This window comes from Helianthus annuus, chromosome 12, assembly GCF_002127325.2.
Source record: "Helianthus annuus cultivar XRQ/B chromosome 12, HanXRQr2.0-SUNRISE, whole genome shotgun sequence".
Taxonomy (NCBI): Eukaryota; Viridiplantae; Streptophyta; class Magnoliopsida; order Asterales; family Asteraceae; genus Helianthus; species Helianthus annuus.
Genome location: NC_035444.2, coordinates 1,136,685 through 1,204,571, shown reverse-complemented (window position 1 = coordinate 1,204,571; position 67,887 = coordinate 1,136,685). Strand labels below are relative to the sequence as shown.

At 41.9% G+C, this 67,887-nt stretch overlaps 4 protein-coding genes and 1 long non-coding RNA gene across 5 annotated transcripts; 2 read left to right on the top strand and 3 right to left on the bottom strand.

Annotated features, from left to right (window-relative positions):
* Positions 1-16,062: 16,062 nt before the first annotated feature.
* On the bottom strand, positions 16,063-19,726 carry LOC110893728 (eukaryotic initiation factor 4A-15). The gene is made up of 5 exons (XM_022140841.2): positions 19,554-19,726; positions 18,254-18,323; positions 18,020-18,126; positions 17,491-17,921; positions 16,063-16,900 (listed from the first exon to the last, which is right to left on the bottom strand). The coding sequence occupies exons 2-5, from the start codon at positions 18,319-18,321 to the stop codon at positions 16,265-16,267; spliced, it is 1,242 nt and encodes a 413-aa protein (XP_021996533.1). The 5' UTR covers positions 18,322-18,323; positions 19,554-19,726; the 3' UTR covers positions 16,063-16,264.
* A 2,111-nt stretch (positions 19,727-21,837) lies between these two features.
* On the bottom strand, positions 21,838-25,873 carry LOC110893729 (telomere repeat-binding factor 5). The gene is made up of 5 exons (XM_035981024.1): positions 25,797-25,873; positions 24,025-24,109; positions 23,836-23,919; positions 22,071-22,347; positions 21,838-21,869 (listed from the first exon to the last, which is right to left on the bottom strand). Exons 1-5 carry the CDS (start codon positions 25,871-25,873, stop codon positions 21,838-21,840), a joined length of 555 nt encoding a protein of 184 aa, XP_035836917.1.
* LOC118484910 lies at positions 24,353-29,907 on the top strand. The gene is made up of 7 exons (XM_035981023.1): positions 24,353-26,743; positions 26,825-26,980; positions 27,113-27,244; positions 27,323-27,571; positions 27,642-28,741; positions 28,824-29,114; positions 29,190-29,907. Exons 1-7 carry the CDS (start codon positions 26,044-26,046, stop codon positions 29,601-29,603), a joined length of 3,042 nt encoding a protein of 1,013 aa, XP_035836916.1. The 5' UTR covers positions 24,353-26,043; the 3' UTR covers positions 29,604-29,907.
* Positions 29,908-37,122: 7,215 nt separating this feature from the next.
* On the bottom strand, positions 37,123-38,203 carry LOC118484909 (telomere repeat-binding factor 4-like). Its single transcript, XM_035981022.1, has 3 exons — positions 38,054-38,203; positions 37,957-37,998; positions 37,123-37,371 (listed from the first exon to the last, which is right to left on the bottom strand). The coding sequence occupies exons 1-3, from the start codon at positions 38,201-38,203 to the stop codon at positions 37,123-37,125; spliced, it is 441 nt and encodes a 146-aa protein (XP_035836915.1).
* A 16,446-nt stretch (positions 38,204-54,649) lies between these two features.
* Positions 54,650-56,741, top strand: LOC110893706. Its single transcript, XR_002565938.2, has 2 exons — positions 54,650-55,267; positions 56,445-56,741. It is a non-coding gene; the product is annotated as an uncharacterized LOC110893706 (long non-coding RNA).
* The last annotated feature ends 11,146 nt before the right edge of the window (positions 56,742-67,887 follow it).

Below are 67,887 nucleotides of genomic sequence, written 5' to 3'. Positions count from 1 at the left end.
ACAAAAGTTCACATACTATACACCGTATAGTATACACATTTATGTAACAAGTTTGGTTGGTGTTGGAGAACAAAATTACGTTATACTAATCTAACTTTAGCACAAAGTGAGTATGTTTGTATATAAAAAACAATTTTTATTGACGAGTCATGAAAGTTACGTTAGTATTATTTCATATATACTTTGACACATAGCATGGATGATTATATATCACGTTCACTTTTGAGTTTGACCTAGTTATTTTTTTAAACCATGTTCAATTGTTCATGAACTTAGGTAATATATATAAAATAAAACCTTAAACAAAACTTGATAATTTAGACATTATTTTGAGAAGTTTGTGTATTTACTCTTGTAAACTATCAAGCTTTCTAAGGTTCTAACAACAAATTTGGGATATGTGATGCGTAGTAACATGTACTTGGTTATGTTGCTCTAAATTTTATGGTTATAAACAGGGGTGAAGGTAGTGTACAAGCAGGGGTAGTACGAGCTACCCCTCAACTCCATCGTTGTACTATAAAATTTTAATTTTTTGCAGTTTTATATAAAGGATATCAATGATCCCGAAAAAAATTTTGAGATACCCCTAATTTTTAGGGTTAGATCTGCCACTGGTTATAAGGTAAAAGTTCACATTGTACGCTTTTATTATTGTAGGCATAGGAAGTTTATGTATACATTTGTTAAGATGACAAGGTATTTATTGATATTAGGTTTTATGTTTTTCAATCTATTTATTTTAGGTCAACATTTCTGTAGGAGTTTATATAGAAAAATGGATGGAAGCACATTCTTAAAGCTTATAGAAGCGTACAAATAAATCTATAAGTTATAAAATGATACCTATGCCTACCAAGCTAGTATGATACTTATGCTTACCAAACCGTGTGGTAAATTCACTACAAACAAAATATTAATGTAACAATGTTGGTTATTTTGTTTTTTAATGCGACGAACTGAAAGAATGCCGTCCGAAGATTATTTGGTTTTATGGTTTTCTTAGAATGACGATACAAGATTGGTTAAGTTTTTTATATATGAAGTTACTTAGTTTACCCTTTTTGTTATTTGAGTAACAAAATACAAAGTTTTATAAAATTCCCAGTATACCGTTGTAACATATCATATATTAATTTGATATTTATATTTATTTATGAATATTTTTAATAAATTAAGGAGAGATTGCCATGTGGCATTAATTGAAGTTTTTTTTTTATTATAAGTTAGATTCGATAGAAGTATAGAACGGATTATATATAGTTTATTTTTTTTTTTATCATGACTAACTGAACGATATCGTTCGAATTACATCGTCACATCAGTAGCGGTACCATATTCGTTTTTATAGTTTTGTGGCGGTATATAATTAATTGAGAATAGAGTTGTATTCGTGATATAGTAATTTTTTTTGTACCATACGTTATAGCGAGTGCCAATGATTGAACTGATTTCGCCCGTACATCGGTACCGGTACCATTGTTTTTTTCTATCACATATTTTATTGCTATATCAGTATAAGTATCGTACCAATATTATAATAACTGAGTCGATACCAACCAAATGTCTACTACAAAACACCAAGAATTCCACTGGTTAATTTAACATCTTAAATTACTGTAAATAAACTCTTTAACATTTCCGTTCCAAAAAAAAAACTCTTTTAACATTTAAATAAAATAATCCTATTAATAGGAATGTAGATTTGAAATAACTAGAATTACGACCCGCCGCAATGCGGCGGGGATTCTTTAGTTATAACTAAGTCGATTTAGGACTCGCACATTATGTTGAACCTGTCAAACGCGAAAAAATAGACGATGTAAAAACGTTCACCCACACACGCACGTTGCGTCGTGTTAACTCGCGGAGTTTAGAACGAAGCGTAAAAACGCTAAACCAAAGACGCACGTTGCGATGTGCTAAGTCACAAAATTTAGAACGAAGCATAAAGCGAAAAATTTGCGGAAAATGAAAATTATAAAGGACCAAAGTTGAAAGTAAAAAAATTGTGAGAGTAGATTGTAAAAGATAAAAAGTTTTGGTTAAAGTAAAAAAAAAACAAATAGTTTTGGGTTAAAAGTAATTTATGAAATACTTTTGGGTGAAAAGTAAAAAAAAATTTTTTTTTTTGAAAAACCCTCAAAGCCAAGGTTACAACAACCATATGCATAACCATTTTTTATTTGAAAAACCCCCAGGGGTGTAAAATTGTGTCAAATAGCATCAATGCCACATTACCGCAACGATCACCAACACTGAAGTTACGACGGAAATTAGACCGAAACGCTAAACATGGAAGTTAATAACTAAGTCGATCTAGGACCCGCACGTTATGTCGAACTTGTCAAACGGGGAAATAATAGACGATGTGAAAACGTTGAACCACACACACACGTTGCATTGTGTTAACTCACAAAGTTTAGAACGAAACGTAAAAACTGTCACAGCCCCCGATCCCTATCTCCCGGGAACGGGCGGCCGTGAGCCAGTTTCGGTGGTATCACATTTATTTATTCAATTTGGCAGCGGAAATTTTCATCAGGATCGTAGTTAGGAAATATTTTAATCAGAGTAAACCACCATGTTTATAACATTAAACATATGGGTAAAAACCCAAGTTTTCAATACACATGTTTCCTAGGAATACATCCTATTTATTTGAATAAAAACATCCATTTTATTCTTAGGTAACTTTATTGCCACTTTTCCAAGCCTTCAGTGCTGTCCAGCTGGCTTCTATTTGGCTTTCACATTTTGTTACCTGAAACGCGTTTTAAAAACATTTTGTCAGTGGGAAATACTGGTGAGTGAATCCCAGTTTAATCAAGTTTGAGTAAGAACCAATTTGCAGTATTGAGGGCACATCCGCAATTACATTTGTATCCAAGACATCACAATTAACATCAGTGGTACGGTCATACTCAACATATGGGATGTTACCACGCCAGTAACCAATTTTGTATACAAAACCCCAACATACCCACTATAATTGTATTCTTTACAAATACTCAATAACTGCTTTGTATATATTTAATTAAGTGAGGTTTTGTAAAAACATTCAACAAAAGGTTTACTCACAAAAATGAGCATATAAAAAGAAGGATCAACTCACATTGCTGTTTTAGGTTTTTCGTAAGGGTTTCCTGGAGATAATCTATAAATTACACAAATGCACGTGTGTTAGTATAATAACCCATTTTAACATTAGTAATACTCTCCCCGAGACGGCATTCCAACGACTACGTCGGGAAGTACCACGACAGCCGTTACGGAACCCTAGATCAATCGGGCAGCGTATCTAATACGTCTCCAGGGGTTATAATACTTACATCGTAGCAGAACCTCGCTATTTTAGGGGGTATTGGACTCGGGTATAATGCCCGTTATTTAAAAGCTAGAGAGAAAGAAAAGAAATTGAGCGAACAGACTGAAGGCCCGATGCCCTCTATTTATAGTTGTGAAATCGCGTCCCCACGCGGCCCGCGTGAAGATTGGGCCTGGTTCTACGCGGCCCGCGTCAACAGGCGGTCAACGCATAGCTTGGTCCGGTCAGCGTATAGCTTCGACACGAGTTGGACACGTGTCATCACCGGGTCATGCCACAAGTCCGGACACTCGCGGCCCGCATGGACTTAATCCACCATGTACGCGGCCCGCTTGGGCTTAGGGTTTTGGCAAATCCTGGTTACTACTCGCGCGGCCCGCATAGACTTGAGGTGAGGCCCTACGCGGCCCGCCTCAACTTAATAATTATTGTTTTTATTTATTTTATATAGTATAATCTTATTTTGGGGCTCGGTTTTCACATACGGGGTGCATATAAAGACACATTGAGATATTTAAATATATTAGGGTGTCGGAAATATTATGAGGATGCCTGTTTTACCGAGGGTTGTTATATCCTCCCCACCTTGTTTTAGAGCTCGTCCTCGAGATCTACTGGAACAAGTGTGGATATTTCTTTTGCATTTCGGATTCAAGCTCCCACGTGTACTCAGGTCCTCTTTTGGAGTCCCACTTTACTTTGACCAGAACCAATCTCTTATGCTTGAGATTTTTAACTTTCCTATCTTTAATTTGTAGAGGCTTCTCCACAAACTTGAGTTGCTCATTAACCTCTATATCCTTAAGAGGTACTACGAGTGATTCATCAGTTAGACACTTTTTAAGATTGGATACATGAAACACATCATGTATTCCTGCCATTTCCTCTGGCAGTCGTAGCTGATAAGCTACAGGTCCTATTCTTCTAATAATTTCAAAAGGTCCAATATACCTGGGGCTTAGCTTTCCTCTTTTGATGAATCTTACCACTCCTTTCCAGGGAGAGACTTTCAATAACACTTTATCTCCCACTTGAAATTCTAATGGTTTGCGTCTGTTATCAGCATAACTCTTTTGGCGATCACGTGCTGTTTTAAGTCGTTCCTTGACTTGAATGATTTTATCAGTTGTTTCTTGTACTATTTCAGGTCCAGATAATTGTTTTTCCCCAATTTCTGCCCAACAGACTGGGGTTCTGCACTTTCGTCCATAAAGTGCTTCGAATGGTGCAGCATTGATACTTGTGTGATAACTGTTATTATAAGAAAATTCTATTAAAGGTAAGTGTTCGTCCCAATTACCTCCAAAATCAATTACACAAGCTCTAAGCATGTCCTCCATTGTCTGAATTGTCCTTTCGCTTTGTCCGTCCGTTTGAGGATGATAAGCTGTGCTTAGATTTAACCTGGTTCCCATTGCTCTTTGGAAACTTGACCAAAAATGAGAAGTAAAACGGCTATCTCTATCAGAAACAATTGATAAAGGAATGCCATGTAATGAAACAATTTTATTTACATATAATTTGGCTAATTGTTCCATACTAAAGGTTTCCTTCATTGGTAAGAAATGAGCTGTCTTGGTTAATCTATCTACAATCACCCAGATTGTATCATTACCTTTCCTTGTTTTAGGCAATTTGGTAACAAAATCCATTGTTATCCATTCCCATTTCCAAACTGGTATTTCTAATTGTTGTAACAATCCTGAGGGTTTCTGATGTTCAGCTTTAACTTGTGAGCAAGTTAAACATTTAGAAACATAAGCTGCTACGTCCTTTTTCATTCCTATCCACCAGAAATTTTTCCTTAAATCCTGGTACATTTTATCACTTCCTGGATGCATCGTATATTTAGACTTATGGGCTTCTTCTAATATACGGTGACGTAAATTTCCTAATTTAGGTATCCACATTCTCTTTTTATGGAACCTCCAAATTCCATCCGTTCCTTGTGCTAATTCCTTAATCATTCCCTTTAACTTTTCAGTATCTTCCTTGATTACTGATTCTTGTGCTTTTCTAATTTGATTGTTTAAATCTACTTGTAGATTTAATTTAAGAGAACGTACCCTTTTTGGTTTTTCGTGATATTTTCGACTTAAAGCATCAGCCACCACATTTGCTTTTCCTGCATGATACTGGATATCACAATCATAATCACTAAGCAATTCCATCCAGCGTCTCTGTCTCATATTCAACTCTTTTTGCCCGAAAACATATCTTAAACTCTTATGATCTGTGAATATGGTAAACTTACTACCATAAAGATAATGTCTCCAAATCTTAAGGGCAAAAATTATAGCTCCTAATTCCAAATCATGGGTTGAATAATTTCCTTCATGACTCTTAAGCTGTCTGGATGCATAAGCTATAACCTTTTGACGTTGCATCAATACGCATCCATAACCTAATTTAGAAGCGTCACAAAAGACTACAAAGTCTTCAGTTCCTTCTGGTAATGCTAGTATGGGTGCATGGGTTAATCTTTGCTTAAGGATTCTAAAGGCTTCTTCTTGTTTTGGTCCCCATTCAAACTTAACAGATTTACAGGTTAGTTTAGTTAAAGGAATGGCTATTCTAGAAAAATCTCGAATAAATCTTCTATAATAACCGGCCAATCCTAAGAAACTTCTAACTTCAGTTGGTGACTCTGAGGTTTTCCATTTGGTAATTGCCTCGATTTTCGTTGGATCTACATGAATTCCTTCATGATTCACCAAATGTCCGAGAAATTGCACTTGTTTTAACCAAAATTCACACTTTGAAAATTTAGCATAAAGCTTCTCTTTTCTCAATAAACTTAAAAGTAAGTGCAAGTGCTTTGCATGCTCATCTTTACTTTTAGAGTAAATTAGAATATCATCTATGAAGACAATTATGAATTTATCCAAATATGGCTTACATATTCGGTTCATCATGTCCATAAATGCGGCTGGGGCATTGGTTAAACCAAATGGCATGACAGTAAATTCATAATGACCATACCTTGTTCTGAATGCGGTTTTAGGAATATCCTCTTCCTGTACCTTTAATTGATGATATCCTGATCTTAAATCGATTTTAGAGAAAAATCGAGCTCCTTGAAGTTGATCAAACAAATCATCGATCCTCGGTAATGGGTACCGATTCTTAATCGTGACTTTGTTCAATTCGCGGTAGTCAATGCACATACGCATTGATCCGTCCTTCTTTTTAACAAACAAAATCGGCGCTCCCCATGGCGATGAGCTTGGCTGTATGAATCCCTTTTCCAACAACTCGTCTAGTTGTTTCTTCAGTTCTTGCATTTCAGCGGGTGCTAAACGGTAAGGTGCTTTAGCAATCGGTGCTGTTCCGGGTAACAGATGAATTCTGAATTCAACTTCCCTGTCTGGCGGTAGTCCTGGCAATTCTTCTGGAAAAACATCTGAAAATTGGGATACCACTGGGATATCTTTTACTTCTTTTCCTTTAGTGTTAGTGATTATAGAAATCAAATACACTATAGATCCTTTTCTTATACAACTTGCAGTTTTCATCACAGAGATGAATTTAGTGGATCTAAAAGGTTTATCTCCTTTAATTGAGATCTTTTCACCTCTTGGTGATTTTAATTGAATTGTCTTTTGATCACATAAAATACTGGCTTTATTGGCTATTAACCAATCCATTCCTAACACCACATCAAATCCTACCAGATTCATTGGGTAAAGATTTGCCATAAATTTTTGATTAAAAATTTCTATTCTTGCTCCCTGCAAGATTTCAGAAATTTTAACAGTTTCTCCATTTGCGGTTTCCACTAGACATTCTTGTGGTAGTTTAGTTAATGATTGATTTAGGAGTTTGCAAAAGGAAGTATTAATAAAACTTTGGTTTGCACCAGAGTCAAATAATACTTTAGCAAAAATATCATTAACTAGAAACGTACCAGCAATGACGTCTGGAATCATCCTGGCTTCCTCTGTAGTTAGCACGAATGCTCTGGCATTTTTAGGATTTTTGTTGGTTGCAGCTGGAGCCAATTTCGGACAGTTTGTCCTAATGTGACCTTTTTCCCCACAATTGAAACACATTCCATTACTGGATTTCTTCTTGCAATTCTCTTCCTTGTGTCCTGGGGCCTTGCAAAAATTACAGTAAGTAGAGCATCTTCCAGAATGCTTCTTTCTGCAGGCTTTGCAGTAGGGTGCAGAGGTAGAACCTACATTCCTACGATTGGAATTCCCAGAACGGAATTCTTGAGTAAGTCTTTGGGTTAGGTTTCTCCTCTGGTCTTCTTCTCTAGTACGGATTAACTCATCTGTCAAGGTATTAGCTAGTTCTACAGCTTCCTCTATGGTTTGGGGTCTAGCTGCCTTGACTACATGTCTAATTTCTCCAATTAATCCCCAGATGTAACGGGAGATTAACACTGGTTCAGGTGATGCAAGGGTAGGTACTATCCTAGCATATTCAAAGAATGTGGTAGTGTAACCCTTACTATCTACCCCGGTCATTCTTAGATTCAGAAACTTATTTGCTATCTGTTCTTTTTCATTGGGAGGGCAAAATTTCCTTTCTACCATGTTCTTGAATTCTCCCCATTCCATATTATAAATCCTATCACTTCCTCTGGATTGGAGGATAGTGTTCCACCATTCTAAGGCTGCATTTTTAAACAGATTTGAAGCAAACAGTATTTTATCTTCTTTAGCACACTTGCTTATTTTCAAAACTGCCTCAGTTTTCTCTATCCAGCGTAAAGCTGCAATGGGTCCTTCATTGCCCGAGAATTCTATTGGTTTGCAGGACCAGAATTCCTTGTAAGAACAACCATGTGGCATGGTTCTTCTTCTTTTGGGAACGGGCGCTTGAAATATGGGTCCATTGTTCACGCTGTTTTCTGGTTCAGTTGGTCGCTTACTGCTATGCTTACTTTTATTATTCGCTTCCTGAACTGTTTGAATAATAAATGGCATCGCATCTATAATTCCTTGTGCCACAATATGCTGAACGGCACTATTATCCATTTGGTTTCCGTTGTCATTATTGTCCGGATTCTCATTAACCACGTTAATGTTACTCTGGTTATCGTTATTCAGATTTTCTTGATTTCCCTCGTCGGCCATCTGAATTTTAGACATTTACCAAATATTAATATCACAATTAATATTTGAATATATCCAATCACATAACACGCACGTTTACCCAAAAACGTCGAGCATTGCGACTTTTACTCTATTTATCTAGTATGCATCAATACACACCAGTACAGAAATAAAAATTACAGTACCGACTGAAATGTAAAGCTACAATACTAATAGTATGCATCCGTAGTTTTTTTTTTTTTTTTTTTCTAACACATACACACATATATTATTTTATTATTATTATTATTACTGTTTCTACCATCACCTTCACTGATATGGATTCATCCAAAAATCCATATTACGCTCATCGTATTTCCATACGAGGCGTTCTCCCACCTGTCGCATACGATCACTGCTTTCTAAAATTTCTTCCCCAAAAGTCCTAAGTTCCTGGACATTTTCTGCACTCATTGGGGGTGCAGGTTCTAGGACTGGGTTTGGAAACTGAGGTACGGGTTCCTGATACGGAGGCATAGGGGCTTGGTACGGGTATGGATTTTCTAAAATTTCCCTAACATATGCATCACTAATGTTGTAGGGATCTTGAGGATCTAACCCTGGGTAAGCTCCTAAGTTGGGTATTGGCACATTTTCCTGAATTGGGTTTTGTTGCACGTAGTCCCTAACATCGTCCCACCAGGGGTCGTAATTGTTTGGGTCTAAAGGATCAGGTGCAGGTACCCTAGGTATTTCCTCCGGGTTGAAATCAGGCATTTCTATCTGGTTTTCTATTTCCATGGGTTGATCAGGATTTTGTGGTTGTGGTGCTAGCATTTGTTCCAGATTTGGGTCAGCAGCAGTGGTTGCTAAAATATGGATATTAGCGATACCCCTATTGAGCATATCCTGATTATAAGCATCAGTTTCTCTTTTTGCTGCGGCTAACACTCGCTGTTCCTGCAACTTTTTCATTCTTTTCCTACGCTCGTGCGCTCCCCTACTTAACCATCCCCTCTTTTTCTGAGGAAATGGCTCTTCAGACTGAGCCTTAAACACAAAGATCCCTTCTTCTGTGTCAGCAGAATACCCTGAGAGGGCAGGCTGAGAAGAGGAGGTGCCTTCGCTCCTAGGCGAACCAGACAGTTGACGATAGGCGTCAGAAGGTCCTTGGTCACTCATACTGTAAACTAACAAATAGTCAGATAACACATAGCAAGAAATACAATTATACACGTATTTCCATAATTTATTTCCTAACACTTTGAATTTTGATGTCAGCAGAACACTTCTGTGGCTGAATCAGTGGCATAGCTCTGATACCACCTTCTGTCACAGCCCCCGATCCCTATCTCCCGGGAATGGGCGGCCGTGAGCCAGTTTCGGTGGTATCACATTTATTTATTCAATTTGGCAGCGGAAATTTTCATCAGGATCGTAGTTAGGAAATATTTTAATCAGAGTAAACCACCATGTTTATAACATTAAACATATGGGTAAAAACCCAAGTTTTCAATACACATGTTTCCTAGGAATACATCCTATTTATTTGAATAAAAACATCCATTTTATTCTTAGGTAACTTTATTGCCACTTTTCCAAGCCTTCAGTGCTGTCCAGCTGGCTTCTATTTGGCTTTCACATTTTGTTACCTGAAACGCGTTTTAAAAACATTTTGTCAGTGGGAAATACTGGTGAGTGAATCCCAGTTTAATCAAGTTTGAGTAAGAACCAATTTGCAGTATTGAGGGCACATCCGCAATTACATTTGTATCCAAGACATCACAATTAACATCAGTGGTACGGTCATACTCAACATATGGGATGTTACCACGCCAGTAACCAATTTTGTATACAAAACCCCAACATACCCACTATAATTGTATTCTTTACAAATACTCAATAACTGCTTTGTATATATTTAATTAAGTGAGGTTTTGTAAAAACATTCAACAAAAGGTTTACTCACAAAAATGAGCATATAAAAAGAAGGATCAACTCACATTGCTGTTTTAGGTTTTTCGTAAGGGTTTCCTGGAGATAATCTATAAATTACACAAATGCACGTGTGTTAGTATAATAACCCATTTTAACATTAGTAATACCCTCCCCGAGACGGCATTCCAACGACTACGTCGGGAAGTACCACGACAGCCGTTACGGAACCCTAGATCAATCGGGCAGCGTATCTAATACGTCTCCAGGGGTTATAATACTTACATCGTAGCAGAACCTCGCTATTTTAGGGGGTATTGGACTCGGGTATAATGCCCGTTATTTAAAAGGTAGAGAGAAAGAAAAGAAATTGAGCGAACAGACTGAAGGCCCGATGCCCTCTATTTATAGTTGTGAAATCGCGTCCCCACGCGGCCCGTGTGAAGATTGGGCCTGGTTCTACGCGGCCCGCGTCAACAGGCGGTCAACGCATAGCTTGGTCCGGTCAGCGTATAGCTTCGACACGAGTTGGACACGTGTCATCACCGGGTCATGCCACAAGTCCGGACACTCGCGGCCCGCATGGACTTAATCCACCATGTACGCGGCCCGCTTGGGCTTAGGGTTTTGGCAAATCCTGGTTACTACTCGCGCGGCCCGCATAGACTTGAGGTGAGGCCCTACGCGGCCCGCCTCAACTTAATAATTATTGTTTTTATTTATTTTATATAGTATAATCTTATTTTGGGGCTCGGTTTTCACATACGGGGTGCATATAAAGACACATTGAGATATTTAAATATATTAGGGTGTCGGAAATATTATGAGGATGCCTGTTTTACCGAGGGTTGTTATAAAAACGTTGCGATGTTTTAACCAGCAAAATTTAGAACGAAGCATAAAGCGAAAAATTAGCAAAAAATGAAAACTATACAGGACTAAAGTTGAAAGTAAAAAAAAGTTTTGAGAGTAGATCGTAAAAAATAAAAAGTTTTGGGTTAAAAGTATAAAAAACAAATAGTTATGGGTTAAAAGTAATTTTGCAAATACCTTTGGGTAAAAAGTAGAAAATTACAAGATATATATGCACAAATAGGTTAATAATTTATAGTGTTTTAATTTTTTTTTGAAAAACTCCCAAAGCATTGAGTACAAGATATATATGCACAAATAGGTTAATAATTTATAGTGTTTTAATTTAATTTAATTTTAATTTTAATAATGTCATGCAACGACTTCCTTTTTTTATTTTGTAAGTTAAGGTGTTGAGGATTTCTTCACAATTAAGTTTTATTATTATTATATAATAATAATTTAAATTGCCGACCTAGGAATATATTCCTTTTTATCTTAAGTTGAGACGTAGTTTTCGTACTTTTAAAACTAAAATTTCGCCATATAAGTTAAAAAGTATACTTAAAAATATATACTGTATTCTAAGTTACGTAGTTTTCGTACTTTTAAAACTAAAATTTCGCCATATAAGTTAAAAAGTATACTTAAAATATATATACCTAGGCCTGTAAATGAACCGAACGAACACGAACATAGGCATGTTCGTGTTCGTTCATTTAACGTTAACCGAACACGAACACGAACACGAACATATAATCGAACACATTTTTTTGTTCGTGTTCGTTCATTAAGAAATGGGGCATGTTCGTGTTCGTTTATGTTCGTTCGTTTAAAGCCTAAACGAACAGTTCACGATCATAAAAAGAAATTACTAAACATATTTGAATAAACATAAATTAACATGATTGAAGAACCAAGTCTAATATATTACATTTCATCCGAAAACACATCTAAATAAGGGTTCCTAGATATACTAATTAGTTATATTTATATAAATAGTTAGAAAACCTAATATTTATATAAATATAACTATTTATGTATTTAATAAAATTTAAATGAACATAAACGAACATAAATAAACGAACATAAACGAACATAAATAAACGAACGTTCATGAACATAAATGAACGAACACAAGGTGTGTTCATGTTCGTTCATTTAATTAAACGAACAATTTTTTTGTTCGTGTTCGTTCGTTTATTAAATAAACGAACATAAACGAACTTCCCGCCGAACAAGTTCATGAACAGTTCATGAACGTTCGGTTCGTTTACAGGCCTATATATACCGTGCCAATCATCTCTAGATCAAGTGGTGAAGGGCTTGCATTTTTCTTGAGAGATGCAGGTTCGACTTCCACTTGGTGCAGAGTAAGGCACTGGTGGGCAATGATAGGAGACCCAGGGAAACCTGGGTTGGATCCTTGAGCCAAACCGGTTTTACCGGTAATTTCACTGTCGTGCCTACGGGCGGGTGGGTTACCGGGTTTTCCCCGGAATTGGTGGTGGACTCGGGTTACTCTCGGAGTACTCCGTTTGTCCAGTGTGTGTCCTGAGAGTGCTCGGGATTGAGTTTGTTGGCCATTCAAATATATATATATATACTGTATTCTAAGTTATTATAAACGTTAATTTATTTATAATCATTTTTAATTACGAATTATATCTTTAAAAATAAAATCATTAGATGAATAATATAGAAATGATATGGGATATTGAATAAGGTAAATAATAGTTGAGATGATAACATGGACATACTTGGATGATTCAGATGGCTACAAAAATAAAAATAAAAATAAAAAGACACACTTGGATGATTCAAAATTTCAAATGGATAAAAAAATAAAAAGACATACTTGGATGTTTCGAATGGCTAAAGAAATAAATATAAAAAGTCATCATTCTTGACTTTTTATCTAGTTTCACCATATTTATTAAACACAAATACATTTTAATATTTCATGTAATTTTATTTATTTATTTTGAGTATAGTATGTGTACATGTGTGTCTATGTATGTGACTTAAAAACACTGATATATTGTGCATATAACGTGTGTAACTAATTATGTGTCCTCGTAGTTATTTATGTATCTTGTGTAATATCTCTCTATATAAGAAGTTATATATGCTATGTAGTTATTTAACATTAGGTGTGATTATGTTGTGAATGTGTATAACCCTTGCCCGTACGCCAAATATCGCACCTTGTTAGCGCATTTGCACGCTAAATTGACTCTCTATCAGACATGCCCTCGCGCGCGCGCATTCGTATATTATATTTTAGCACACGTAAATAACAAAAGAACTTGATATACAAACACCACCCTCCCCCCCCCCCACTAGTGTATACCAATATACTTGTAGTATCATACCGAGGGGCCGTATGATGTCAATCCGAGTATGCACACCAAAGCCTATCACATCATACAAGGTTGTATGATTGGGTGAAAACGGTTACCCAGATTGTTTGATTGGGCAGAAATGGTTATACGGACTGTATAACTTTGTCAATGATCACATCAATCAATTATATGTCAGTCAAACACATACTGGTGGTATGCTCTAGCGACCATCATCTCATACAACCCGTATAATTATTTTCACTCTTAATCATATGACCATCGTCCCTTTGTCATACGGTCCATATGAAGATTTGAAGTTAACTGTAGCGATGTGAATGCCTACATCATTAGCCAATCACGTTCATCCTGCGTCTACTGATCCCCTTGTTGTCCACGTCACCCCATGGTCAAACATGAATTGAATTCATACACATAAATATTTTTTTCTAGAATGTGTGTATATGATTAGGGTGGACGGTATGGTTGGGGTGAGTTAAGGTGTTTGAGTTTTCTCTATCAAAATGATATAAAGCTATGTCAACTCCCATCTTCACTTCCCATTTTCTACTCAAACACTAGGTATGGTTCAAATCCCCACTCAATTAAAAAATAAAAAAATTTGATTAGTTCTTCTCTCCTCTCCTCTCTCCTCCCTTTGTTCTTCACCTTCGGTGAGTATACACTGAAAAAACACCATCTCTCCTGCTCCCCACTCCCCCATTCAAACACCCGGTGTGATTTCCCCCGCGGTAACCCCACTCCCCCATCCACTCCCCGATACCATACCGTCCTCCCTTAAGGTGTTTTTTTAATGCTATTTTTTGGAATTGGTAAATAGCTTAATTTATATATTTTTAGACAATAAATTATGAAAAGAATAAAATAAACCCCACAACCACAATAACGTTTCACTTGTGCAGTTGAAATATCTTTATTTTTTGTTATTTTAAAAAACCTTAGTTAACCCAAATCATATTTTTTAATTTCTATAATCGATCTTTAATTAAAAGGAAAAAAAAAACACTTTCTCTAAATACCACATATGGCCAAGGAAGTTTTTTTATTTTTTTTGAACGACAAATTTAAGTAAATATATGAATATCATTTTTGATATGATAGTCAATAAAAACATAAGTTATAATAGGTTCAACTTTCGAGTTAATTCAATGCAGAATTTAAGGCATGACAGTGACACATTTGACAGTTTCATTTAATATTCTTATTTTAAAAATGGAAACCAAATATCTGGTGAGCGGTAAAATAAAGATGTTCAAACTTGTTTAATTTGATTACTCAAAATTAATTTGTTTAGCCTAAAGGGTATGGGGAGCATGAGTTGGGTCTTAATGCCACATGGGATCATTAATGGATTGTTATATCATCCCCTTCCTTCATCCACCATGGTTGGCATGGATTAAACCATGACAACCATGAGCCTACTTTCCTTTTTCAATGATTCATTTTCCTTTCCTACAAAAATAAATTAAAATAGGAAGATAGTGGTTTGGGTCATGACCACACTCTTAGGGTAGTGGTTTTGGATGATGGATTAGAAGATAGTGCTTTGGGTCATGACCACATGGCGCCGATGTGGAGGATCATGGTGACCAAGAGGGTCATAACTACACCCTATAGCCTTATAAAAGTTGTGTTGTAACTTTATAATTTGATTGCTCAAGATTAATTTGTTTATAAAAGTTGCGTTGTAACTTTATGTCAGTTATCATAGTATAATTATGTCAGTATTCATAGTAAAATTAGTAAACACTTTTATAGTCTCTTGTCAAATAAATTAGATTTTTTGATTTTCTTACGCTTAATAATTCTAAATTTTTCACCATTTCAGAATTGAACCCGAGACATCTCCATTAAGAGACATATGTATCTACTAAGTGGACTAGCCTCACATTAGCTAGATATTTTGCTCTAGTAGCACGGTTAAGTATGATTGTGAATTAATATTTTTGTTGACTATGCATCTTTTATTTGAATTTATCGGCATGATATAACATATGTCAGGTGTGGAAACATTGGAATGGAGCAAAGCTACACGAGCTCACTAAACATCTAAACGATAACTTATACATATAATGAGTACTTTTGATATGTCAAAGCTTGTAAGCTACGCTACTTTTGATCGGCTTATTATAAACTCAAACAGAACAAAAATACGCTTTGACAAAAGAGCCCGATTTCACACTTCATATTTACAAATAAAATAATTTTTACTCAATGTGTGTTAGCATACAGTTATGATAAAACAATCAAACATTATATCATAAACTATACATGTAAAATGATTAAACAAACGTCAAAACAAGCAGAGCTTGGTAAACTCAAACTTGTGTGAAAGAGGGTAGTCTCTTAAGGTTGATCCGTCACGTATATGGCCACGTCATTGCAAGCGGCAATAGAGGGACGATGGGAAGGACCAAAGGGGGCAGCGCGGACGACCCTGGGAAAAAAAAATAATTATACAGCTTCTTGCATCCCCACTTACAATACAAATAGAATTATACAAACTCATCAGAAAAAAAAAAAAAAAAAAAAAAAACAATTACAGAAATACTTGCACTTGAAAATTTAGGGTACAAACATAAGTTTCAAATATCTTATAACACCCAAAGGCCAGAGTCATGACAATAATAATAATAAATAACTTAAAACAGCCAAAACCAAAGGATTTAAAAAAAGTTCTAACTTTTGATCTCTTACTTATAACAAAACAAACAAACAAACCAAACATCTCAAAATCTTTTCTAAATCAGATCAGCAACATTAGATGGCAATTCCTCAACCACCACATTATAAAACTTCTGAATATCCGCAAGCATCCGTTCATCGTCTAAAGTCACAAAGTTGATCGCAACACCCTTCCTCCCAAACCGACCACTACGTCCAATACGATGAAGATAGTTTTCAGGCTGAGTTGGAAGATCATAATTGATCACAAGTGACACTTGCTGTACGTCAATCCCACGTGCCAAAAGATCAGTGGTGATCAGAACACGTGAGGAACCCGAACGGAATTCTCGCATGATGATGTCACGGGTGTTTTGGTCCATGTCACCGTGAGTGGCGGAGACTGTGTGGTCTCGGCTACGCATTTTGTCGGTCAACCAGTCAACCTTTCGCCGGGTGTTGACAAAAATGACACTTTGGGTAATTGCTAGAGTTTCGTAAAGATCGCATAGAGTTTCGAGCTTCCACTCTTCTTTTTCGACATTGACATAAAATTGTTTGATACCTTCTAGGGTTAATTCATCACGCTTCACGAGAATTCTTACAGGTTTGTTCATAAACTTTCTTGTGATTTCTAGAGCTTCTGGTGGCATAGTTGCAGAAAACACACCGACCTGGACCTTTGAAGGTAACAGCTGAAAGATATCATAGATCTGATAGAAGAAAAAAAAATGTTCAGGATCAAAATTATATTATATCTTAAGGGTATTATTTCAATGTGTGTTTTGATAGTGTTTACTTATGATTTATAAATATTAATAAACTACAAACAACACCCGAGCGCATTGCGGCGCGGGTACATCACAAAGGGTTAACCATATGAAACCACGTGTTTCGACGTATCTGATTTAACTCAAGGTAACCTTAATAAACATTGCAATTGGATCAAAACGTGAAGTAAATCCAATATATACCGTACAATCAAAATATAATATACGCGACGTCGCGACGCGACCAACTCAAATTTTACCGTCGAGTCAAAACGTATTATATGTGACCCGACCAACTAAAAGTTTATAAAGTTCTTAAAAAGTTAAGGGGGTTGAAAATGACACTTTCTGAACTTAAGGGGCTTACAAGGAGTAAAAATGAGATTTGAAAAAGTTAAAAAGGTAAAAGTAAAATGTCTAGGGGATAAATATGAGATTTTGACAAAGTTGAAGGTTAAAGTGAAATGTCCACTGACATTCACTTTTAAATTATGTATAATATAATAATATTTTTATATGAAAAAAATAATAACCTGATCCTTGAAACCTCTTGAAAGCATTTCATCAGCTTCATCCAACACAAACATTTTGATATAATCAGAACGTAACGACTGCCTCCTAAGCATGTCAAAAACACGTCCAGGAGTACCAACAACAACGTGGACCCCAGCTGAAAGAATCCGCTGATCCTCACGAACACTGGTCCCACCAACACAAGCATGAACCTTAACACCAAGGTAGTCACCTAGGGCGCGCATAACCTTCTCAATTTGCTGTGCAAGTTCACGCGTTGGAGCTAAAACCAAAGCCTGACACTCAACTACGTTATAATCAAGTTGTTGAAGAATGCCGGAGCAAAAGGTTGCGGTCTTTCCTGTTCCTGATTGAGCTTGCTGAATTACGTCGAGACCCTTGGTGAATGGAACAATTCCCCGTTGCTGAATTGCAGATGGTTTTTCAAAACCTAAAAAAAACAAATTCAAAAATATCACGAAAATTTATTAGATAACTAGCACAGTCGTTTAATTACCAACCCAACTACAAAATTAGATATGTACTAACCATATGCATAGATGCCTCTTAAAAGATTTTCTTGCAAACCCATAGCGTCAAAACTATCATAAACTTCATCATACGATGTGAAAAAATCCTGTCCATCAGTAGAAAGTCTGTAACAGAAATAAAAGTATGTGAGCAGCATGTAAAAGCCATGTTTTTTAACCACTTGACCGATTGCTTCTTAGAAAGTATTTACCGACGTCGACGAAAACTATCAAATAAACAAATTAAACTTACAGCTCGTTCATTTTGGAATCAAAGTGACGAGTGTCAAACTGGGAACCTTCTGGTGCAGCGCCTGCCATGACTGCAGAAATCAAAAGCAACAATTAGTCTAACACCCTTTAAGTTGTATAAAAACTTTCAAAGATCACAAATCTTTGGCGATCTAGCATACATCTCACTTTCTAAAACAAGCATCAAACTACTGAACTTGGTTTTAAAATGCGCGCACAATGCGTGATGCGCCCGATGCGCTAATGAGAGCGCATCGCAACAGCTGATGCGATGCGTTTACGTGATGCGAGAATATTGCGCGCATTTCGCATAATGCGCTCATCGCATAATGCGCTCTGATGCACGCAACATTGTTTCTTATGCTTTTTTACAGATTTTATGAACTGTGTTCGGTTTTTTCCGTAGTTAACATCTTAGTAAGCTTGATTTGAACCAAAAAACACAACTCTTACCTTCTAATTACGTCAGTTGTTTTACTTTAAGTATGTTTTTATGTATAAATAATTTTTAACTTTTTTTTATAAAGAACGCATCGCGCATCAGATTTTTGGACTAAACGCATCGGAGCGCATCATGCAATTTAAAACCAAGCTACTGAAACAGTTAAACATAGAGACTTGGATAAACAAGCACATACTCAAAATATTAACTAAAACACCACAGGTATACAAACACATGTCTTTATTTGCTTTAACATATAAATGTGTATGAATGCATTACACAATGATACAATCATCAATAACAAAATAAGGCCTTCACCATATTCAGTTAATCAGTTCAACCTCCCACAACCTTGAGAAAACCTTCAAAGCAACAGATTAGTCCCAAAAAACACTACAATAACAACTTCTTAAACTAACAAATAAAAGTTCCTCATAATACTTGATTAGTGATTTGGTTTTGTAAGCTACTAATCAAGTATTATTATCATATATCAACACACATAACATCTAATGTTCAGATTATGAATCTCACCTTCTAAACCTCACATATCTACACTGATCTAGATCATCTGTCTATCCAAATCTCTATCTACAGCTAGGTTACAATAAAAACACAAATCTCCATAATCATCGCAACCAAAACATACAAAAACACAAACAACTCATCCATACAGCCACATACAACCACATATAACCAAATCAAAACCGCCGATCTAGATATACACAAACTCAGATCTAAAAATCCATAAACAGAACACATAGAGATACATAAACGATTGAATAACAACAAAATCATAACAAGTAATCGTAAAACTTGAAGAGGATAGAATAATAGTGAAAATAGAGATCTAGAACACCTGAATTGAAAGGTTGATTGAAGGATTTAGTGAGAAGGACGAGAGAATTTTTTGGAGGCTTTTTTTAGGGTTTCTCAAACTCCTCGGTGTGTGGCCGTGGAGTTGAGGAGAGTGAAAGAAAAAGGAGAATGTGTATGTGTTTCAAAGGTGGATCTTGCAAGCCCTACTTTTTCTTTATGGACCATCGTACCCCTTGTTTTGCTTTTTCTTTGACGGTTTTACCCCTGGTTTGTATTATTTTGTTGGCGATTATCCAGCGTGGCTTTTATTTTTTTTAATTTTATTGTAATGGTTCAATGGATGGTTGTTTCAGTAACGTGGAGGATACGTAGTGGCTAGTGGCTACTGATTCTTTTGTTTTTGTTTGTGGATTTATTTTATTTTTCTTGCAAATAAAAGAGATTTATTTATTATTAAGCACCCTACGTTGTGGTGGAGTCGAACATTAATATCATACTACTGCCAGCGACCAGTCGACCACCAACATTGAAGTTGTGGCGTGTTAATACGAAGAAATTAAACCGAAAAATAAAACATATAAAAGAATAACTAAGTCGATGTAGGATTCGCGCGCTACGATGAACCTGTCAAACGTGAAAAAATAGACGACGTAAAAACGTTAATCACACACGCATGTTGCGCTGTGTTAACTTGCAAAATTTTGAAGGGAATGTAAAACGAAAATTTTGCGAAAAATGTATGGAAGACCAAAGCTGAAAGTAAAAAACTTGTGAAGTTAAATTGCAAGATATGAAAAGTTTTAGGGTTAAAAGTAAAAAAACCAAATAGTTGTGGGTTAAAAGTAAAGATGAAAAGTTTTATGGTTAAAAGTATAAAATCAAATAGTTTTGGGTTAAAAAGTAAAGAATCAAATAGTTTTATGTTAAAAGTAAAAAAAATCATTTAAAAAAACTCCCAAAGCATAATGTACAACACCTCTATACCTAAAAATGATGTAAATTATAGTATTGAGTAATTATCTCCAGATAATATATATAATTATGATGCATTAAAAAAGACGATAATAATAAAAATGAAGACGATGAAATAATCTTTCTATTAATAAAATAGCAATTACTGGTCTTTTTGAAAAAAAACCTAATTTATAAATAATCTTAAGAGTTAATTGCTCGGATGGTCCCTGTGGTTTCAACTTTTTTCACGTTTAGTCCTCACCTTTTGAAAATAGCAGGTATGCTCCCTATGGTTTGTCATTTTGTTACTCGGATAGTCCCTGAGTAGATTTCAGTTAGTTTGAAAATAGCAGGTATGCTCCCTATGGTTTGTCATTTTGTTACTCGGATAGTCCCCAGAGTAAATATTGGGGGACTATCCGAGTAACAAAATGACAAACCATAGGGAGCATACATGCTATTTTCAAAATGTGGGGACTAAACGTGAAAAAACGTGAAACCACAGGGACCATCCGAGCAATTAACTCTAATCTTAATATCTTAATCTATTCGAAAATTATACGAAGTAACTTTTCTTTTTCAACGTAAGTAATTATTATGCACAAATTCGATACGAATAAGCAAAACGATTGTCAGAAACTTGGATTGTGAAAATCTAGATCAGATTATATATGGTTTGAAGGTCTATAAAACTCGATTCTATAGTATCCGAATTGGATTTTTTACCACAACACATAGTCTAAGTTGTCCATAGAGGTGACTTTTTGCCATTGCTTACCGTCTCTCACCGCCACCATCATTTTCTTTTTTGCCTCCCACAACACTGGATGGTGGTTAATCGCAACGTCAAAAAGGCACCATAGTCTTCGGTGGTGCCAAACATGGCAGGAAAGTTTATGTTGCTTGTTACAAACAAAACATGTCATTCACGAACAAGTTATGTTACATTTCCAGTCGGATTCTCGTGAATTTAGCAAGCTTTATGTTCTGGTTATGTTAGCATCTCGCATGCACGTCAAATCTTAATTTGTGCAACTAGCATATATCAAAGAAATAGTTATACAAGTGAAAAGAATAATTAAGATTAAAGGATGTTTGTTGCACCGAAAGATTAATAACGTTTTAAACCTCAAGACAAATTTTTGTATCAATTTTTTCAAGTGTTTTTTACTCTATAGTTGAAACTTTATAATGAAAATTCTCAAAACCATGAAAAACGATAGCTACAAAAGGCATCCACATTCACCATTAACTTAAAAGCATTGTAAACCAACTTAAATTTTATACAAACTACCATTTTCATGATATGGAACAGCCTAACTAATGATCAAAACAAACACATTCACGAAAGCTCATCATCATTGATCGCTCTATGCCACCATCACCACTTCACCACGCGAACCTGCCAAATAAGTTCAGAAAACCAGTCAATAATAATAGGAATGTTCGTCGGGAACCAAAACCAGAATATTACGAATAATGAACCAAGAACTGAATACAACTAAATCAGTCCTAAAATCGTAAACCAGATAAACGAATTTAGTTCAATCCAGTACGGGTTACCCGGTACCAAATTTGGAGAACAAGGGACATGAAATATTACATCTTTCGTAGACCTCTTTGGCCAGCTGTAGAAAAGCTTCAGTATCTTCAGCCATTTTGGAGACCCTTTCAGCTTCTTTGACAGCTTCTGCCGCCACAAACGACTTGTTTTCTGCTTCTGCGACTTTATAGGCAGCCGCAACGGCTGCTTCTTCTAGTGTTTCACCAAGATGGCTGTTGAATGGGCTGGATAGCCTGGGCCAGTTCTCTTTGGGCTTTGGTATTGGGCCCTTGGTTCCACTCAGTACCTCCCTCCGAAGTCGATAGCAGTTCTGGACCTAATCACTCACATAACTGTTCCTTGTCAAAAACTGAATCCTAACATATAATATGTCAAATACTTGGACCATGTGTAGTGGTTAAGAAAAATAATGCCCCCACCATGGGGCATTATCCGACACGTGTCATCCCAGTCAGCATGGGGCGTTATTGCAAAAGTGGCGTAGTGGGAATAATGCCCAAATAATGCCCCTTCCAATCATTAAAAAAAAAAAAAAAAACTTATTTAAAAAGCTTTTCGGTCAGACCATGTCAGCCCACTTGGACCAAATACTCCTTCCCATTGGTCAGCCCACTTGGACCACTTGTATCTTTGAGCGTTTTATATAAAACGCCGGGCTCCTTTTTTTTTCAAAAAAAATACAAAATAACGCCCTATGTAATGGGTGGGGAGGCGTTTTTGGGCGTTATTTTTGAAATTTAAAAAAAAAAAACGCCCGACTACACATGGTCTTAAAAAACATTAGCTTGAATTTGGTCCCTATTAATACTTCCAAAGATTTTAACAAGAGTAAAATGTCATTTTCGTCCCTGAGGTTTGGCTAGTTTTGCGACTTTCGTCCAAAGGTTTCTTTTTCCGCATCTGGATTAGGGCTGGCAATTTTACACGAATACACGACACGAACCTACACGAAGTTAACAGGTATCGTGTATGGCCTTCACAGGTATCGTGTACCAAACAGGTAGACACGAGATTACCTGTTAATTTTCGTGTATAAACAGGTTAAATACTTGTTTACCTGTTAATACCCGCTAGTACACGATAAGAAATTAAATTAAATAAAACTCATCAGCCATGTGCGTGTGGGTTCCTTAATTCCTTTCTATTTTCATTCCTCATTCAATTCAAAAAAATAAAACCCCTAAACTCCATTTGTAACTCTCAGATAGCATGTTGTGTTCGTGTTAACAGGTATTAACAGGTAATTTTCTTGTATAATAGTCGAACAGTCGTGTTAACAGGTAAACTTCGTGTATATCGTGTCGTGTTCGTGTATAGGATTTCGTGTATCATGTCTTACCGTGTCGTGTCGTGTACGGGTATACACGATATGCCAGCCCTAATCTGGATCCAAAAGATTTGAAATTTTGCCATTTTCATCCAACTTGTTAACTCCATCCATTTTTCTCTGTTAAATGAGGGGCATTTCCGTCTTTTTAGACATTTTTTTTACTAAAATAAAAACACTATAAGATATAAAGAGCCACCTCTGTTGACTTTCTCCCCACCCAAACCCTTTTATCATCACAAAAAGCATCTAAAAGACGAAAATACCCATGACTTAACGTTAATAAATGGACGGAGTTACCAAGTCGGATGAAAATGGCAAGACTTCAAAACCTTTTGGATCCAGATGCTGAAAAACAAACCTTTGGATGAAAGTCGCAAAAGTAGCCAAACCTCAGGGACGAAGATGACATTTTACTCTTTTAACAATTAAACGAGTCATACACAATGGTTTTAGGCAAACATACAAAAAAATCACCTTTTCAAGTTTCTCTTGTGCAACAAGCCTTCGTAACCTTGCAGTTAATAACCTCCTAAAATTTGGGGGTACCTCATGCCTTTTCTGCATATCACATATATAATAATAGAATCACTTACGGATATTGTAAACCATTAATGCTATCAGCATGATTTTCAAGAATCATATATTGATTGAATTAATGATTACCTCAATGAAACAAACGATTGCACTAGTACTTGATCCATTTGGATCCTTGAGGGTTGATAGTGCATCATAGATCATTGCATTATACCTGAATAATGAAACACGAATGTTAAACACCATTCATTGTTATAAAGAGGCAAATAACAAGTTAAGCAAGCATTTTGTTTCCACTTTTCAATCTTGCTCCAAAAACTAACAAAAATACGCCCGCTTGCGGTATGCGCATATAATGTATATATGTGTGGGCGCTGGGGTGGGGGTGGGAGGGCTAAAAGTGAAGTGCACTAATTTTAATGTTATTTTACTAATTTCGTGAAAATAACATTAAAAGAGGGGGCTGGTTAATCATGCATCATGTGGTGGCGTTGATAGCCGAAAGACAGAGGGTACACGCACTAATCGGCAGTTGTCTCAATTGTTGAGTGTTATGTGCCTTATGTCCAAGGCTTGATGCAAAACTACTATCGAGCCGGGGGTCTCACTGTGAAGAAACAGAGATCTAATTAAGGTATTAATTAGATGGGTTTATGTTCCTTTCATGGAGGTTAATCTTCTTTTAGGTATTTGAGCTCCGACTGGTTACTCAACCTGCAAAACAGAACACCGTTACTCGTTAAGAGGGGAATGTGGGGGTTTCCCTCTTAACCGGGCTCCGGCGTGAGAATAAGCGATTGCTTTGAGAGTAATTAAGTAGTAAAGAGTGAGAGCCGAGAGAATAGAATGAATAACCTGAGGGATGGAGTTCTCTATTTATAGCCAGAGTGGTGTAAGAGGTTGTGGGCTGATGGGCCTTGGGCCAGAAACGGACAACGAATATGCTCTTTGCCTCGCTGGCCTCGACTGCTTAGTGGCTTCTAGATGCTCGTCGGTGCTGGCGCACCTTGATTGGAGCCACGTGTCATTGTTGTCGGCCTTGTTGTCCCTTCTGTCATCAGCAGACAAGTGGAGATCGTGGGACAGTTGTCCCCGTCTCTTGATTGGTGCCGTGTAGGCGTCCTTGTGTACTTATCGTCAGAAGATCGTGGCGCACGATTGAACAGAGCCTGCTGGACGTTCATTGGCTCTTTTTCCTGCCACTCGTACCCTGTGTACCTCTGTAGGTAACAGCGCGTCTTCTTATGAAGATGACTTTGCTTGGTGGCGACTAACCCGCGCGGGGCTAGTGTGTTCACTTATACCATTGTTTTCATGCTAAGTGTTGCTATCTGTCTTCATTATGTGCTCTTCCTCGCGCGGGGCTAAGTCATAATGTGACGTAAGTTGCGCGAGGCTGTTATTATCAAGTTGTTATGCTAAGGAGTATGGTCTCACGTGCAACCTGTTATGAGGTTTGCGCGACTTTTTGGGACCATACCCCTTCAAGTCCCCCCAGTCCAGTGCTGCACCATGCGCAACGCAAGTGGTTGGAGCTCTGGACTTGATAAAAATAAGAGAAGGGGAAGTTGTCCTTTTGGTCTTGACTTGTAAGGCGCATGTAGGAAACTGTGGTTTTCGATGCGCAGGTACTAGGCAGGTGTCGAGTGATATCTTGTTTGTCCTTTTAATCGCGCGAGGTGTTAGTAGTTTACGTATATCTGGCGCGATTCTTGTGACTTCTGCATGAAGTTACTTGCACGTTTTATGGCGGGAAACTTCGAAATTTGAACCTCTGACAGGTTGGTGAGATAAGTCGCTGAGAGCGACGCTTGAGTTGACCCCTGGCACGGATGTCATCATGCCGCCTGCGGCGGTTGCACTTCATGTCAGGAGAGTGGATGCCACGCGCGCGTGGTAACCGTCGTCCCTGCTTTTCCGCTTGACGTGGCAACCTCTCGTTGGTTGCCCCTGCGGCGAGTGCGGCACGGTTACCCATCGCATTAAATGCGATGGGTATATATATCCGAAGAGAAAGGTGAGAGATTCACTTTCTCTTCGTTTCTTCTCCCTTTTTCTCTTTGAGTCTTCATATTGTTCTTCATCTTCTTCAAACTTTCTTCAAATCTTCAAACTTTCTTCAAGTTTTTTCCAGCTTTTTCTTGAAATATGAGTGAAGAACATCAAGAAGCTCCTGTTAGTGAGGAGGGGCCAGTCCCAGTCCTGAGATGGGACTTAGGTTTATTCGAACAGATCGTTCGAAGTTTTAGGTTTCCACCGGAGTGGGATGCCCGGTACCCTGCTCAGGGTCAGACCGCGGCTGATGCCCCACCCGGTTACATTACTTTGTTCGAAGACTTCTTCCTTCAAGGAAACTTCCGGCTGCCGGCGACTAACTTCTTTGGTAGCATATTGTCCTACTACAAGTTTCATATCTCACAGTTAAGCCCACCTGGGATGGTGAGGGTGAGGCACTTTGAGTTCTTGTGTCAATCTCACGGCATTGAGCCGACGGTGAATAAGTTTCGTGTCTTCTATCAACTGCAAAGAACAATGGGGTTCTTTTCTTTTGCTAGCCGTGGTACGGCTAAGAAGATTTTGTTGAATCCTCCCAAGAGTTTCCACGACTGGAAACCCAAGTTCTTCTTCATCCGGGAGGAAGTCTTGCCAATAGCTATGCCGTTTAGGGAATGGACCGAGGTTATACCAAAGGAGGACCTTCCTATACCGAAGTCTGCTCAGTGGTATCAGCAGCTTACCGCAACCCCTAACCGGGTATTTGGGGAGAATGTTCTGGTTGCTGCCAAGATGAGTGACCAGTGGTCACCTAGTAGCAGGGAACTCCCGGTCTTGAAGATCGGGGATCAAGGTTAGATACTTTCCCCCTTTTTGTTTTGCTTCCGAGTACATTCACTTAACTGGTTTCTTATACTTTGTTTTTGTTGTGTAGAGACGCAACTCTATCAGGCTGCCTTCCCAGCCTTTGGTGGCTCCATGGGCGTTCGCCCTCTGCGCGATGATGAGGAAGGCTGGTATGACCAGATAAAAGGGAACTTCATGTTTCCTCCTGCTGACGTCTTCGCCTCGCCGCCGGATGCAACTGAAGGTGCGCAATATCCTAAACCTCGTCCGTTGCGCTCTGTGACTTCTGCTGGGAAAGAGACTTTCTATCTTTCCAGCGAGGAGTCAGTAGGGTCTTCGAATGGCGAGTTAAGTTCGTTGCCTAAAATCTTTGCAGGTGTGTTGCGCGATCTGGGGGTTGACCCAGAGGAGAAGAAGAAGAAACCTTCGAAGAAGAAAAAGAAGGCGGATGTTGAAGTGACCAGCAAGGGTCCTGGCGCCAGTCGCGCAACTACTGCTGCTGTCAAAGGTACGCTTCGCCTCCGGCAACGTGACTTAGACGATTACGTGATAATCAGTGACTCTTATGAAGGTTTATCATATGCAGCTATGGGAAAGACTGGCGCTGGTGGGTCAAAGGGCTCTGGGAGCGCGGGTTCTCGTAACCCGGATGCTGACGCAACTCCATCTCAACCTGAGGATGAAGAAGAAGAGGAAGAAGAGACTGCCCCGTTGATTGGAAGAAAGAGGGGTAGAAGCGAGGCGACAACTGGTATGGCCTCTGCGCCTGTTTCAGTTGTTATTCCCGTTGTTGGGAAGAAAAGCAAGTTGCGCTCGTTATACCAGTTTTCTCCTGGTATGCTCTTATCTCCCTTCTTTATAATTTAACCTCCTTTTGCTCAAGTGCGTTTGCTTTATTTTTGTAGAGATCAAGAAGAAGACCCCTGAAAAGGGGGTTAAGTTTGTTGAACCCAGCACGAAAAGACCTAAGGTTGCCACTGAACCTTCCGATTCTGCTGCGCGTGATGCTGCGAAAACTGCTGAAGCGCAGCGAAAGGCAGAAGAGGATCGGAGGAAAGAAGAGAGTAGGATTGCTGCGCAGAAGAACGCTGAAGAGCGAAAGCGCAAAGAAGAGGAAGAGAAAAAGAGGAAGGAGGAGGAGGAGAGAAAGCTGGAGGCGGAGAGGAAGAGGAAAGCGGAAGAGGAGAGAAAGCTGAGGGAGGAGGCGGATAGGCAGAGGAAGGCGGAAGAGGCGAGGAAAGAAAGAGCTGCCGATCAGTCTTCTGTTCAAGGGCAGTCTGGTGTCCCAAAACCTCCCCCTGCTGCGCCGATTGTTACCTCTAAGGGGTTAGGGCGCTATGTGTCTAGTGGTGCAAGCTCTGGAGGAGCTGGGGGCTATAACCCCAATGTGATAGGTGCGAAGGATACCGTCGGGGACATATATTATAAAACTTATACTGAAGAGGAACGTGGTGATGCTCCTCATCAAGCCCCTTGGAGCTTAAGGCAGAAGGATACATTTGTTGAATTTGGTCCTTCTCGCGATTGGTACTTGAACCAATTCACTCCTGGCGAAGTTAACCGTCAAAAGGCGAAGCCGCATGAAATGTTGTATCGCACTTACATTCTTGCCGAGGCTAACGCTCGATCTGCTAACCATCAGATAGTTCGTGAATGGCGAACAATGGTCAGAGAGCGCGCCGACTGGGAGGCTTACCGAGAACGTGTGCTAAAACGTGTTGGTGAATTTGAGAAGGCTAAGGCCACATTTGATGAGGAGAGAGCCAAGTTTGAGGCTGATAGGAAAGCTGAAGAGTGGGGTCGCGAGGGCCTGCAAAAGAAACTTCATAATGTGGAAGAGCAACTGGCCAAGGAGAAGGCCGAGTTCAAGCGTATATGCGCTCAAGACAACGAGCGTACTTATGCTCTTCGCCAGAAGATCGTTGGTCTTGAGGCTACAGTTGCGGACTTGACCTCAAAGGTGGAGGAAGCGCAGGGTGAAAAAACTGCCAAGCAGCAGATGGAGGTTAGTTCTACTGATTCCCGCTCTTCCTTTTTGTTTACGAGATTTCTCTAAGTCAATTCTCAAGGTGTTTGTCAATTTTTAGGTTGAGCTGACTGAAGCCAAGGTGCAATTGTCTAACAAGGACAAGGATCTCCATGCCAAGGACGTTGAGATAGCGGAACTCAAGCGTCGCTTGAATGAGCAAATCGACAGATGCGAGTCTTTGGAGATTGACCTTGAGGCTGAGAAGGTCAAGGCCACCGATGCCGAGGAGGCGCGTGCTGTCAGCACTGCGGCGCTTAACGTGGCTCAGACAAATTATTCTGAGGCCCAAGGCATTGTGGACACGCTTGTTTCTGAAGCAGAATGGATGCGCACTCGGGGAATAGTGCTGGTAAGTCCCTTTTGCCTTACCTTTTTCTTTTAACATGTTGAAGAGTTTATTCTTAATGCTCCTCTTTTGATGAAGGTTGCCAACTCCATCCTGAACGCCGGCGAGCTAGATCGCGCTGTTGCTGCTCTTACGGATGCGGCGCGTGCAGTTGGTCATCGAGGAGGTTACCTGGAGTGTGCTGATCACGTTGAGCGAATGCTGGGACAAGAATTCGATACAAGTCATTGCTCAGTGACGGAACAAGCTGATGCTGCGCTGGCCAGTGCTGAGAACTCATATGACAACCTCTCCTTGCCCATCATGGACTTGGTTGTTAGTGCCTTAAAAAAGGATGATTGGTGTCAGCGCCTCAAGGCGATCCTTGATCCACCGATTACTGTTGAATCATCTGATGAGGAAGCAGCTGGTGATGATGGCGGAGGTGATGACGATGGCGACGATGGTGAAGGGAACGAAGATGATGATGGTGAGAAGAAAGAAGACAAATAGAGTAGGTTGTTAGTTTGTTGATAGGCGTTTGTGCCTTTGTTTCTGACTTGATTGTAAGTGATGCGCTTTTGCGCAGTTTTAATGACAATGAAATGTCTTCGTTTTTTCTGTTGCAATTATTGCATTGCTGTAAAAACTTAGGTTAAATTAGCTCGAATAAATGGAAGCGTTATCTAAGTATAAGGTGGCCACCCGGTCTCGCGCTTTGTTTGCGGAGGACCTTGGAGGTGGTTTTGAACCATCTCAAAATGCTGGAGTGTTTTCGCGCTAATCAGAAGTTTAACATGCATTTGTAACGAAAAAACAATGTAATAGAACATGTCGTATGTTTTCATTCAAATCAGAAGTTGGCCCTTAGGCCTTCATACATATTTGCCAATGGCTCGTAGCCGGCGTGGCGAAACTGAAAAATGGCGCAAGGCCGAAAAGGTTACATATAGCATTTGCGCAATTGTTGCGCATTCCAAGTTCTTGGTAAGATGTGGCCATCTAAGGTGCGCAATTTGTAGGCCCCTTTGCCTAGGACCTCATGAATCAGATATGGGCCTTCCCATTTAGGTGCCAATTTCCCTGGGCGTTCCGCATTTGACGCTTCGTTGTCGCGAAAGACGTACTCCCCTGGATTGAAGGTACAAATGCGAACCCTTGTGTTGTAGTACCTTTCCAGCTGGGTTTTGTATTTGGCCTCTCTGATTCTTGCGATTTCGCGCCGTTCTTCTAACAAGTCTAAGTCTAGACGCCTTTCTGCTTCATTGTCAACCGTGTTGACCGTGGTCATTCGCGGCGAGGGCAAGCCAATCTCTGCCGGGATTACCGCCTCTGAGCCATAGACTAGGCTGAAAGGGGTCTCGCCGGTACTTGTCTTTGGCATGGTCCGATGAGCCCATAAAATGCTTGGGAGCTCATCGACCCATCCGCGCCGCCTTGTTCCTAATCTGGCCTTTATCCCTTCGACGATGCATTTGTTCACACTTTCCACTTGTCCGTTGCCTTGTGGGTGCGCAACGGAGGTGAAAGTGTGTTCAATGTTCATCTCCTTCATCCAGTTCTTAAGATCGTCTGACGCGAAGTTGGTGCCGTTGTCTGTCACGATCTTGAGCGGGAGGCCGAATCTGCATATGATGTGCTCCCATATGAACTTGCGCACAATCATGGCTGTGGTGGATGCAAGGGCTTTGGCTTCTACCCACTTCGTGAAGTAGTCGACAGCTACTATGATGAACTTTACGGCGCCGGGGGCATCCGGGAAGGGTCCTACCATGTCAATTCCCCATTGCTGAAAGGGCCATGCGGTGGACACGGGGATAAGATCATTTTTAGGCCGCAACGTTTTTGGAGCGTGCCTCTGGCAAGAGTCACACTTGCGGATCTCCTTCATTGCGTCAACATGCATACCCGGCCAGTAGTAACCGGCGCTCATGATCTTCGCGACGACCATCCTTGGTCCGGAGTGGATGCCGCAAATCCCTTCGTGGATTTCCCTTATCAAATAATTCGCGTCCTGGGGGTCCACACAGCGCAGTAGTGGTCCCAAGAAGGATTTTCGGTACAAGATACCGTTGTTCATTTCGTACTGTAGGGCTTTGTTTTGGAGCTTTCTTGCTTCCGCTTTGTTCTCAGGAAGCACCCCCTCTCGCAAGTATTGGATGATAGGGGTCATCCATGATGTCTGCCCTGTTTCGATTACGTTAACTTGGCGCAGTAAAACCGATGGGTTCTTGAGTACCTCTATCCTTACATCCTTGGCTAGATGTTGAAAGGAGGTCGAGGCGAGCTTGCTCAGGGCATCTGCGGGCTTGTTTTCTGAGCGATTGATATGTATGACTTCGTGGGTTTTGAATTGTTGGAGCAATTCTTTCGCTTGTTCCAGATATAAAGCCATGACTTCACCCTTCGCGTCGTATATGCCATTTACTTGACTGGCTATCAGGAGTGAATCCACATGTGCGCGCAAGTTTTTTGCTCCCATCTTGATGGCGAGGCGTAAGCCTGCCAGAAAAGCCTCATACTCAGCTTCATTGTTGGTGTTTTTGAAGTCGAGCTTAATGGCGTAAGTAAACTCGTGCTTTTCTGGGCTCACTAGACGTAAACCTGCTCCCGCGCCATCTTCATTTGATGCCCCGTCAGTGTAAAGCATCCAGATCTCCTCTGTTGTGTTTTCCTTGGGAGTCTCTATCATCTCGCACTCCTTGATTTTATCGGCCGGCACTTCTGTGATGAAGTCGGCGAGGACCTGCCCCTTAATGGCTGGGCGCGGCCTATACAAGATGTTATGGCCGCCCAGTTCAATGGCCCACTTTGCCAACCTGCCTGATGTCTCAGGCTTCTGAAGTATAGTGCCAATGTGGAAGTTGGTAAGCACAGTTATCACATGGCCTGTGAAGTATCGGCGCAATCTTCGGGAGGCGTGTAGTAGCGCAAGAACCAGCTTTTCCATTGTAGAATATCTTGTTTCTGGGTCTGTGAGTACCCTGCTGACGTAATAGATCGGGGTTTGCACGCCGTTCCTGTCTACCAACAATACTGACCCTACTGCCTTATCCGAGGAGGACAAGTACAGCACAAGGGGCTCTTTTTCAAACGGTGCCGTCAGCGTAGGGAGTTCGATCAGACACGCTTTCATTTGTTGAAAAGCTGTTTCGGCTTCCGGGGTCCATTTGAACTCTTGCTTCTTTACGCAATTGCGCAACGTGCTAATGAAGGGATACGACTTTGCGGCGTGATTGGAGAGAAAACGATTTAGCGCGGCCAGCCGGCCGGCTAGTCGTTGCATTTCCTTGATGTTTCTTGGTGACGGCATTCGTTCTATAGCTTGTACCTTCTCTGGATTCACCTTGAAACCGCCGTTTGTGACAATGAAGCCCAGAAACTTCCCTTCTTCCATGCCAAAGGAACACTTGGCTGGGTTTAGCTTCATATTTACGCTGCGCAATGAGTTGAACGTTTTTTCGATGTCTTTTATCATTTGGTCCTCCTCGGGACTTTTCACCACTAGATCATCGATATAAACCTCAATGTGTTTTCCGATGTCACCTGCGAAGGTTTTGTCCATCAAGCGTTGATAAGTCGCGCCTGCATTCTTTAAACCAAAAGGCATTTTGGTGTAGCAGAATATTCCAAGATCAGTCCTGAAGGCTGTCTTGTCTTCATCTTCTAGCTTCATCTGCACTTGATGGTATCCTTTATAGCAATCCAAGAAACACTTCCATCGGTAAGGCGCGAGGGAGTCAATCTTTTTATCGATTTCTGGCAAGGAATAGCAATCCTTTGGGCATGCTTTGTTGAGATCGGTGTAATCTACACACATGCGCCATCCGCCATTTGACTTTTCCACCATTACTGGGTTCGCGACCCAGCTTTGGTATCTTACCTCTCTCAGGATTCCCGCCTTGAGCAACTCGCATACTTGCTCATTCATCGCTTTTGTCTTATCCGCGCCTAGGCTGCGCCTTCGCTGGACTTTTGGTTCTACAGAAGGGTACGTGTTTAGGCAATGCTCAGTTATGTTGCGCGGGACGCCGGTCATGTCTGACGGGGTCCAGGCAAATATATCCATGTTGCGGAACAGCAGTTGCTTTAAACGTTTTCTGATGTCTGACGAAATGGCGTGGCCAATTGTCACTGTCTGTTCTGGGTACTTGCGGTTTAAGACCCATTTTTCTGGCTCGGTCGTAGAGACCTTCGCCGCTTTTGTTGGGCGCAGCTCTTCAGTTGACATCACTTCTTTCTTGGCGTATATGATTGCTACGCCTGTCTTGGTAGGGAAACCTATTGCAGAATGAGGTGTTGAAGTCACCATGTTTAGTTCGCCTTGTGTTTCCCTTCCGATGAGTACGTCGTGTCTTGACTTCACTGGCATTACCATGAAGTTTACGGTTGTTGTTCTTGAGTGTTTCCCGTCAGAGAGCGTGACGGGGAAACTGATTTGGCCGAGAGGGAAGACCATTTCGTTGCAAAAGCCGGACAAAGGATAATCGACTGGCTCGAGTCTCGCTTTGTCTTCTTCATCGAATTGATTGAAACATTGTTCGTAGATGATGTCGGCTGTGCTTCCTGGGTCGATGAAGATGTACTCTGTTTCATAGTGACCAATTATACCAGTAATGACGACGGGTCGTGTAGCGCGAGGACCGCCGCGCACTACTGGGAATATGACTTGCTGTTCTTGCCAAGAAGGCTCGTAGGGCCGTTTGCCTTTTTCTCTCGCGGTGTATCTTGGTCCGTTGACCATGTGAGTCTCTAGCCGTCTCACCTTTTTGTGGCTGCCTTCATCATGACGCTGGAGTTGACGGGTGTCCTTGCGCGCATTCTTCACTAAATGGCTTAGCTTGCCGCTTTTGAGCGCTCTTTCGATTTCCTGGCGCAAACTGTAGCAGTCATCGGTCAAATGCCCCGAATCTTTGTGAAAATCGCAGTATAAGTTAGGGTCTTGCCCTTTCTTGTTTGTCATCGGCCTTGGCGCCTTGAAATCGACATTCTCCGTCATCAACACCTCTTTTGGAGTTTTTGTGAGCGGAGTCCAGTGTTTGTCGCGGTTGTCGTCTCTGACTGCTTTCTTGTAACCGATTCGGTCAATCGTATCTCGCGCATCTTCTCTGTAACGTGGCCTGTCGTCGCGGCCTCTGGGTCTCTCAGACTTCCAGTCATGACTCTTGTACTTGTTGCGCTTGTTGTTGTTGTTGTCGCGCGGCCTCTCGTTTGCTCTTGAAAATCGATCTTCGGAGTAATAACCCTTTCCACCAGCAAGGGACTCCTCGGTTTGCGCGACGATCTTTGCTGCTTCCATCAGTTTATCCCACTCTTTTGGCATCCCATCTTTGCCTGTGATGGTTCTAATGAGGCTATCACAGCGTATAGCCTTCTTGAAGTGGCAGCGCATGAGTTGCTCACTGACGCCGCCAATCTCTAAACATTCTTTGTTGAAACGCGTGATGAAGTCCTCCAGACCTTCACCATCCCTTCGCCATATGTCTTCTACTTCTGCCGTATCACGCTGATAGCGACGTTGTTGGCTAAAATAGCTTAAGAATTGTGTCTTGAAGTCTGTCCATGACTTAATTTTTCCGGGCGGAAGGCTGTCAAACCAGGCGCGAGCCGCTCCGGTCAGCGTTTGAATGAACAGGTGGCACCACATGGGCATGTTCCAACCTCCCATGCAGCCCACACTCGTGAATGTTCTGACGTGGTCGTCTGTGTCAGTCAACCCATTGAATTTCCCAACGGTTGGGGGTAGCTTCTCTCGTGAGAGTGGTGCGAGTGCGATTTTCGGGATAAACTTGGAGTGTTCCGCAGCTTCCGCTGGCCTGTAAGCCAGGCGGAAATCTCTTTCAGCCTCTTCTGTATAGCCAATGTGTTGTCTTGGCTTATAGTACTCGTGGTTTTTTGGTAAACGATTGAAGACTGACGACTCTTCATCACCTTCCCATGTAGGATCATATGGGTCGGTTTCTTCCCATTCATTGTTCATGTTGCGCGGCGTGAGCCGGCTGTGAACAGGGCCTCGTTGAAGGTTCGACGGATATTCATAGTGACTATCCGTTTCCCCTCTTGTATCGCGCGTGTCTTGTACGCTTACACGTCTTGTAGGGGGAGGCCTGTTGGTTCTGACTTGAAGATTGGCTGGTGGTGGCATTTGGCGCACCCCCTGACTAGGAGGAGTGACCAAGGACGGTTCTGCCGTCAACACTGCTTGCTGCGCGATGAGCGATTGGTATGCTGCATTGATAGTGGCGATGTTCTTGGCATACCACGAGGCTGGGGTTTCGCCCTCTGGTAAGCCAAGTAATGCAGATACATTTTGAGGTGGTACCGGGTTGGACGGTCCTTCGCCGTTGTTACCTGGGGTAGCCATTTGTGTGATACGGGTAACGCTCCCACGCTGACCCCCCGTGTTGGTGATCTCAACTTCACCTATCTCTTCGATTTGGGCTTGGAGGTTTTGGACTCCTTCACCCAAGGCCGTGTTGGAGTTGGCTCCGAAGCCGAACTCTGGAAAGATTCCTTGACCAGTCATAGTCGAAGGATGAAAAGATGTCAAAGGCTCAAATAAAGAAGATGAGGGTGGTTATAGAGAAAATCGGTGGGCGCCAATGAAGAAACAGAGATCTAATTAAGGTATTAATTAGATGGGTTTATGTTCCTTTCATGGAGGTTAATCTTCTTTTAGGTATTTGAGCTCCGACTGGTTACTCAACCTGCAAAACAGAACACCGTTACTCGTTAAGAGGGGAATGTGGGGGTTTCCCTCTTAACCGGGCTCCGGCGTGAGAATAAGCGATTGCTTTGAGAGTAATTAAGTAGTAAAGAGTGAGAGCCGAGAGAATAGAATGAATAACCTGAGGGATGGAGTTCTCTATTTATAGCCAGAGTGGTGTAAGAGGTTGTGGGCTGATGGGCCTTGGGCCAGAAACGGACAACGAATATGCTCTTTGCCTCGCTGGCCTCGACTGCTTAGTGGCTTCTAGATGCTCGTCGGTGCTGGCGCACCTTGATTGGAGCCACGTGTCATTGTTGTCGGCCTTGTTGTCCCTTCTGTCATCAGCAGACAAGTGGAGATCGTGGGACAGTTGTCCCCGTCTCTTGATTGGTGCCGTGTAGGCGTCCTTGTGTACTTATCGTCAGAAGATCGTGGCGCACGATTGAACAGAGCCTGCTGGACGTTCATTGGCTCTTTTTCCTGCCACTCGTACCCTGTGTACCTCTGTAGGTAACAGCGCGTCTTCTTATGAAGATGACTTTGCTTGGTGGCGACTAACCCGCGCGGGGCTAGTGTGTTCACTTATACCATTGTTTTCATGCTAAGTGTTGCTATCTGTCTTCATTATGTGCTCTTCCTCGCGCGGGGCTAAGTCATAATGTGACGTAAGTTGCGCGAGGCTGTTATTATCAAGTTGTTATGCTAAGGAGTATGGTCTCACGTGCAACCTGTTATGAGGTTTGCGCGACTTTTTGGGACCATACCCCTTCACACTGGAAGCAGCCTCTCTATTCCTACGGAGTAGAGGTAAGGCTGTCTACATCATACCCTCCTCAGACCCTACCTTAGATTTGCTATTGGTGGGATTTACTGAGTATGATGATGATGATGATGATGACACTTGAAAATACACTACAACAATCAGACTTCTGTTCTTAGTGCCGATGATTTCATTCAACTGCACAAACAAGTGTATTTACTAATACATGTAATTCATGATCAGATGTGCTGAGCTAGATATTAGCACTTGTATACACGAAAGAAAATATGATTATAATATTTTTTTGCATACCTTCTATGATATTAGATAGTTCCACTATAAAGCTCAAGAAAAGTTAAAAAAATTAGACACGATAGCAAACAAATCTTATGATGTTAATTTATTAGATAATGTAGAGTCATAGCTGGTTAAACGAAACCAACTATATATACATGTGTGCCTATAAAGTTGTTTCAGTGTACATCGTGACGACATGACATCAATGTAAACACTAAACAGTTGAATAATTGGGCAGCCTCCACATATATTATCCCTTACAATATCTAATAACCAGTGAGAAAGTAAGTAACATACTTTGAAGCTGTCTTCCCATCTAGTAAGCATTTTGAACCATCATCCATATTCAAGTCAGTCGATACTGGATCAACTGCAACTGGAGGTGAAGGACCATGAGCTTGTGGAATGGCCAACGGCATAGCAGGCGAATCCGTGTTACATTTTGGTTTCGGTGTTCTCGATTTTTCCCTAGGACCTTGGCCATTTGCACTTACACTCATATTCCTCCATTTATCCTACAATCAGACCGTTCATATGCATAAAACTTAGGATAAGCCGAAAACAAATACTTCAACTCCACTTATCATCCAGATGAATTTGTTTCGTATGAAATTCCTATGCGCTATTGAAGTTGGATCGGTTTTGAGTTAGACGGTAATCGTAAACAGATTTCCCCTGTGTTGACATTAGTATTCAACCATAGTGTAATACGTGCTGATTTAGGGTTTCGAACTCGAAATATATTTTTAAAGTTTTGAGAATATTTTGAAATTAGATATATGAAATAGGCATAACCTAGTGCTAAACCTACAACAAAGAGTACTTAAGACTACTTACATTTTACACTGTAGGTGAAAGCGGTTTGATCAAACCGCTTTCGCCCCCAAATTGAAACTCTAAGTAGTTCCAAGCACTCTTTGTTGCAGGTTTAGCACCAGGTTATGCCTATTTCATAAATCTAATTTCAAAATTTCCTCAAAACTTCAAAAATATATTTCGGTTTCGAAACCCTAAATCGGCACGTATAGCACTATGTTTAAATCCTAACGTCAACAAAGGGGAAATCGGTCTACAATTACATATTAACTTAAAATCAATACATCTTCAATAGCACAAAGGAAGTTGATACAAAACAAATTCATCTGAATGAATATTTATAAACATATAGATATAGTACATATACATATATATACAGACTTTGAGATCGATATTGGAGCGAGAATGTAGGAGGTGGTTGAACTCGGGATCTTTCTGGATGTTCTTCCATTTTCCGGTGCCGTGTTTAGCGATGCCGGCGCGTAGGGCTTCTTCCTCCTCCGCCGTCCATTTCTGCTTTGGATTACCCATCGCCGATCGCCGCCACTCGCTTCAATTATTATTTTTTAAACCCTGTTTGGAGGAGATGATGATAACCCTCAACAGTCAACAACACGATAACCTTTTTAATTTTTTCCTATTAAGGGCAAAACCGATATTTTACAGCCTTATGTTAAGGCTGTCTACATCTTTGAGCGGGGCTCTTACTCGGAGTAAGGCTCTATTTCTATGGGGCAGAGATAAAGCCGTCTACATCTTACTCTCCTCACTTCAGACCCTACGTTAGTTTTTTTTTATTTGTGGGATTTAGTGAATATGATGATGATATTTAGGTTGTGGCCTATTAGGAATGTTTACGTATGGTTTTTACATTGTGTGTAGATATTTTGTAGATGGGCTAAAGGAAGGTCGAGTACTTGATATAAGGTAGGCTGTCGAGACATGAGTATTCTTCGTTTAGGCTGATTACCCCTTGGGTGCTCTTCGCCTAAGCCGAGTATTACCAACTCCGATTAGGGAACATCTAACGACATTTTAGACCATGGCTAAATGTCACACCCCAACCGATGGCGGAAACATCGGGACGCGACACTAGGCGAACCAGATTGCTCAAGAGATCCATAACAACTATTTGTTACCAATATTTTAAAGGTTAATTGTCCCATACCAATCAACAAATATTCAACAAGAAATTATTACAGATAACGAGTTTCTCTCGAACAAAACAAGTCCGACAACCTAGATTTCTATTGATGTAGTTTCTAGACTGCCTATCTCGATTCGTCACAGCATAGCAATCCTATCAACCTGGCACATACGTTAAAATAAAGTGAATACATAGAATGTAAAGGTTAGTGCACAAGTTTGAATAGCATATAGTATAGAAAGCGTTTACGCATAACCAACATGTATCACGTAACGGGTGAAGCAGGTAACTATCAAAACTATGTTCACACTTAACCACGAGACTGCGTTGTAGAGTATACACGACACATGTTCAACGAACATGTGAAATAAAGAAATGTGATCCCTAGCAACCCCTGTCCACGACAGGTGCTGAGTCCAAACTATAGTACTATCGTTGCTAGAGGCGGTATAGTGTAACACTGTATAAGCATAGTAACAAGCATTCATAGATCACGTATAACATACGGGAGCGGTTAGCGTTGTAAAGTGTTTGCGTTGTGTGTTTATGTGGTTTGATATAGAACGTATGGAACATCCAAAAGTGCGTTAAAAGAAAATGGGTTCGAGTATACTCACAGTGCGTGTTTAGCTAGCAAACACAGACTTGGATTAAAGGGAGCGCGTGGAGTTAGACTGAGCATAGAACAGTAGCGTAAGCGTTGAACAACGTGTAAACAGAGTGTCGAATGAGTTAAGTTTCGAATGGTGAGTCGAACGGATAGGTTCCCATTCGAGCGGATAACCATTCGAACGGATGGCCAATCGAATGTGTGTGTTGTTTTGGAAAATTGTTAAGTTTGAAGTTTCCTTAAAAGTGTTTAAGTATTGGGAATTATAAAAGGGACAGGTCACTTGGTCGAATGGTCATCCGATCGGATGGTCATCCGATCGGATGGCCTTTCGAGTGGGTGATTCTGTTGTTCGAAAACTTGTGAAATTTTCTAAGTTAAAAAGTTTGAGGTTTAACGGAGACGGCGTGATGACATGTCAAGCAACGGAAACATACCAAGATCCAGTTCATTCGATCGGATGGGAATCACCCCATTCGATCAGATTCACTGTTCTTGACGAAGTTTCATGTCTGACCCGTAAATCGGTCATCTCTCCGGTGGAAATCCGTTTTCAAGTCGGCTATAGACTAAGGGACGAGCCTAAGGTCAATTTGGGTCCCGATTCCATCGGTTTTGAGTAGAAAAGTTGAAGAAAAGCTGTAAACAGCTTAAAAGTGTTGAGATCTTGTTGAGATTTGGTTGAATAGTGTGGAAATCCTTTAGATCTGAACCAATCTTGATGAATAAGATGATCCTTAGCCGTTTGCAGGAGCAAAACGGTGGGAACCACCTTCAAGAGGTCCAAATCAGTGATTTCAGAGAAAAATTAAGTGTTTGTGTGGGATTTTGATGGAGAAGATGATGTAGAAGTGATTGGTGATAATGATTGTACAAGATTTGAGGAGAAGTACATACGAAATAGCCTTTGAATCTTGATTAAAAGTGACTGAGAGTGACTTGAGTGCGTGTGGTCGGATAGAGACGTCAAATTAGTGAAAGGACGTGTACGGTTACTATTTATAATGTGAGAGAGAAGGGTTAAGGCGGTGGAAAAGTGCGTTCAGTCGAATGGCGTTTCGGTCGGATGGCCATCCGATCGGATGTCCATTCGGACAGCCGTGTTGTGCGAGTTAGTTTTCCAACTTTCCTTTCGTGTGTTAAGCGTTGCGTTGCGTTTAAGCGAGTTGCGAGTAAGTGTTGAGCGTATAAGCGTTGCGTTGAGATAACCACATAACATTAAACAAATAATCACACAATCTAACGCACGTGATAACTAGAATGCATAAAAGTAAATCCGCGTTTCGAGTTGCGTTGTGATAGCGTTTAGTCTAACCATGCGATGTAAATAGTATGCGTTGTGAATAGCGTTAAATGCGATAACTGTGTTTTGAATAAGCGTTATAACCGTGCGTTTAAAATGCTTTTAGTATGCGTAAAAATATAGTTTAAAATAGTTAACCCATGGCGATAATCGAAATCTCGGGAGTACAAGCAATTAAGCAAGGAATGACAGATACAAGTAATGACCCGAAAAGTTGGGTTGTTACACTAAATGTACCCTTAAATTTTAATTGTGTTCATGTGAGTTCATCTATTTGTGTTTGTTTATCTATGTTGATTGTTATTTATTTATTTGGTCTTATATTCTAGGGTATTTATTCATACATTTAAATTACTTATACGCCTTCTCGATTTTGCTTAAATGTCACGTTTTTTACTAGGTATAAGTGTTGTCTGAATAATAACAGATATAAAATACACCATTTTTAGTCATTTTAAGCCTAAATAATAACACTATTGAATAATAAATTCCGCTAATACTTGCTTACATTCCATTTTGCACATAATCATGCAAACGGCTATATGTAAAGATTTGAGTGGATGCTAATGACCCTTTTGAGAATGTTCTTCTTTGCCCCCTAATAAACAGGAAATGTTCACATGCTTTCTAATGTTGTGTTGCTTTATACAAAAATATTAATAATATGGAATTTTAAATGCCCACATAGCACTTTTGATTTTGAATGGGTAACGTAAAAGTATTATAGTATATGTACTAATAGATTGTAAAAAATACAACAATATATATAATCATGGATAGGCCAAGGGAATCAATACTCCATGCACAATTGGTTGACATTAGGAGCTAGAATTCTAGATACAAGTTATTCCCTTTATGCATTGCTTTTACTTTTTAATATCCATAAACTAACTCCCAATTCAAAATCAATTTAGTTTTGATTTGACTTTGCAAGGAGCTTATAATCGACTATAGTCATATTAGTCAATAGTCTATAAAGATTTGTAAGGACGATAATATGGAGATGATTAGTTAGAAGAAGCATGTAAAATTCACTAAGGGTATCTTTGTTCTAAACGAACAAACTCATTACTAGGTTAAAATGAGTGTATTTTGGGTGTTATGCAAACAAAGAACACCGTAAACTTCATAAGGAGTTGTTGACTTTCACGTGAACATAAGTCTAACATACTTATAGAGATACATAGGGTATTTGTGTGTGAAAGTAAGTGTAATGTATTTATAGAGATGTATATAGTATTTGTGGGTAGTAATTGAAAGAAAGATAATGACATTCTTGTCGGCTAGAACAAGTAGTATTTATAGCATTGTAGGTGTATGATGTAGTGATGTTGGACGACATTTGTTAGGAAACACTATAGCCCATCACATTTTAGGACATTCCATCATCTTGAATCATATGACCACTTGTGATGTGTGAGAGAGAGTGCATTTACAAGTTTTCATCATTCTTCTCTAAAACATAGATTAGTATGGGTCTATAAATTTTGTAGTCCAGAACATGATGAGCTCCAGATCTAGCATGAGGCACACTACTATCATACGTGTGGTTAAAATTTCCAAGTTATAGGCTATAGACCAATGATGAATGTCGTATTTTGTATAAAGCGAGTACTCATTGGTTGCAAGTGAAGAGGTTTGAGATTCAAATTCTTGACCAAAACACATAGGCAATGCAAATGTGTTTGTTTATCCACAAGACAATATATAATGTCGATGTTGGATATATTTTTTCAAGCATGTCTTACGGAGCTGTGGCAATAACATAATGTTCAAATATCATTTTACAGGATTAAAACAATGTACCTAATCAATTGTGTGGTTTGGATACACACCCGTTTTGTTGAAGGACCTTTTAAATCAAGTGCACGCTTTAAGTGATAACAATAAAATTGAAGTATATATTTACAAGAGAATACAACTATCACATTGTATAATATTTTGTAAATGGTAAAATTTGTCGACATGTTATATTAGATTTCTAGGCTTTACTCCTAACTTAAGTATCATATGCTTTTTTTTTTCGAGAGAAAAGTGGTAATTTATAAAAACTAAATATAGTTTATTAATACGCATCACTAATAACCGGAATATGTTAAAAGTAACAATAGGATTTTAATAATAGTAACTTTTTTCAGTGCTTGATGATGTGCCCCCTTACATATATACACATGGGGCACTTTGTTGATTGTAGGGAACATTGTAAAATAAAATTATTCAAGAATATATACTGTCACCTTTTGTTACCCAAGATTCAATTTGAAGGGTATGGTCCCAGATCTCGCGTCAGCATCGACCGCGAGTGACCATTACCCTTATCAAAACCCCCACTAGCTAACAACCTACTTGTGCCCATGCGAGAACGCGTCGGCACAAGGGTTGAATCCAATCTATCTAGTAACGAAGGAGGACTTACATGGAACATGAGAACGGTAGAGTGATGCGACATAGCATCACATCTGGTGTATGAAAACGGAAGTATTCACAGCGATGCGGCCTCGCACCGCATCCAGCGAACACTTCTATCAATACAAAGAAGCCTTACCTTAGGCACAGAAGGAGATGAACGTAACGGTGCGGTTGACACCGCTCCATACGGACATTTTCGTCACGACAAGGGATGCAGGCAAGACGACGATGCGGCTAGCACCGCATCTCGCGTATTCCTTGATCACAAGTAGGAGACGCGGTAACTTCAGATGTTACCGCACGTAGCGATGCGGCTTGCACCGCATCCTATGCATTCAACAAGTGGGACTGACACCACAGTGCAAGTGGCACCAATGGCAGTTTCCTGTCAGAGCTACGTAAGCAATGGACTGACGTGGCGTAACCTCCATAACCGACAAGCCTGACACACCTGCAAAGGTGCAGCACGTCGTCAGTCCATCCATCATCATCCTCCTTCACTCCTCGGCTATAAATACCAACCCCAAACCAGGTTTGAGGTATCTCTTCACAACTCTCTCACTACTACTACTATCTTACTTTGCTTCCCAAGCAAACTACTGATTCTCACGCCGGAGAGTGGTAACAAGGAGCACCCCCCACCCCATCCTCCTTGTTACGAGTCACGGCTTGTTTCCTTGTGCAGGAGATCATCCACCGGTGATCCAGCCAGCGATCCTCGAGAGGAAGGGATTAACCTTTCTTGACGAGACCAGTGTGTTAACCCTGCCCGGTTAACCATTGTTTCATCATTGGCGCCCACCGCTACTCTTAGCATTTTCTAAGCCATCCTTTTTCCCCTCTCACGATTATGACTGATCACCAAAACAACACTGCGGATAACCAAAATCCTCCGATCCCAAACCCGGTAGGGGTCAATGCCTCGACCTCCCAACCCGGACACATCGGCACGTCCACACAAAGGAGCCCCTCCTTTATGTTTGGACATGACTTATCACAGTTCCCATCTGTGATCCCACCAGGCATGACCATTCATGCCTGGTACGAGCAGCAAGCAGCCACGCTGACCGCATCATACAACCGCGCTTGTACTGAAGCGAATATACGAGCTGGGCTTCCCCTAGCACCGCACACCCCTGTTGAGCGTATTTTACAATACGACGGCAGGATACATTCACGCCCGGCTTCAAGAAGCCGACGTGAAGAACGGGGATCGTCTTACTGTTCGGTCCACACCCTCAACGAGGACGATTCCTCATACGGGTCCCACACCAGAGGACCGGTACATACCCGCCTTGGCCCCCATGGCGAGGACAGGAGGCGATCAACCTCCAGACGCGGCCCAGGCATTCAGAGCCGATTGGGCCCACAACCATACACCGAAGGGTACGGTCATACCGACCCTGACGACCATAGCTACCGCGGTGATTCGCATGACACCAGTAGCAGACCGGGAGGACGCAACTATGTTACTCCCAGTCACCCCCGCAACACATACCTTAGGGCGGCAAATGCGAACGAGCCATACAGGCCAAAGGCAGCGGCCGAAAATTTCAAGTTCGGCACGCGGATTGCCAACGCCCATGTCACCACGACAAAGTTCCCATTCAACGTTGGGAAATACAGTGGTTCGACCGACCCGGACGACCACATGAACATCTTCATGGGCGCGGGCATCAACGGCCAGTGGGATGAACCAACTTGGTGTAATTTTTTCCCCCAGACCCTTACGGGCCTGGCCAGGACATGGTTCGATTCTTTGCCAGTGGGATCACTGGATTCATTCGAGAACTTGCGTACCAAGTTCCTCGCCCATTTTTGCCAGCAGCGACGCCACGAACGAGATTCGTTGGACGTCATGAACATCTGGCGAAGGGACGACGAATCGCTCGAAGCATTCGTCGTCCGATATAATAAAGAGTGCCTGGAAATAGGTGACGTGGCAGACCAGATGGCACGAAACCACTTCATCCGGGCCGTCAAAGACAGAGAGATGATTATGACCATCTCTGGCAAGGAGAGCTTGCCTAAAAAATGGGAAGATGTCATGACCGCGGTCAAGACATACGCCCAGACACAGCGGTCACTTGAACCACATGTGACAAAGGCAAAGCCCCAAGCCGAAACATCCCACCAAGGGTCCAAGCGTAACAATAAACGCAACCGGGACGTTGGAAATCGCGATATTTCCAAACCATACTTCCCGCGAACCAACACGTTCGACCCAAAGAACTACAACCCCGCCCGAGACAGTCGGGCGTCAAAAAAAGAATCTCGGGACCGCAACTGGACCGAGATCACCATGTCGCCAAGTGAGGTCCTCCTTGCGGACCCACAGTTCTTGCGACCGGCCCAACCAATGAAGTCCAAGAAAAATCAGGACCTCACACTCTACTGTGAGTACCACAAGGACTCGGGCCACACCACCAACAACTGCATCAGTCTCCGACTGGAGATTGAGCGCGCCTTAAAGGAGGGGAAACTGCAACATCTTTTGCCAGGTGGGCAAAAACCCACCAAGCGCATTACCCCTCATGGCGAAGGTACCTCCTCCGGGAAGAGAACCATGCACGTGGCTTCCACCCACATGATCCACGGAGGCAAGGGTAGGCCGCGAAAAGCGGCAAGAAGGCCGGAATGTGACTGGAAAGACGAGCAAGTCGTCTTTCCAAAAGTCCGAGGCGGACCGCGCGATAGGCGCGCCGTCGTCATTTCAGGCCAACTGGCACACTACTGCACCGAGCGTCTATTCATCGACCCGGGCAGTACATCTGATATAATCTACGAACAATGCTTCAACCAGTTCGACCAGGAGGACAAAGATCGGTTGCAAGCAGTAGATTACCCGTTAACCGGGTTCGCAGGGGAAACTGTCTTTCCCCTAGGCCAGATTACTTTCCCTGTGCGTCTTTCCAGCGGAAACCGCACAAGGACAGAAGAGGTAAACTTCATGGTTTTACCTCACACCTCCAGATATGACGTACTCCTCGGGAGAGAATCCCAAGGAGATTTCAATATGATTACGTCGGTCCCCCACTCTGCGGTTGGTTTCCCAACCGAATCGAGGGTCGCGATAATCTACGCCCGCAGGGACGTCATGATGTCGGACGAAGTACGTCCGACCAAGGTCGCAAGGCCCACTCCCAACGACCAACCAGAAAAATGGGTTCTCAACGCGAGATACCCAGAACAAAAGGTCACATTGGGTCACGCCTTATCCCCGACCACAAAAGCGCAACTGAAGCAGCTTCTCTTCAGGAACCAGGACATCTTCGCGTGGACACCCGCAGACATGACCGGGGTCCCACGTGATATTGCGCAACATCATTTGAATACCTTGCCAGGTATTAAGCCAGTGATCCAAGGCCAACGCTAACTTGGGTCAGCTAAAAATCAGGCGATACAAGAGCAGATCGAAGAACTGCTCTCCGCAGGCATCCTGCGGGAAGTCAAATACCAGACGTGGTTATCCAATCCAGTCATGGTAGAAAAACCGTCCGAGGGCTGGCGCATGTGCGTCGATTACAAAGACCTTAACAAAGCCTGCCCCAAGGACTGTTACGCGCTTCCAGAAATCGACGAAAAAGTCGATAATCTCGCACCATTTAGGTGGAAGTGTTTCCTCGATTGCTACAAAGGGTACCATCAAGTACAAATGGCAATCGAGGATGAAGACAAAACGGCATTCCGGACTCCCACCGGAAATTACTGCTACACAAAGATGCCGTTTGAGTTGCGCAACGCGGGCTCAACCTACCAAAAGTTGATGAACGACACTTTCCGCGGCCAAATAATCAAAAGTGTCGAAATCTACATGGACGACCTGGTCGTCATGAGCATGGAAGAGGATACCATGCTCACAGATATTGAAAGAACATTCCAAACTCTGCGCAGCGTTAACATAAAGCTCAATCCAGGAAAATGCTCGTTTGGAATGGAAGAAGGCAAATTCCTTGGGTTCATCGTCACTAAAGATGGATTCAAGGTAAACCCGGAGAAAGTCCAGGCGATCGAGCGCATGCCATCGCCTTCATCGATGAAGGATATGCAACGGCTAGCCGGCAGGCTAGCGGCACTTAACAGATTCTTAGCTAACCACGCAGCTAAGTCTTATCCGTTCATCAAGACCCTGCGGAGCTGTTCAAAGAAATAACAATTCCAGTGGACCGCAGAGGCTGAACAGGCCTTCCGGGAAATGAAGGAGTGTTTGATACAACTCCCAACTTTAACCGCACCACGCAAAGATGAGCCACTCATATTATACCTATCCGCCGCGGATAACGCGGTGGGTGCGGTATTAATAGTGGAGCGAAAGGGGGTTCAAACACCCATCTATTACATCAGCAAGATGCTCAATGACCCAGAGACAAGATACTCAATAATGGAGAAATTGGTGCTAGCATTAGTGCACGCTTCAAGACGGTTGCGACGCTACTTCGTAAACCACGTCATCACAGTGCTAACCAATTACAGGATCGGCCCGAGCCTATCCAAACCCGACATCTCTGGGAGATTAGCGAAATGGGCAATCGAGCTGGGCGCGCACACGATACACTATAAACCGCGCCCCGCGATTAAAGGCCAGATCTTAGCTGATTTCGCCGCCGAAGTATCGGTGAATCGCATCCAAGAATGCGAAGAAGCACAAACTTCTGCACCAACGCCACCCTCCTCAGAGACATGGGCACTCTTCACAGATGGTGCCTCCAACGACGAAGGTGCGGGTGCAGGTCTGCGACTCGTCAGCCCTGACGGCCAAGAGCTTACATATGCAATCCGCCTCGAATTCAAAAGCACAAACAACGAGGCAGAATATGAGGCTCTGTTAGCGGGGCTACGTTTAGCAGTCAAAATCGGCGTGCAACATCTGGAAGCACACATCGACTCTTTGTTAGTTGCAGGCCAAGTACGCGGCGACTATGCCGCAAAGGGGGATATCATGATCCTCTACCTCGAGCAAGTCCTGCAACTAAAATCCAAATTCGCTTCGTTCAATATTCGTCATATTAATCGAAGCGAAAACAAGTCCGCAGATGCACTATCGAAACTTGCATCTACCAGCTTCCAACACTTGGCAAAGGAGATACGCATCGAAATCCTGCAAAATCCTTCGTTACCCCTGCGCCAAGTCAACGTCATTCAATACGGTTCAACATCATGGATGACACCTATTATCGCATATCTACAGTCAGGTGTGACTCCCGAAAGCAAATCAGAAGCACGCAAACTACAATACAAATCGTGCCATTATCAAATGGGAGACGGTATCTTATACCGCAAATCATACCTCGGGCCACTACTACGATGCGTCAACCCCCAGGATGCCACATACCTCATTCGAGAGATACACGAGGGCATATGTGGCATACATGCTGGACCACGCATGGTAGTGGCCAAAATCATGAATGCCGGGTATTACTGGCCCGGCATGCACCTGGACGCCGTCAAAGAGTTGCGCAAGTGCATCGACTGTCAACGTCATGCTCCAAAAACCTTGCGGCCAAAAAACAAATTAGTCCCCGTCACAACCGCATGGCCCTTTCAGAAGTGGGCAATTGACGTTGTGGGACCTTTCCCTGACGCTCCAGGTGCGGTTAAATTTATCATAGTAGCGGTTGATTACTTCACAAAATGGGTGGAAGCAAAACCGCTCGCCTCAACCACTGCTATGATAACAAGGAAGTTCATTTAGGAACACATCATCTACCGTTTCGGTTTACCAATGTGCATTGTCACCGATAACGGCACCAACTTCGCTGCCGACGAATTTCAAAAATGGCTAAAAGAACTACATATTGAGCACATATTCTCATCAGTCGCACACCCGCAAGTGAACGACCAAGTCGAGAGTATTAATAAAAGCCTAGTCGAAGGGATCAAGGCACGGTTGGGAACGGCCAGGCGTGGCTGGGTCGATGAACTCCCAAGTATCTTATGGGCTCACCGTACAAGCCCAAAAACAAGCAATGGGGAAACACCTTTCAGCCTAGTCTACTGTTCAGAAGCGGTGATCCCCGCAGAAGTAGGTCTCCCCTCTCCTAGAATGTTGGCTATTGAAAAACTAGACAAAAACATGGAACGCAGGATCGATTTGGACCTCTTGGAAGAAAGGCGCGAAAACGCTGCCATCAACGAGGCCAAATATAAATCCAAACTTGAAAAGTACTACAACGCGCGCGTCCGCGTTTGTACTTTCAACCCAGGAGACTACGTCCTACGCGACAATGAGGCATCTAATGCCGAGCGCCCAGGCAAACTCGCCCCCAAGTGGGAAGGACCCTACCTCATTGATGTATTGCAAAATACATCATTTATTCGTGTAAAGTTTGTATTATTTTCGTTATATTTAGTTTTGATTTTCGTTAGAATATGTATACTATTGATCAAATCGTGTTTCGTAGGTATTGATGCTCAAATATGCGAGAAACCGAGCAAAACGAGTTAAAATATTGAAGTGTCAAGTCTTGGAGCATGTTGGAAAGGTTGAAGAGTTGAAATAAAGTTTAAAAGCTGAAGAGTCACTTTCTGGCACCCCATCACCTACTGAGCAAGTTTCTGGCACCTGGCGAGAGTCTGAAGTTAGTAAATGGGCTGAAAAACAAGGTGGCACCCCACCACCAAGTCCCTGAGTTTCTGGCGGCCAGCCAGAACGTTCTGATTGGCAATTATTACGAATTTAGTAAAGGGTTTTTTTGGAAAGTCATATATAAACATCCTTAATGTGTAAAAAAACCCTAAATTCGACTGGAGACTTCTCTGGGGCGATCATAGAGCGTTCTTGGAGCTTTTTCGAAGATCTTGAAGCCTAGGAATCATCGGTACGAGTTCGGGGAAGAAGACTTGAAGATCTAATCGGGTTTTCTAGTTCTTGATTCTTGACTTTCTCTTACGAAACTTGTTACAATGAATTCCTTGTTAAACATCTTTGATTCGGTTTCGTTTATGAACATGATTGGCTAAACTTATTAACCGCCTAGACTTGATGAATGGATTGATATAATGTTTTTACCGGTTTATGTTATTTGCATGATTGTTATGGATTACTTGTGTTATGTAAGCGGTTTGATTTAATGGTTTGATGTATATGCATGCTTTGAGTTGGTTTATTGTTATTACTTGCTTCATATGATTCTTAGTGACGGTCTATATCACAACATAGAGTCATATTAGGGTTTAGGATTTCGGTGAGTGTCTATATCACATAAGAAAACCTTAACTCTTTAGGGAGAATTGGCCAATAACCCCTAGAAGTAATTGGTAATAATTCACTAAGTCTTAGTGTTCTACTAGTCCTAATACCTGGAAAGTGAAGGGCTATTGGTAGGTCTTACCCGGCGAATTGCTTTAGATAGGCCTTGGGAAAGGTTATGTCTTGGTTTACCTGTCGGTTTTATTAGTCTATCAAGTCAAACTGATTACTTCAAACTACCTTAGACCTAGGATTGGAAAAGAATAGGTCAACATTAGGGTACTTGCACAATAATTAGACAACTGGAAAGGCGTCTAATAACCGGTAGGATTAACGGCCTAGGTAGTTCCACAGGTTTCTCCTTGAGAAGGGTCGAGGGGCCTCGTTGGTTCTTAATAGGTTTAGTATTTTAAGATCCCGGTTCCATAACTCGTGCATTTAACTTAATTGGTAATCTCTTAAAATCAATCCAGGATTCTTGTCTAGGTGGTCTCGTTCTCATATAAGAAAAGTCCTCAATCTTCATTCGTCTTTAGTCTAGTTCTAGTTTAATTTAGTAGTTTAATATAGATTTCCTAGATTTTTCCGTAACCCCCCCCCCCAAACAATTAAAACAAGTTTATGTCGTGTTTGTCAGTGTCTGTTAGAGTCTAATTTGCGTGATACATAGAGTCCTGTGGTTCGATACTCGGACTTGCTTAGGCTATACTACATTGACCGGTACACTTGCCGGTTGTGTGGTTTAGGTTTTAGAGAGTCTGTTTTCATAAATTTAAAGCTTTGTAGTGTCTAGATTAGGGAGTCTAATTTAGTTAATTTTTATAGTCTGTTTAGCACACATCAAGTTTTTGGCGCCGTTGCCGGGGACTCTTGGCAATTGCGTTCATTAGCTTTGATAGATTTCAGTGACAAATACGTGCTACGTGTTTTATTTTGTTTTGTGTCTTTTGTTTTCGTCTTGAGTCGTAGTAACTTCTGTCTGCTTTTCTTGTGCTCAGGTTTTTTCTTGTAGTGGATGCCACATCTGCGCTCGCACGGGCCACCACCACCAGTCAAGCATTCATCATCTCAATTGGGCCAAGGCCCTCAGGTTGCTTCTTCATCCTCTTCTCGTTTCCCAAATTTCGATTCCACCCCGTTACCCACCCCACCGCCTACACCACCACCTTCACCAAACCGTTCACCTAAGGTTTCCCCACCCGAAAGCCCTACTTCTAGTACCTCTAGCATCCCAGAGAACCTAGAAGAGATGGCCAACCCTAGGCAAACCGTTCACCAACAAGCCACCCAAAATTTCACCGGCCTTGCTTCACCCATCACCGTCCCACCCATAGTTAATGACAACTCATGGCAGATTCCATCTTATGCCATGCAAGCCATCACCAATACCATCCAATTCCATGGTCGGGACGATGAGGACGCCCCGGCCCATATCAACCGTTTTTCCCGCATGCTAGCTACCTTTAGCCTTAGCGGTGCACCCAACGATGCCACCTACTTACAGCTTTTCCCGTTTTCACTAGCTGGCCGTGCGGCTACTTGGTTGGACTCTCAACCAACCGGTACCTTCACCACATGGGCGGGGCTTCGTCAAGCCTTTTTGAATAAGTATTTCCCGCCCGCTAAAGCCGCACGTCTTAGGGACCAAATCCACTCTTTTCGCATGGAGCCCGACGAGCCTTACTACCTTGCTTGGGAGCGTTTCCAAAACCTTTGTGCTCGCTGCTCCCAGCATGGTCTTTCTGATTGGGCTTTATGTGAGAAATTCTATAATGGTCTTACCCAAGAGACTAGAGATAGGTTCGATACCAATGCGGGGGGGCATATGATGGGTATTCTTACAGTTGCAGAGTGTCTAGAGCGTTTTGAGGCATTTGCTCAGTCTCAATCCCAATCACGATCCGATCAGAGGTACCAAAGTGGTAATTCAAATACCACTACTAGTGCACCCGCCCAAGGGGTGAACCATGTCACCATGGACCCTAGTTTAGCCTCTGTTTTGGAAAACATCACTCGAGAGCTTAAGGAGATTAGAGCTAAGGTTGATAAGTGTGAGTACTGTCGAGGTGGTCACGACACGAGTGCATGTCCTTTACTAGTTGGTGAGGAGCAATGTGATTATTTAGGAGGAGGGTTTGGTAGAGGTCAGTCTAGCGGGTTTGGTAATAATAATCTTGGCTCGGGTTGGCGAAATAATAATAATAATAATTTTAATAATAATAACAATTTTCGCTCAAATGGACCTCCTGGTTTTCAAATAGCTCAAAATCCAAATAGAGGTCTAGGTTCGTTTTTCAGTGGGGGCTTAAATGGGCAAGCAAAGGACGGGGGGTCAAATAATCAGGTTCAAACAGGTCAAGGTTCAAGTTTCGATTTAGGGGGTAGCATGGAAAGAATGGAGTCCATGATGAGTCAACTGATTGTTAGGGATCAAAATACCCAAAAGAAACTTAGTGAACATGATCTTATGCTTAAGAATCACCAAGCTGCGGTCCAAGACCTTTCTAGGGTTGTAAGTGATATGTCTAGGAAGTTAGATGAAAGATTACCAGGTCAGTTTGCAGCTAACACCCAACCTAACCCGAACGCTCATGTAAAAGCCATTACCACTCGTAGTGGCAGAACCGTAGGGAACCCGAGCGTAGAAGAGAGAGAGGTCGATGAGGATGGAGACATTATAGATGAAGTGATAGAGATGGAGGCTCCCGGCAAAGTGCAAAAGAGGCTAAGCCCAGCAAGTACCGCACAGCCCGGTGAGTCTCAAAGTGAGAAGAAAGTTGAGAAAACGCCCATAGACGTTAGGCCTTCACCCTATGTGAATCATGCGTATGTTCCGTTTCCCTCACGTCTTAAGAATCAAAAATACTCGAGGGAATACGGGCAGTTCTTAGATATCTTCAAGCAATTGAAGATTAATCTTCCGTTTATAGAGGCACTCCAGTCCATGCCAAAATATGCAAAATTCTTGAAGGACCTTCTTAAGAACAAGGAGAAGTTAGGAGAGTTGTCGAATGTCCCACTGCATGGAGGATGTTCGGCCATCGTGTCAAATAAGTTGCCCGAAAAGCTTACCGATCCCGGTGTGTTCACTATTCCTTGTCTATTCGGTAGTCACACGAACACTAGAGCCTTAGCCGACCTAGGTGCTAGCATTAATTTGATGCCCTTTTCTCTCTATGAGAAGCTAGACTTAGGCGAGCTTTCACCTACTCGAATGACATTGTCCTTAGCTGATAGGTCCGTGAAACACCCGAGGGGGATAGTCGAGAATTTGCTTGTTAAGGTTGACAAGTTTGTTTTTCCGGCCGATTTCGTCATTCTTGACATGGAAGCCGATGAAAACGTACCGTTAATCTTAGGACGTCCGTTCTTGAACACCGCTAAAGCTCTCATAGATGTCTTTTTAGGCACCATCACACTTAGAGCGGGCGAGGAATCGGTAATTTTTAAGGTGATGAATTCGAGAGGGCCTAGTGATAGAGTGGAGGCGGTATCGTTAGTAGGGGAGTGCGAGAAGGATGAGAGAGATGAAGAGAAGGTGGTGAGTGATCCGAGTCTAGAGAAGGTGATAGGACTCAAGTGTGGGGATCCACCGGATAGGAGAGTAGAGGAATTAGAGGAGAGAATCGTGCGTTTAGAATCTAAGATAGAGACACTGAGCAAAGCTCAGTGTGGGGATGGAGTTCGATATGAAGAGTATAGATTCAAACCGCCAATTGAGGAGTTGAGAGGTTGTGAGAGAAATAAGAGTGTTTGGGTTGAGTTGAGCAATGATAGGTATAATGGTGCTACAACCCGTAGGTGTGTGTTTGGAGGTGAGCTGCATCTCGATGATCCTCCGTAAGTATGTGAAAAGTTGAAATCCCAAGTGTATATTTTGTACCGTTTGTATATTCGTTTAATTCTCATAATTTTTGGTAGCTAACGGTTGTTTTTGTTAGTTTTTCGGGTCCTTGTTTGTGTTTTGAGTCGTTTGCAGGAGTACATTACCGAGGAGTTGCAGGAAATTGCGAGAGAATCAAGGATCCAAGTAAGTTTTAAGTCTTAGAAACAAAAGTTCGGTTGGTTTTTGGATGGTTTGGGTAAAAATAAAAATTGTTTCTAAGGCATGAGAAGGATTAAAAAAAAAAAAAAAAAAAAAAAAAAATCGACAATTATTCACGGCTTGGCGGGCCGCCACCATTTATAGAACTTTCTGGCCCCCGGCCAGAAGCTATAGCTGAAACACACTTCAATAAAGATTTTTTCGACAATTATTCACGGGTTGACGGGCCGCCACCACATGCTAAACTTTCTGGCCGCCCACCAGCACGTAAAGGTTTAAATTTGGGCTATTATTCACTCGGTAGCCACCCGCCACCCACCTCATCTAATTCTGGCGGGCCGCCAGATCGACTACCTGCAGACAAAAGTTCTTTGAACGCGAACATGTGATACCCACCCACCATAGTTTTCCCCCTTTTCTCCTCTGATAAACACCCGTAACCCCTCTCCTCCACTTTACACACACCGTACCTGTTACACCCTACTTCACCGACCGCCTCACCATCTACCATCACCCCTCTACCTCCCTCACAACCGCCGTTAATCCTCCATCAACCACCGCTCACCCTTCTCCTCTACATCACACAGCCGCCAACCCCCCTTACAACCACCTCGCGCACAGCCGTCAACCCCTTTACCTCCCATCCGCCGCCGGTAACCCATCTCTCTCCTCGCCGCCGTACACAGCCGCCACTCCCCTACACACCTCCCTCCCTACCGTCGCTAACCCTCCCCACTGCCGAACACTTTTTCGTCTTCTACCTAGTTGCCCACCCGATTACCCACCTACACCCCCTTTTCACCCACTGCTAACCACGGAAAACTATCATTTACTTTGGGGTTCAAGTTCAACCGAAATTGTTTTAACTCTTCGTGTTTTTAGCGAATCCAAGGTATGTTTCCCTGCAAAGTTTTTCTTGTATATTAGTTTAGTAGTCGAGTTCTCTGTTTGGTTTGTTTATCGAGTCGGTTTAATTTAAGTCTCTGTCTACAATATCCAGTCAGGTCAGTGAGTTTATGTCTCGAGTCCAGGGATTTTTGTTTCGCGTCGTTCGTTTTGAGTCAGTAGTTTTGTGTCAAGTTGTGGTCATTGTGAGGTCAGTTTGTCGTTTTTGGTTTTGAGTCAAGTTCAGTAGTTTCAGGAGCTGCATTCTGTTTGACAGGTCTATGTTTTAATTGACGAATGCATCGGCAGTTTAAAGTCATGTTAGTTGTTGAGTTGTTGATGTCGTTTAGAGTCCGTCGAGTATGAGCAGGTTTGATATTAGGACATTGCGAGGATGCGGGTGGATCGGGTTGGGTATATAGAGTTGATGATTGTTCAAGTGGAACTGTTTGCGAATGTTTTGCTTGTGATATGCTTAGAAAAAAAAAACGAGTGATAGGAGGGGGTGGTTGTTTTTTGTTTTCATTCGGGCGATAAATTTTTGTCGGGTCAGATTTTAACACAGTTTGGGTTGATTTGAATTGTTTTGGAAATTGCGGATGATTTGGTTTGGGATAGGTAACACTCAAGTGTGGGGATACGGTTCGCGCTTTTTGACATAAAGACATAATTTTTCACTAAACGCGCACGCCGTTTCCGTTGCTTCCACGCTTACGTTTAGATTGGATTTTTTTGTCGGCACTTGGTTTTATTTGACGGCAAGTAAAGTGCCGGGAGGAGATATAGTGTGTAAAATTGTGTATTTTGCGTCTTTGTTTGATCGAGTCTAGTTTAGTGTTCGTTAGGTCGTGCGTGTCATTTTTGAGTCGTGTTAATGTCGTCTAAGTGTCATTATGCTTTGTTTTGCGTACTTTATTATTGATACCACTCGCCCGTACTCAATCTCCATTCGGGCGAGGTTCGGTTATGCTTAAAAAGGACTTGCAAAACGTCGCTCTAACATCACTTTGTTTTAAACTACGGTCGCGAACGTAATGCTATACGACCGTTGTTTTTGTACATATTATAAAAAAAAAAAAAATTTCAAAAATACAAAAAAAATCAAAAAATTGAAAAATAACAAAAATAGTTCGTGACTAATATTCTGCTTTTCTTTGTCTTGCCATTATTGAATTGTTTTGCAGAATGTCACGTGCAGGAACTTCAAGTCGGGCCAACAGGAAACGAGGCTGAGACACTCGCTCAGGAAAGGGCCCAGTGGGACACATGCGGGTGGTGAGGTGTTGGATAATGCGGAGTAGAATGTGAGGATGCAGCGAGGATGACACCTTATAACTTTTGTTTATTTTTATCTTTATGCTGTTTTTAATCCTCGTTTATTGGTCTGTATTAATACGTTAAACAGGTTGGATGGGTTTTGGGGTTGGTTGATACACTTGTGGATGGTTGCTGAACGTGATATAGTATATTATCTTTTGCTAGTGTTTGGTGTTTGCGTGCTTAGGTTGGTATTTGTAGCCGCTTTCGTTCGCGTGTCCGAGGTTAGAGTTGTTTGCTGAGCGCGTTTCGAATTGGAGGGCTTATGTGGAAACGACTGGCACTTTGACAGTCTCACATACTCAGCTAAGTCGTTTCCCTTTTTGTTGTTGTATTTTTTTTATTTATTTCGTTTCTAGTTTTGATTTTTAGGTAGTTGTTGAGTCGTATTCTCGTTCTTGCATTAGGGACAATGCAATCTCTAAGTGTGGGGATGGGATACATGTAAATATCGAGTCTAAATTATTAAAAATACAAAAAAAATTAAAAAAATTTGAAAAATCCAAAAAAATTGAAAAAATTAGAAAATGTCTTTCTAAATAAAAGAAATTTGCAATTAAAACGGAAAGTGATAGAAAAAACAAATTTTTGCTCGGGTTCAAATAATAATAATATGAGATTATAATAAACTGAGTTTGCGTCTAGTTTGGGATATGTGGATAGGCCCGGGGTTTGGTTCTAAGTCCCTTTGAGTTAATATACCTTAATTGTCGGTCTGCTAGTGGGTTCTCGCCTGGGAAATATGGGAAACTAAAACCGCCAAAAATAGTATAAGGGGTGCCGTTATAAGCTAAGATAGTTAGAGTTTTTTTTATCATATCTCGCTGAAAAAAACAAATAGAATAAAAGTGAGCTAGAAACTAAATGAAAGTAACACAGGCCTACGTAATCCGAGTTGGGGATAGCGACTCTACAGCCGGAATGCCTCTGGGATGTGTGAAATCGACTTGCCGAATAAAAGTACCGAAACCTATGTAATCTGTGATTGGGGATAGCGACTCTACAGTCGGAATACCGCTGGGTTAGGGAAAGCATCGTCTAGTCTCACGAATGAATGAAAAAAAAAAGCAAGCAAGAAAAAAAAAATGAAAAAAATAGATTTGATTTCAAACTCTCTTTATCTTGGTATAAAACGGTTAGGAATTGGTCAAATGATCGTTCTTTTAGTCCTATAAGCTTGAGTTGGGAGTAAGTGGACTGTAGATTCTAGCGTGAGACCCTAGGTAGACTGACCGCACTTAAACTAAATTTACATGATAAGGGTTTAGGACTGGATTCGGGTTTAAAGGGATAAGTATATTCGCAATCGCGGCTAACGCAAATCTTGGTTTTAATTAATTATACCTATACTTTTGGCCCGGGTAATTGTTTGTTTCTGATTCCGTTGCATAATTCTTTTTCGAGGACGAAAAAAGAGTAAGTGTGGGGATGTTTGATGTATTGCAAAATACATCATTTATTCGTGTAAAGTTTGTATTATTTTCGTTATATTTAGTTTTGATTTTCGTTAGAATATGTATACTATTGATCAAATCGTGTTTCGTAGGTATTGATGCTCAAATATGCGAGAAACCGAGCAAAACGAGTTAAAATATTGAAGTGTCAAGTCTTGGAGCATGTTGGAAAGGTTGAAGAGTTGAAATAAAGTTTAAAAGCTGAAGAGTCACTTTCTGGCACCCCATCACCTACTGAGCAAGTTTCTGGCACCTGGCGAGAGTCTGAAGTTAGTAAATGGGCTGAAAAACAAGGTGGCACCCCACCACCAAGTCCCTGAGTTTCTGGCGGCCAGCCAGAACGTTCTGATTGGCAATTATTACGAATTTAGTAAAGGGTTTTTTTGGAAAGTCATATATAAACATCCTTAATGTGTAAAAAAACCCTAAATTCGACTGGAGACTTCTCTGGGGCGATCATAGAGCGTTCTTGGAGCTTTTTCGAAGATCTTGAAGCCTAGGAATCATCGGTACGAGTTCGGGGAAGAAGACTTGAAGATCTAATCGGGTTTTCTAGTTCTTGATTCTTGACTTTCTCTTACGAAACTTGTTACAATGAATTCCTTGTTAAACATCTTTGATTCGGTTTCGTTTATGAACATGATTGGCTAAACTTATTAACCGCCTAGACTTGATGAATGGATTGATATAATGTTTTTACCGGTTTATGTTATTTGCATGATTGTTATGGATTACTTGTGTTATGTAAGCGGTTTGATTTAATGGTTTGATGTATATGCATGCTTTGAGTTGGTTTATTGTTATTACTTGCTTCATATGATTCTTAGTGACGGTCTATATCACAACATAGAGTCATATTAGGGTTTAGGATTTCGGTGAGTGTCTATATCACATAAGAAAACCTTAACTCTTTAGGGAGAATTGGCCAATAACCCCTAGAAGTAATTGGTAATAATTCACTAAGTCTTAGTGTTCTACTAGTCCTAATACCTGGAAAGTGAAGGGCTATTGGTAGGTCTTACCCGGCGAATTGCTTTAGATAGGCCTTGGGAAAGGTTATGTCTTGGTTTACCTGTCGGTTTTATTAGTCTATCAAGTCAAACTGATTACTTCAAACTACCTTAGACCTAGGATTGGAAAAGAATAGGTCAACATTAGGGTACTTGCACAATAATTAGACAACTGGAAAGGCGTCTAATAACCGGTAGGATTAACGGCCTAGGTAGTTCCACAGGTTTCTCCTTGAGAAGGGTCGAGGGGCCTCGTTGGTTCTTAATAGGTTTAGTATTTTAAGATCCCGGTTCCATAACTCGTGCATTTAACTTAATTGGTAATCTCTTAAAATCAATCCAGGATTCTTGTCTAGGTGGTCTCGTTCTCATATAAGAAAAGTCCTCAATCTTCATTCGTCTTTAGTCTAGTTCTAGTTTAATTTAGTAGTTTAATATAGATTTCCTAGATTTTTCCGTAACCCCCCCCCCCCCCCCCAAACAATTAAAACAAGTTTATGTCGTGTTTGTCAGTGTCTGTTAGAGTCTAATTTGCGTGATACATAGAGTCCTGTGGTTCGATACTCGGACTTGCTTAGGCTATACTACATTGACCGGTACACTTGCCGGTTGTGTGGTTTAGGTTTTAGAGAGTCTGTTTTCATAAATTTAAAGCTTTGTAGTGTCTAGATTAGGGAGTCTAATTTAGTTAATTTTTATAGTCTGTTTAGCACACATCACTCATCAAAGAGTTCTTAGGGAAAGGCGCGTACAAATTGCAAACACTAGAAGGCGAACCTATCGCACGCACATGGAATGCACAACAGCTTCGACGCTGTTATATGTAAGCCATGTTCTTACGTTTCTCTATGTAACCTATCGGGCCGCAGGCCATTTGCAAATAAATAAATAAGCAATTTTATACATTATTGTTTGTTATTACTGTTACAAATGCGTGTTCCACTTTGCGGTATCCCAAAAACAGATTGGCAAAATCTTCATTCGCGATACCCATACAAAGTGGTAACCACACACAAATATTGTAATAGGCCAGCAAAAGGCAAAAAGACTTACATATTTATCCGGCCGGATAAACAAGTTTTTGTTAGACAACACAATTCCTGAGCCCAAAAAGGCAAACAATGGAATTGACGCGGACTCATACGACAAAGGTATGGAGTACACTTGACCCCATTCACAAATGGGTAGAGTTCCGGATATATAAGCTATTACAAAGCTTACACAATTCTAAAACCCTAACGCGGTAAATAACAGAATTGACGCGTCCTCATACGACAAAAAGTATGGAGTCTACTTGACCCCATTCACAAATGGGTTTCCGCATACATACGTTCAAACATGCAAGAATTAAAAACACTTGTACACATTGAACAAAAAACTTTATATTCAAAAAATTCAAACACCCACACGGTGCTTAATGGATTTACATAAAGTTCCTAATATATACAAGAGGAAAACAAAAAGGGGGCACACTTGGCAACCTAAACCCTATTTCGTACCGCTGGTACCGGCGTCGTCTCCAGCACCACCAGCGGGATCCTCCTCTTCCGCATCGGCATAGAGCATCCGCAGCCGATCTACATAATCTGCAGCCTCTAAACAGTCGTCCAACTTCTCCACACAGGAGAGAGGCGTATCATAAAAGGAGGCTACGGCCGCTTTCAGGCGACCTTCGGTATCCACATCACGGAACCCGGATCCCTTATCAGTATAACCGCCTGCGGATAATACATTGATATGCCCAATGCAGCGGTTATAACCAGCTTTAAAGCCAGCATCGCGCGCACGTTCCTTAACCAGGTCCAAACCAGATGCGGTCTCAGGGCATTCATGATAGCCTCAACAATCTCCAATAAAAGGATCATAAGTCTCGGATATTAGTCCAAGCAAATCTAAAGAAAAGGAATACTTACACGCGCGATACCGTGAGCCCGCAACCACTCACGGTCAGCCTCCAGCTGGTTAAAAGATGACACCAAGGCATCCTTGGCCTCAGCAGCGGCGTCAGCCCGCTCCTCCGCAACAGACACGCGGGCAGTAAGGTCTGTAACCGCGACCTCCCGGGCCTGAACCTCAGCCTGTCAAAAAATAGTAAACAGTTTACACGATAAACATTTACGAAACACGGAAGAAAGTAACACAGTTAAAGAAACATACCTGCAGGCTGGCAACAACTTTGTCCAAACGAAAGCGCTCCGCATTCGCCTCTTCAAGAGCCTTAAAAGCACGGCCCTCCCTCTCTTCAGCCTCCTCAAGGGCTTTCGCGGCACGAGCCCCGGCTTCTTTGGCCTCTTCAAGCGCCTTCAGGGCGTCGACCTTCGCCTGCAGCGCTTTAACAGAAATGGCTTCAGCCGCAGCTTTCTCCTGCCTCAAGGTAGCGTTCGCTGCCTTGGCATTTGTCAACTCCTGCCGAGCATGAAACAGAATGTCATTCTGTTTAGCCCAAGGTGCATTCCACTTCTTGCGCTCATTGGACATTTTTTCATTCCAACTCTTGCGCTCATCAGCAAGAAGTTTAGCAAGGGTACGCACCTGTTTCAGCTGGGCAGCGGCAGCCCATTCAGAAGTCTGTTTCTGCTTCTCAAAAGCAGCTCTATCTTTCTCAAGCTGCTCCGCACCCACACGAGCAGCCTGGACCAGCTTTTCCGCTTCTGCCCGCATGCGAGCAGCATCTTCCTCGCGCCGGCCCAGCACTTTATAATCTTCCAAAATGGCATTTGCCACAATGGAAGTCCCTACCAGCATTGTTGAGAGCTGGTTTATACGCAGCTCTCGGGGTGCGGCACGGGCGCGCTCGACTTCAAAAGGGGTGCCCAGACCACCCAGAATCTCCTTGCATGCCGCAGGGTTATTAGAAATATCGTCCCCCTACATAACAGTCCAGGGGGGTCGGTGATACACTATACTGCGACCCTGGGAGTATGTGCGGTAGTAATACTCCAATTCAGACTCCCAGGCTGAATTGGAGGCCCATCATAACCCGCACCACCAGCAGACGAGCCGCTACCCTTCTCACCAGCAGGAGACTTCTGCGGCTCAGCATCCTGCTGCCGCACCTCAGCATCAGACTTCTGCTTACCGGCATCGGAAAACCTCAAGTCCAATCCATCACCCTCATTAGGAGAGATCAGATTGTCCGAGGAATCCACAGTGTCAAAAATCCGGTCAGCAGTCGTTTCCACCGTCTTCTCCAAGGGGGGATCGCGAACCGGCCCAACCAAAGGGACCGTAGGCTCCTGGGGCACGACAGTCTCCTTCGATACCCCCGCACCCGCAGCAGCGGTATGCGGAGGAGACGCAGGGAAGTTAAAGAAAGAATACCCCGCATCTCGGGATTCTGCAACACAAAGAGCATTAATGATTATTCCCATCTATTGTACATACAAAACAAGGAAAAGGGATATACTTACCAGCAGCAACTGCAGGTTTCTTTTGCGCCGGAGCAACTCTCTTGGTCTGCAGTCTCCGACGTTTCGGTTCACCACCACCAGCAGCCTTCTGCTCTGGTCCCCTTTTCTCTCCAACAACGGGGGGAAACACAGCAGTTCCACCCGCAGCCGCACCACTACCTATAACACCCAAACTCTCAAGGGTGTCAGATACTACGACGTAATCGGTATATCCCCGAGAACAAGATCGATAGGTACCTGCGGCTTCAGAAACTGAAGAAGGGGCAGCTGAGCCTTCAGCACTCCCCTTGCCACGACCCCGCACGGTCTTCTTCACCGTTTTCTTCTCCACAGTCTTTTTGGGGACACGTTTCTCAAACTTCCCCAAATCCGCTAGGATACCTGGATTGACACAATCAACAAAACCAGTCAAAAAGATAAACTGAAAAAACTAATGTCACATACGACATACCTCTTGCGTCTCCCGGAACCGGGGCATCCAGCACCGCACGCGACGGTACGCGGAAGTTGCTAAGAATTTCAAGGTTGAAGCCTTTCTTCAGCTCAACCGCAATCAGTTCAACCTGGCCCTCGAAATCGGGCTCAAACATTCTCCACAAGCCAACCGCATCCGCTGATACATGCATGCAGGTTACTACAAAGGCTTAGGAAGTACGGAAAATAACAAAGTGTAAAGAGCTTACCACCACCCTTTTCCCGCAAAACGGGCCTTTCCTTCCTATCTGGTCTCGAGAGCATCATCCGCAATATCCACAGTTGATCGTTATCCAACTTCTTGAGTTCAATAGGCCGCAGCCTAGAGAACCAGTCCACGGTCTTTGCGGTAGCAACAGGAATATCTTCATCAGAAACTCCAACGTTGAGATTCCTGAAAGACATGGTAGCATAGACCGCACAGGCTTTCACATAGAAGAACCTCTTCTTCCAGCCTGTCACACCCTTAGGGGGCGTCATCAACTTCAAGCTCCCATGCCGTTGAGTAAACGAGAAAAAACCGGTGTTCACCGTCAACTGGTAGAACCGTCGGAAATTTTCCACTGTAATGGGCAAGCCATGGGCACGGAATGTGTATTCAAAGTTCCTAATTCGGAACATTCCAAAAGGACTAAGTTGGGAGATATAGAGATGATAATACTCCAATACCTCCGCAACAAACACCGTCACCGGCAACCTAAGGTTGCCGTCGGTGAAAAAATCAGCCCACAAGTTTATATAACCGGCCGGAGCATCGGCTCCGGTGTCCCCCACTTGTGGGTAGGTAGCATCCCAATCTTTGGCCATCTGCACAGTGGCCATCAGGAGTTTAAAACCACCCTTTGACCACTTCAACACCGGTAACCCACCACCGGGAACGTCAACGTCATCATCTTCGTCTTCATCAGCCGATACTACCGGCTGTTCAGGGTTTTCACCCCCCACATTGTGTGGATTTGATGGTTCAGCCATCAGAAAATATCAGAGATATGAAAGAACGTGAGTAGAAAAACAAAGAACCCTCACTGGAACTTCAAGGAATTTCGTCGGAGAAGACAAAGAACAAGGTTTCTCTCACCGGCAAATTTTTCAAATTTCAAACAAGTGAGGGGAAACCACGAACGGTTTCCCCTTATATACCCATCGCAATTAATGCGGAGGGAGAAAACAAATCATCACGTTCAAAAAGAGCGAATCGCATGACACCACATGTCGAGCGCGTGGCCGCCCACGCGCCTGACACAAGAGACGTTTACACTCTTCGCTACAGTGCATTTAATGCCTCGGGCAGTGCAAACGTCCTTTCATTTCAGCACATGCCAGGAAGATCTCACCAACTTCCACCAACTCACACGTGAGATCAGCCACGTATGCAACAAAAAGCGACTACATTATCCAATTATAAGCGGCATGCGGTTTCTCTGGTATACCGCACCATAACCCATACCGCATGTCGTTTTTTAACATACCCCTAAAAATAGGTAAAGATATATATATATCTCTACACTAAGGGGGTATAATACATATCCGCACTACCCACGAGCACACGTGGAATATGCGGACATGACACACACGAGCCCGTTCAGGTGTGTCAGATGCTCAGAACCAGCGTTATCCGTTGGACTGAACCGCATCTCAGACACAGGGGAACCGCATTGCCTTCATTCTCTTCAAGCTTCAAATCCCTCCTGTCCGGTTCACAACCGCAGAGGGTACATGAACACCTTCTTTAACAAAAGGAAGGAGGGGAATGCGCACGAACGCACATCAGCAACCCTGTCTCCTGAACCTTCAAGAGCTACATCCGAGCCACACCCGCTTTGAGCAAATGTGGTAATGCAAAACCGCAGACACTCACGAGGAGCTACGGACATAACCATAGCTTCCGCAGAGTGGTTGCTACGGAAAAGCCAAGCTCACTCCACATCACCGAGCAATGCTACTGCAAGGCAAACTCGGTATTGGAGCGGGAAGGTAAGTGGCTCCAAAACGAACGCAGATAAGCGCTCTAAACGAGCCCTCGTCGAACAAGAAGCGTCCGAACAGCGGTAACAAGTCTGCTTATGACTTTGTTTGCCCGCCTATGGGCCGCATAGAATAAACAATGGTGGGCATACCCTTGCCTATGACCATGTTTATTTACCCATAGTACGAATATACATTGTTCGACCAAACATGGCCAACAATGACGCAACGAGGTAACCGCAAAGAACGTGCGGTTACTAGAGAGCTATGACGACAAACACGAAAACCCAACAAAAAAGGGATCGTCGTCTCATAGCTAGATGCTGAACATAGAGCTTGAGCAAAGCACTTACAAGCATCAACAACTTTTGATCCCAGTCTCAAAGATTGGTCCAAAAGTTTCTTTTCTTCTTCATGCACCAATTCAACAATTGGTATGAAGAAAAGACCACCTTTAAAGGATGGGAAACCTCTACATACCTTCAAACCACCATCTCAGAGGTTGGTTCGAAGTTTGTGCAGCATTACTAACAAGGTCTCCAAGAGACCTTCGGCACAACAACAGGTGGCAAGCCACCTGGTGACATAAATCGGCTGAGAATCTCGCATCAGACGAAGATTCCTTCACCGATACGGAAGAGGCGTCAGATGACCCTTCCAGACCTCCAGCTTGATTTACATACGGAAAAGACCACACATGGTCTAGGATCTTCTCCAGACTCCAAACTACCTTCCAAACACCATAGTCCAGTACTCCTCCCACATACAACTTGTATGTGGCAGCAACACTAGACTGGGGGGACTTGAAGGGGTATGGTCCCAGATCTCGCGTCAGCATCGACCGTGAGTGACCATTACCCTTATCAAAACCCCCACTAGCTAACAACCTACTTGTGCCCATGCGAGAACGCGTCGGCACAAGGGTTGAATCCAATCTATCTAGTAACGAAGGAGGACTTACATGGAACATGAGAACGGTAGAGTGATGCGACATAGCATCACATCTGGTGTATGAAAACGGAAGTATTCACAGCGATGCGGCCTCGCACCGCATCCAGCGAACACTTCTATCAATACAAAGAAAACCTTACCTTAGGCACAGAAGGAGATGAACGTAACGGTGCGGTTGACACCGCTCCATACGGACATTTTCGTCACGACAAGGGATGCAGGCAAGACGACGATGCGGCTAGCACCGCATCTCGCGTATTCCTTGATCACAAGTAGGAGACGCGGTAACTTCAGATGTTACCGCACGTAGCGATGCGGCTTGCACCGCATCCTATGCATTCAACAAGTGGGACTGACACCACAGTGCAAGTGGCACCAATGGCAGTTTCCTGTCAGAGCTACGTAAGCAATGGACTGACGTGGCGTAACCTCCATAACCGACAAGCCTGACACACCTGCAAAGGTGCAGCACGTCGTCAGTCCATCCATCATCATCCTCCTTCACTCCTCGGCTATAAATACCAACCCCAAACCAGGTTTGAGGTATCTCTTCACAACTCTCTCACTACTACTACTATCTTACTTTGCTTCCCAAGCAAACTACTGATTCTCACGCCGGAGAGTGGTAACAAGGAGCAGCCCCCACCCCATCCTCCTTGTTACGAGTCACGGCTTGTTTCCTTGTGCAGGAGATCATCCACCGGTGATCCAGCCAGCGATCCTCGAGAGGAAGGGATTAACCTTTCTTGACGAGACCAGTGTGTTAACCCTGCCCGGTTAACCATTGTTTCATCACAATTCAATCTCACCAGCTTTTTATTTGGTTGTCTATATCCTATTGGTTAAATTGTATTCATGCCAATGTCATTAAATAAAAAACTATACCATGGAACATGAGGCTTCTTCATTGGAGGAATGTGATTCAAGTTGTAAAGTTATTGTTCTACCACAAGGTTTTATATATTATGGGTATGAGGGTATCAATCCAACGAGAGTGTTTTATTGCGGTATAACACCAAATATTATCGTCGGTAGAGTAGTTAAGCGACTGTAAAAAATACGTTGTGATCCTAATTGAAAAGTTATTGTTCGCGACACAAAGTTTGCTTCAAAAAATCTAACACATAATACAAGTCCTGAGAAAAAGGATGTATCCATAGGATTATTTTACATGAATTAAAAAGACATAACATAAGCCTTTTGTTTTTAGTCAAAGTAGTTTGAAAGTATATAGAATAAAAAAGTATATGTATGAATGTAATGTATGGTAGACATTGAAAAGTTGGAATATAAGTCCATGGTGGACAAAAAGTTGGAATCCAAACACTTTGATATGAAACCCAACATTGGTTAACATAATCAAATGGCAACACACCAATCATTAAGAAACATACATATATTCGTTGTTTTAAAATTGTGATACTCGTTTCTATAACTACCGCCTATAAATCAGCTTCAACAACATTTGTACTTGTACCCATAAGCTAAGTCTTTCTTTCTCTACATTCACACTCCATAAGTCAAGTCCAATACACAACTATTCCTAGCCAATCTTGCTTTGGAACGACAAGCAATAGATTAACGATTTTGCGACTCTTTTTGTTAGGTCAATTCTAAATACTAGTGTGAGTTTCTTATAGGGTTAAGTTGTAATAATAGTTCTAGGTCGGTTTAGAAGTTGTTAGGCCAAAGTAGTTAGATTATAGATGTTACAAGTAGTAAGATAGTATCGTAGCATTACTCCGACTTACTGAGGTTTATCAAGTTAGGCTCCCAAGTCTCTGTCGGATATTGATACTTAGACGCAAATAGTGTAGGTATAGGGCAAGATTTTGGCTATCTTGAATGTTAAGTTGTACTTTTTAGTATATATAATGTTAGGCATAGTTGTTAATAAGTTATGTTCACAATATGAGGTTTAATGAGTTTAAGAGAATTAAGAAAGTGTTTTAGGCATAGATATTAGGTGGGTAGAAGTTGACAGAAGAGAGAGAGCATTCATAGTTCTTGCATGAGATATGACATACCTGAATTTATGTATGCTCT

Bases quoted from the DNA above. Each gene is read 5' to 3' on its own strand.
- LOC110893728 (XM_022140841.2), bottom strand. From the start codon at position 18,321: ATGGCAGGCGCTGCACCAGAAGGTTCCCAGTTTGACACTCGTCACTTT. The intron at 18,127-18,253 runs GTAAGTTTAATT...TTTCTGTTACAG, and splicing joins GATTCCAAAATGAACGAGCT to ACTTTCTACTGATGGACAGG. The intron at 17,922-18,019 runs GTTAGTACATAT...TGTTTTTTTTAG, and splicing joins AAGAGGCATCTATGCATATG to GTTTTGAAAAACCATCTGCA.
- LOC110893729 (XM_035981024.1), bottom strand. From the start codon at position 25,873: ATGGGTAACCGTGCCGCACTCGCCGCAGGGGCAACCAACGAGAGGTTG. The intron at 24,110-25,796 runs GTTACCACGCGC...TTCATTATTCAG, and splicing joins GCGGAAAAGCAGGGACGACG to GTATAATGCAATGATCTATG. The intron at 22,348-23,835 runs GTGATTTTTTTG...GTGAGTGATTAG, and splicing joins CACAAGAGAAACTTGAAAAG to GTCCAGAACTGCTATCGACT.
- LOC118484910 (XM_035981023.1), top strand. From the start codon at position 26,044: ATGAGTGAAGAACATCAAGAAGCTCCTGTTAGTGAGGAGGGGCCAGTC. The intron at 26,744-26,824 runs GTTAGATACTTT...TTTGTTGTGTAG, and splicing joins CTTGAAGATCGGGGATCAAG to AGACGCAACTCTATCAGGCT. The intron at 28,742-28,823 runs GTTAGTTCTACT...GTCAATTTTTAG, and splicing joins CTGCCAAGCAGCAGATGGAG to GTTGAGCTGACTGAAGCCAA.
- LOC118484909 (XM_035981022.1), bottom strand. From the start codon at position 38,203: ATGGGTAATCCAAAGCAGAAATGGACGGCGGAGGAGGAAGAAGCCCTA. The intron at 37,999-38,053 runs GTCTGTATATAT...ATATTCATTCAG, and splicing joins GCTCCAATATCGATCTCAAA to ATGAATTTGTTTTGTATCAA. The intron at 37,372-37,956 runs GTATTGATTTTA...GTCTGATTGTAG, and splicing joins TCCTTTGTGCTATTGAAGAT to GATAAATGGAGGAATATGAG.